The 63116-nt window shown below is 40.7% G+C and overlaps 2 protein-coding genes across 3 annotated transcripts; one reads left to right on the top strand and one right to left on the bottom strand.

Annotated features, from left to right (window-relative positions):
* Positions 1-10585: 10585 nt before the first annotated feature.
* LOC124135771 (metaxin-1-like) lies at positions 10586-25028 on the bottom strand. Of its 2 annotated transcripts, none has more exons than XM_046501319.2 (7): positions 24799-25028; positions 19330-19399; positions 18176-18252; positions 17580-17672; positions 16618-16874; positions 13072-13229; positions 10586-11301 (listed from the first exon to the last, which is right to left on the bottom strand). In XM_046501319.2, exons 1-7 carry the CDS (start codon positions 24880-24882, stop codon positions 11033-11035), a joined length of 1008 nt encoding a protein of 335 aa, XP_046357275.1. In that variant the 5' UTR covers positions 24883-25028; the 3' UTR covers positions 10586-11032. The 2 variants fall into 2 exon arrangements, with proteins under 2 accessions (XP_046357275.1, XP_046357276.1); XM_046501320.2 differs by lacking the exon at positions 24799-25028 and adding an exon at positions 21844-23309.
* Positions 25029-25081: 53 nt separating this feature from the next.
* Positions 25082-60074, top strand: LOC124135770 (ADP-dependent glucokinase-like). The gene is made up of 5 exons (XM_046501318.2): positions 25082-25336; positions 43538-43763; positions 46600-46665; positions 58590-59006; positions 59454-60074. The coding sequence occupies exons 1-5, from the start codon at positions 25164-25166 to the stop codon at positions 60000-60002; spliced, it is 1431 nt and encodes a 476-aa protein (XP_046357274.1). The 5' UTR covers positions 25082-25163; the 3' UTR covers positions 60003-60074.
* The last annotated feature ends 3042 nt before the right edge of the window (positions 60075-63116 follow it).

The raw sequence follows: 63116 nt of genomic DNA, 5'->3' as shown, positions 1-63116 counted from the left end.
AAAATCACCCTACCTCCATATAATCATATCCTATATCACCCTTACCCCCCTATCACTCCACCCCATGTACCACTACCCACATATCACACTACTCTCATGTACCACTACCCACATATCACACTACTCCCATGTACCACTACCCACATATCACACTACTCCCATGTACAACTACCCGCATATCACCCTTTCCCATATCAACCTATCCCAATGTATCACTACTCCCATGTCACACTACTCCCATGTACCACTATCGACATATTACCCTACTCCCATGTACCAGTACCAACATATCATTCTACTCCCATGTACCACTACTCACATGTCACACTACTCCCATGTACCACTACCCACATATCACACTTTTCCCATGTTCACTACCCACATATCACTCTCCCATATCAACCTATCCCCATGTACCACTACCCACATATCACACTAATCCCATGTACCACTACCCAAATATCACCCTACTCCAATGTACCACTACCCACATATCATTCTACTCCCATGTACCAGTACCAACATATCATTCTACTCCCATGTACCACTACTCACATGTCACACTACTCCCATGTACCACTACCCACATATCACACTTTTCCCATGTACCACTACCCACATGTCACACTTTTCCCATGTTCACTACCCACATATCACTCTCCCATATCAACCTATCCCCATGTACCACTACCCACATATCACACTAATCCCATGTACCACTACCCAAATATCACCCTACTCCAATGTACCACTACCCACATATCACTCTTTTCCCATGTACACTACCCACATATCACACTACTCCTATGTACCACTACCCATATATCATTCTACTCCCATGTACCACTCCCCACATATCACACTACTCCCATGTACCACTACCCACATATCACCCTACTCCCATGTACCACTACCCCCATATCACACTACTCTCAGGTAACACTACCCACATATCATTCTACTCCGATGTACCACTACCCAAATATCACCCTTTCCCATGTACCACTACCCACATATCACACTAATCCCATGTACCACTACCCAAATATCACCCTACTCCAATGTACCACTACCCACATATCATTCTACTCCCATGTACCAGTACCAACATATCATTCTACTCCCATGTACCACTACTCACATGTCACACTACTCCCATGTACAACTACCCACATATCACACTTTTCCCATGTACCACTACCCACATGTCACACTTTTCCCATGTTCACTACCCACATATCACTCTCCCATATCAACCTATCCCCATGTACCACTACCCACATATCACACTAATCCCATGTACAACTACCCAAATATCACCCTACTCCAATGTACCACTGCCCACATATCACACTACTCCCATGTACCACTACCCACATATCATTCTACTCCTAGGTAGCACTACCCAAATATCACCCTACTCCCATGTACACTACCCACATATCATTCTACTCCCATGTACCACTACCCACATATCATTCTACTCCCATGTACCACTACCCACATATCACACTACTCCCATGTACCACTACCCACATATCACCCTACTCCCATGTACCACTACCCACATATCACTCTTTTCCCATGTACACTACCCACATATCACACTACTCCTATGTACCACTACCCACATATCACACTACTCCCATGTACCACTACCCACATATCACACTAATCCCATGTACCACTACCCAAATATCACCCTACTCCAATGTACCACTACCCACATATCATTCTACTCCCATGTACCAGTACCAACATATCATTCTACTCCCATGTACCACTACTAACATGTCACACTACTCCCATGTACCACTACCCACATATCACACTTTTCCCATGTTCACTACCCACATATCACTCTCCCATATCAACCTATCCCCATGTACCACTACCCACATATCACACTAATCCCATGTACAACTACCCAAATATCACCCTACTCCAATGTACCACTGCCCACATATCACACTACTCCCATGTACCACTACCCACATATCATTCTACTCCTAGGTAGCACTACCCAAATATCACCCTACTCCCATGTACACTACCCACATATCATTCTACTCCCATGTACCACTACCCACATATCATTCTACTCCCATGTACCACTACCCACATATCACACTACTCCCATGTACCACTACCCACATATCACCCTACTCCCATGTACCACTACCCACATATCACTCTTTTCCCATGTACACTACCCACATATCACACTACTCCTATGTACCACTACCCATATATCATTCTACTCCCATGTACCACTCCCCACATATCACACTACTCCCATGTACCACTACCCACATATCACCCTACTCCCATGTACCACTACCCCCATATCACACTACTCTCAGGTAACACTACCCACATATCATTCTACTCCCATGTACCACTACCCAAATATCACCCTTTCCCATGTACCACTACCCACATATCACACTACTCCCATGTACCACTACCCACATATCACACTACTCCCATGTACCACTACCCACATATCACCCTTTCCCATGTACCATTACTCACATATCACACTACTCTCATGTAACACTACCCACATATCACCCTACTCCCATGTACCACTACCCACATATCACACTATGCCCATGTACCACTACCCACATATCACCCTGTTCCAATGTACCACTACCCGCATATCACTCTTTTCCCATGTACACTACCCACATATCACCCTACTCCCATGTACCACTACCCACATATCATCCTACTCCCATGTACCACTACCTACATAACACTCTTTTCCCATGTACACTACCCACATATCACACTATTCCCATGTCAACATAATCCTTGTGTAACATTATCTTATATCATGCTACCCCCATGTAACCCTTACCCATCACCCTAGGGGTCCCATATAACCCTATCCTATAACCCTGCACTCATGTCACCCTATCCCCGTGTAACCCTACCCCGATATCACTCTACCCCCTTATAACCATACCCTGTCCCCCTACCGCCATATCACTCTACCCCCTTTATAACCATAGCCTGTCCCCCTACCCCCATATCACTCTACCCCTTCATAACCATACCCTGTCCCCTACCCCCATATCACTCTACCCCCTTATAACCATAGCCTGTCCCCTACTGCCATATCACTCTACCCCCTTATAACCATAGCCTGTCCCCTACTGCCATATTACTCTACCCCCTTATAACCATACCCTGTCCCCCTACCCCCATATCCTCACTCTACCCCCTTATAACCATAGCCTGTCCCCCTACCCCATATCCTCACTCTACCCCCTTATAACCATAGCCTGTCCCCTACAGCCATATCACTCTACCCCTTTATAACCATAGCCTGTCCCCCTACCCCTATATCACTCTACCCCCTTATAACCATAGCCTGTCCCCTACCGCCATATCACTCTACCCCCTTATAACCATAGCCTGTCCCCCTACCCCCATATCCTCACTCTACCCCCTTATAACCATAGCCTGTCCCCCTACCCCCATATCCTCACTCTACCCCCTTATAACCATACCCTGTCCCCTACTGCCATATCACTCTACCCCCTTATAACAATACCCTGTCCCCTACCCCGATATCACTCTACCCCTTTATAACCATAGCCTGTCCCCCTACCCCTATATCACTCTACCCCCTTATAACCATAGCCTGTCCCCTACTGCCATATCACTCTACCCCCTTATAACCATACCCTGTCCCCCTACCCCCATATCCTCACTCTACCCCCTTATAACCAGACCCTGTCCCCTACTGCCATATCACTCTACCCCCTTATAACCATAGCCTGTCCCCCAACCGCCATATCACTCTACCCCCTTATAACCATACCCTGTCCCCTACCGCCATATCACTCTACCCCCTTATAACCATACCCTGTCCCCTACCCCCATATCCTCAATCTACCCCCTTATAACCATAGCCTGTCCCCTACAGCCATATCACTCTACCCCCTTATAACCATAGCCTGTCCCCTACCGCCATATCACTCTACCCCCTTATAACCATACCCTGTCCCCCTACCCCCATATCACTCTACCCCCTTATAACCATAGCCTGTCCCCTACCCCCATATCACTCTACCCCCTTATAACCAAAGCCTGTCCCCTACCGCCATATCACTCTACCCCCTTATAACCATACCCTGTCCCCTACCGCCATATCACTCTACCCCCTTATAACCATACCCTGTCCCCTACCCCCATATCCTCAATCTACCCCCTTATAACCATAGCCTGTCCCCTACAGCCATATCACTCTACCCCCTTATAACCATACCCTGTCCCCTACCCCCATATCACTCTACCCCCTTATAACCATAGCCTGTCCCCTACCGCCATATCACTCTACCCCCTTATAACCATACCCTGTCCCCCTACCCCCATATCACTCTACCCCCTTATAACCATAGCCTGTCCCCTACCCCCATATCACTCTACCCCCTTATAACCAAAGCCTGTCCCCTACCGCCATATCACTCTACCCCCTTATAACCATACCCTGTCCCCCTACCCCCATATCACTCTACCCCCTTATAACCATAGCCTGTCCCCTACCCCCATATCACTCTAACCCCTTATAACCATAGCCTGTCCCTCTACCCCCATATCACTCTACCCCCTTATAACCATAGCCTGTCCCCTACCCCCATATCACTCTACCCCCTTATAACCAAAGCCTGTCCCCTACCGCCATATCACTCTACCCCCTTATAACCATACCCTGTCCCCCTACCCCCATATCACTCTACCCCCATATAACCATAGCCTGTCCCCTACCCCCATATCACTCTACCCCCTTATAACCAAAGCCTGTCGCCTACCGCCATATCACTCTACCCCCTTATAACCATAGCCTGTCCCCTACCGCCATATCACTCTACCCCCTTATAACCATACCCTGTCCCCCTACCGCCATATCACTCTACCACCTTATAACGATAGCCTGTCCCCTACCCCCGTATCACTCTACCCCCTTATAACCAAAGCCTGTCCCCTACCCCCATATCACTCTACCCCCTTATAACCATAGCCTGTCCCCTACCCCCATATCACTCTACCCCCTTATAACCAAAGCCTGTCCCCTACCGCCATATCACTCTACCCCCTTATAACCATAGCCTGTCCCCTACCGCCATATCACTCTACCCCTTATAACCACACCCTGTCCCCCTACCGCCATATCACTCTACCCCCTTATAACGATAGCCTGTCCCCCTACCCCCATATCCTCACTCTACCCCCTTATAACCATACCCTGTCCCCCTACCCCCATATCCTCACTCTACCCCCTTATAACCATACCCTGTCCCCCTACCCCCATATCCTCACTCCACCCCCTTATAACAATACCCTGTCCCCCTACCCCTATATCACTCTACCCCCTTATAACCATAGCCTGTCCCCTACTGCCATATCACTCTACCCCCTTATAACCATACCCTGTCCCCCTACCGCCATATCACTCTACCCCTTTATAACCAAAGTCTGTCCCCCTACCCCCATATCACTCTACCCCCTTATAATCATACCCTGTCCCCCTACCCCCATATCACTCTACCCCCTTATAGCCTGTCCCCTACCGCCATATCTCCCCAAAGTAATGCTTGCAGTCCTTTACAGAGTGTTTACAATCAATTAAAGATATACCTGTTAACGAAGAACATACGATGAACATGATAATGACAATGACTGACAATGATTGATATATATCGACTTATATATAGCAGTATAATTATTATATACCATGCAACAATTTACATGTGTTGGAATAGTGTTCATACAATACACCCAACACTGAGCCATTCACACAAGCCACATGTTATGTCAGTCACAATAGTAGTACATATAGCAATGGAAACAAAACGATACAGACTGACAGGATCTATTAACAGTAGTATTACAACGAGAATATCTAAACTCTACACAAAGGTATGTTTCGTTCATATTACCACATGAACTTTCAGGTATTGCCAAAGTTATCGCATATAGTTATTATTTAAAGTAAAATATACTATAGTAAAATATAATAAAGGTTGCTCACATGTGTGAATACACAGTGAGCTTATTAGTCAGAAAATGAGCGATTTGATTTAAACATATTTTTCTTCAGTGAATCTGGATCGGTAAAACAAGCCAAGAAGGCTTATGTTAATACATGTACCTCTCCAGTACAAGTAATATTCATGATGGCAATATACAAAATAATGCATGATAATAAATTGAATACTGGTCAAGAACAACAATTTGCCATGTTCCCGAAGCAAGGCCGTTAACTGACTGTAAAAGTCCATCTATATTGTAATAAAACGGGTCTTCGCATCAAATCACGTGACCACCTTGATTTAAAACATCAAACGATTTGGAAAATATCTGTAGACGCCGAGCTGGCGGTACACGTGATTCGCAAATCCTGCCATCGACCGACATCATGGCAGTTTACGAACCGGATATCGATTTCGTTGGACTACAATACAACCGAAATATAATTCCATATTTCCAGCCAAGTTTGGCAAGGGTTAAACTGGACTTTTATACTCAGTTAACGCCCTTGCATCGGCAAGATTTATATTTGCAGCATTAATAGTGTCGCATTAGTTTAAACCTTTGGGAATGAGGTATGCATGGATGTGTTGATTTCAAGATATCTAAATTACTAGAGTTAAAAAAAAACAGCATTTCGATTTCATGTACTGTTGACATCAACTCCCTCAGAGTGGAAGAATGAATCATATCTTTTTCATTATAATGGTCATCGGAACCGGAAATGAAAAAGTGTGATCCAAATAGTGTACATATCAAAAGAACAAGCTACGTTATCAGAAATGTGTCTTTCATATCGAAGGGCATTTAGATCACCGCAGCCAAGTCTGAGGCGAGAATGTACAATCTGACAAAATCAACTTACCGTGACTTGCAACTCCTGCTCCTCCGCACATCGTCCTGAATGCGTCTATCTCAAACAATTTTTTTTTTTTTCAAGTGTTCTTGTTCTTTCATAAAGTTGTCCCAAATATGAGAACAATAATCGAGTCTACAGCCGCGTTAGACATAATTTTCTAGCGATTTACGTATTAAAAGTAACTTATCAGCTCACTGAGCAATATTATCTAGGTCATTATAATTTACATTTGCAGTGGCATTTGAATCTTCTACGATTATATACAGTCGTATTAACAGCAAACAGATAAATGTTAAAATTTCTTTTTGACCAAGATATTTTACCCTGAATAGTGATATTAATCTCTGTGGTCTGTTCTCGGGGTAGCTGCTAAACTACCTTAACATATTTCCATCGATACCACATGAATTCAATTTAAACAAAATATGTTTATGCCATATTTAATCAAAAGGCCTTGCTAACATCACAAAATACTTCTTTCTGACTGTCCAAAGCATTAGCAATACAATCATACCGGTGTTTTAGCAGATAAACAGCAATGTCTCCAGGCATTAATCCAGTTTGTAGGTTAGTCAAAATATTATCTCTAAAGAAATTGAGCACGTACTTGAGAACACACATCTCGAAGACTTTTGTAAAAAAAAAAGTGAGAGCAACTGATCGGTAGCTTGAACATTCATTAAAACTACCCCTTTTACAAATAGGTATTACGAAAGCTTCTTTCCATACCAGTGGAAAAAAACTGAATTACTTACGGACAGTTGTGTAAGAGGGTCGGACATAGGGGTTGCAATTAACTTTAATAATCTGTTGCTAATTCCACCCTGTCCAGTAGCAACTGGTTAATGTTAAATTACTTAGAGCAACATCAACATGGATAACATAGTGAGGCAGCCCTTTGTTTGGATGTAGAACTTGTCAGTGTCAGTTAATTAGTAATTGATCCAGCTTCATAAAGAAGTATACCATTGTAATATATCGGTAGAAAGATGTGATTTGCATATATTTTAGCTTTCATATACTAGTACTATCCTAACAGTTGTTATTTAGTTGTTCATCTATCCTGCCGAATAAGTCTACGAATGTTGGAAGTAATCCATGATTCATCTAATTAATTAATTAATCTAATTCTTACTTACTTATCACAATAGCCTCTACAATGCCACTTGCAAAACTATCAACATTCGAAGAAACAATCTTTTCGACCCAGTCAACATTAGCAATGCTTCGATTCATACTTTCAACATTGGCTAAAGGATAGAAATAAAGGCCTGATTAAAATGGCAATGAAGTTATTATTGTCAAATTTAGTGACGCTTAAATGTATGACAGTTTTATATATATTACATGGACAGCTCTTGGTTATTTTGGACAGCCATTGGCCATAGTTGACAGTTCATGGTCATATTGGACAACTCTTGGTCATAGTAGGCAGCGCTTGGTCATAGGGTAGAGCTGTTGGTTATAGTGGCCTGGTGATCCACATGTGCCTAAGGGGCCGCAATTCCCTAGGGCGTGCCAGGATGCGATCCCGATATGAATATCAGATTTGCTCTGATTATATCCTTGGTTTGGCATCATACCAGTGCTCGTGGGTACACCAACATGGTAAACGTCCAGCTCCCATGAGCTGACACTCTTGTGATAGAACTGAAATGCTGTTTAAGCGTTAATCCCATATTCCCGAGGCAAGGGTAGTCAGTAGATGCGTTAATCCACGATCCCATTAAGTCACTCATCTACTAATTAACTCACCAACATAACATTAAGAGCTGAAACGTTGTTAACAAATCTTAGCATGTCATGTTTTACATTGAGAAGGGTAGGTCAGGTGGTCTAGTGGTTGAAGCGTTCGCTCCTCAGGTTGAAGACCCGGGTTCGATTCCTGATATGGGTACAATGTGTGAAGCCCATGTTCCCTCCATATTGATGGAATATTGCTAAAAGCGGCATAACACCATACTCACTCACTACGCTGAGAAGCTGCAGTATTCTAAATTGTAAGATGCTTCCTTAAACTGCTGAACAGGCAATCAGAGGTTTGAAAGGTTGACAATCCCGTCATTCTCATGGAAGTTACTGGATACATACAACTGCACCTGTCGAAGATGGATTGTAAACCCATATACCATCATTTGTACTGCTTAGTAGCAAACATGGTTACACCGGTGACTCTTAGTCTTCAATCCCTTGACTCAAAATATTAAAAATGAATGAGATTGTACTCTATTTGCATAATCAAATGCTATAGGGTCTAGCAAGCGCTTGCAGAGTGCGTCCTTCAGTAGTGCCACATTCCCTTTAGTATGGGTTCGAACCCCAATTCGCCCTAAGATAATTGCTTTTTAGCACTGTATCCTTGCTTGTTTACCACCTGCGTCACATTGTGCCTTCCTCCCACATGGAGCTGACAAGCCGTGATATGCCTAAATTAGTGTTCACAGAGTGCCTGTCAGTGGGTTCGATCCCCAGCTGCGTCATGCCAAAAGACGTTAAAAGATGTTTTGTTACCCTGTCTGGCACTCGGCATTAAGGGGCTGAAACAAGGACTGCTCAGCTCGGAGTAGTGAGTGGAATATCCAAGTTAAACTGTGGCATGGTATCTGAGTGGGCTAGAGCGATAAAATCGGCATAAGGCCGGACTAGCACACACAGACACAGACACAACCTCTATTGTTCCTATTGTCGAGCATCTCCTTCTGTTTCTTGACTAGGACTTAACCCTCCAACAATCCCATCGATGGGAACCTTTCCCATTTGTGCTAGATTGTTCCTTTGTTTCTCAGCTTCATACATCATAACATGAGTTAACCTTTTTATGTGGATGAAAGTCCCTTTGTCATAGAAGTCTTTCACTAGACTGTAGTCTGTAAAGGCGTATTGACTGTACAAGCTCATGGAAGTAAGGAAGCTATTTGGACTTGTCAGAAAAGGCCCCTGTAATGGGCAGTGACATCCCAGTTCAGGGATTCATTGAACAGGAAGTAGATAATCTATGAGATGACTTTGTTTTTGTTTGTTGTTCAACGCCGCACTCAGCAATGTTCCAGCTATATGATGGTGATCTGTAAATAATCGAGTCTGGACAAGACAATCCAGTGACTGACATCAGCAGCATCGATCAATGCAATTGGGATACGAAGATATGCATCAACCAAGTCAGTGAGCCTGAATTGTTGTAGAAAGATAATGGATGCAACCTTCAAAAGAGGTGTCCTGAGATCTTAACGCAAAGAAGTATCATATCCAGAAGAAAGACTTGATTTTATTGAGATTGCCTGATCCCCTTTCAGAATCTCTTGTGACCAAGGCAGAAGTAATGGAGGCCTGTACTGCCTTTGAATTTTTAGGAGAGGCTGTGCTGTTACCAATTACTAGTTGTCAGACCATGATTGGATATCTTTAAACTTCAACATGTTTAAGAGTTATTAAGTTTCAAAAATTAGAAACCTCTAAATTAAAAGCCCAGTTGGATTCACTCCATTCTCTCGCTGCAGTGATGCGGAAGAGAAGCAAACTAATAGTCTGAAATATATTTGATACAGCCAAGGACCAATCAAAATGCAAGATTTCAAAGTGTCAAGTTAGAATAAAACTTGAAAGATGACCACCTTGATGAATGCCCTGAAATGGATCTGTAGCATCCCCAAGGCCAGGTGAGAAGTATAACATAAATACATATTTCCAGAGAAAATATTTATGCAACATATCTGTGTAATTTGCAAAGTGTACACAACATGCAGATCCTGGGGATATCTCAATCAGACATTTCCACACATCTACATGCCCAGCACCCATAGTGAAGCATAGACTATACTTAAAGGATGTACCATGCATCTCTTCAAACATATATACAGAGCTTAAATCTGTTGCCACAATCACTACAGTTCTTTTTGAGATCTACCTCCTTGTTGTACCACAACCAGACTGTGTGAACTGACACAAGATACTGTGACCTAAATTATGGTCCCCCAACTGGGGTCAGTTAAATAACACACTGGCTCACATGACAGCTAGGACTTTGTATAATATTGTTCAAGCTATCACCCAAAGGCATGCTCTTAATCAGCATCCATCTATTGTCACTGTTCCATACACGGATACATTGCTTTTTGCCACATTTAGAGGTTACTCCTCCTCGTTATCTCCTTCATCTTCAAACATCTGGTCAAATGCCTGGAAGTCGGGGGGTTTGGTCTGATTTTGTTGAGGGTCTGTCTTTTCTTCCGCAAAGTCCAATCGTATGAGTCCACTCATGAATGCATATCCCACCATTGTGGTCAGTGCAAAGACTGCTGCTAGAACCATGTTCCTTCTCTTGTTGGGGAACTCTGCAGCATCAGAGTTGGTGTTGCGACGTTTCTCTTCTGCTTCTTTCTTTCGCTTTGCTTCTTGCTCTAGATAACAACAAACATCCAGTTACTCTCATTTTGGTTGGTTGGTTTGTTGTTTAACGCCTCACTCAGCAATATTCCAGCTATATGACTGCGGTCTGTAAATAATCGAGTCTGGACCAGACAATCCAGTGATTGATATCATGAGCATCGATCCACGCAATTGGGATCAATGACATGTATCAACCAAGTCAGCGAGCCTGACTACCTGATCCCGTTAGTTGCCTTTTACAACAAGCATAGTCGACTTTTACGGCAAGCATGGGTTGCTGAAGACCTATTCTACCCCGGAATCTTCACGGGTCTACTCTCACTTTGATGCCATGTAAATAATCAAATGATGACAAGCTACTAGACAATCATCCATGATTATCCCATATATTATATCTCCATTCTATTAAGATAAATACAGTTTCTCCAGCTTGCTACCATAGCTTCGTTCTGAACTGGATTCAAATGCCATGACGAAAAAACATAGCCATTCGATCAAATTGCACTCATGACAGGACAGATAGATGTTGACATCACATTCGAAACAAAGGTATGGTGGAGGAAGAGTTCAGGGTATCTGGCATAATAACATGGAGGTCTACTACACAGCATAATCCAGGATGCTAGACAATTGTAGTTGAGATTCCTTTATAACATGCTGACAACAAACTCATTGTCTCCATTGCTGAGGAATGACATAATTTTGTTAACAACATAACTAGCAGCTCCTCCAACAGGCCTCAGTCCTGACCTATCAATATAAAAAGTTTACAGACATATTTTCTTAAATTGAGATAAACATTATCAGAGTATTTCTGCATTTGTCAATATTTCAAAGTAGTTGTGGATACCGCCATTCTACTATGGAAAGTATTAACTCAGTGTCAAGAACAGTATTTTACACTCAATGACATGTACCAGAGAGTGGGTAGGATTCCATACTGACAACAAATGATAAAAAAAGGTAATATTTCTGAAATCCTATTTCAAATCTACACTAAAATAGCCAGCTCTGAACTGAGATATCTGTGTTTCAACTCCACTTTTTCTCATTGTGTTTTTATCAAAATCAAAGTGTATAATGTAACTAATTTCTACTGAGCATTTATGTCATGACATGACAAGACTGTACATGGATTAAAGTGAAAGTGGGAACATGTAATATGACTTCTCCAGTGCTGACGGAGATGTGGTAGTGTATTAAGCCACGTGGAATCTGGTAAATGACATTGATAGTTCTAAGGGAGATTTTTTTAAATGTTCTCAGGGACACCTGATCTTTGTAACATGGGACAGCTAGTTACAGGAATGACACCTCACAACTTCACAATTTCCCCTGAAACACTTCTTGGCAAGGTTCACACAGAGGGTGGAGCAAGGGTAGAAGACATTCTCGAATGCTCAACTACTGCCTCCTGTACTGTTAGGATGATGTACTGATGCTGTTAGAAGCAGAGATTTATCAAGACCTATTCCGAGGCCGATATTTACAAACACTAGTTTGAGCAAATGACAGTTAAAGTTCCTAAATGCAAAAAAAAATAAATCATTCTTGTTATTACAGTTCATATGATAATGTTTCTCCCAATTTTCCTGCCAAGGGCACTTAATATGGAATTCTAGATAAATCCATCTAGACATTTACAATATTTATTAACTGAATGAGCTATTATCTGGGAAAGCCACTAAATTATTGTTTCTGTGTGGTTACTGTTTGATGCTGAGAATAATAACAATGTCATTCATCTAATAAGGCTACAAAAACAATAAATGCCTTAATACCTTCTGGATCTGGAGGGAAATATCTCTGCAGTATCTTGTTGACAAGACTGCACAGATTGTCACAGCCTTTTAGGTGGTTCTGTATTTGGTTGTTGGGCAGTGGTGCCTTCAGTATCGGGGCCAGATAGCCAAACACGAGAGCATCCAGCGATGAGGGTCTGTGTAAACACAAGCAATATCAGCCATCACAATAAGAAGTCAGGGCAGACACTCATGACAGGAAGTCAGGGCAGACGCTAACGACAGTAAGTCAGGGCAAAAATGACAGGAAGTCAGTGTAGATACAACAGGTAGTGATGGCAGACACAAACGACAGGAAGTCAGGGAAGACATGAAAAGAAGTCAGTCAGAGCAGACACTTATGACAGGAAGTCAGGGCACACACTCATGACAGGAAGTCAGGACAGATATTCACGATAGACGTCAGACAGGGCAGACATGACAAGAAGTCACTCGGTGCAGACACTCGAGAAAGGAAGTCCATCTTCCCGAGGCAAGAGAGTTAACTGACTTTATAAGTCCAGTTTCCACCCTTGCCGAACTAGGCTGGAATTCCTGGGCTCGATCGTAGCGCCACCAGTGGCTATTACCAGTAATGTCCTATCTATGCCTCTCCTATTGACCAATCAGATTCAACCTCTCGTATCACTTGCATTTGCTTCAATCAAAACGGTGGCGCCCAGTCAAGACAATCTGATCGATAATCAAGATCTATATTGTGATCAAACGAGTCTTTCATTGTGAAGTGCATCAAATCACGTGTGCACCTTGATTAAAATATCTGTTGACAACAAGTTAGCGGTGCACATACTTTGCAAATCCCGCAATCGACCGAAATCTGCATGACACTTTACGAACCGGATTTCTATTTTGGTGCGCGATTTTGATGGACTATGCATTGACTCGTTAGTCCAGCCAAAATGTAACTCCATAATACCAGCTTAGTTCGGCAAGGGTGGAAACTGGACTTTTATAGTCAGTTCACTCACTTGCCTTGGGAAGATGCAGGAAGTCAGGACAGAGACGATAGGAAGTCAGGACAGAGACGATAGGAAGTCAGGACAGACTCTCATGATAAGAATTCAGGGCAGATACTCATGATAAGAAGTCATTCATTGCAGACACTGACAGTCAGGGCAGACATGACATGAAGTCAGTGTGGATACAACAGGTAGTCAGGGCAGACACAAATTACAGGAGGTCAGGGCAGACACTAACGACAGGAAGTCAGAGCAGACATGACAGGAAGTCAGTGTAGATACAACAGGAAGTCAGGGCAGACACAAATTACAGGAGGTCAGGGCAGACACTAACGACAGGAAGTCAGAGCAGACATGACAGGAAGTCAGTGTAGATACAACAGGAAGTCAGAGCAGGCATTATAGGAAGTCAGTGTAGATACAACAGGAAGTCAGGGCAGACATGACAGGAAGTCAGTGTAGATCCAACAGGAAGTCAGGGCAGACACTAACAACAGGAAGTCTGGGCACACATGACAGGAAGTCAGTGTAGATACAACAGGAAGTCAGGGCAGACATGACAGGAAGTCAGTGTAGATCCAACAGGAAGTCAGGGCAGACACTAACAACAGGAAGTCTGGGCAGACATGACAGGAAGTCAGTGTAGATACAACAGGAAGTCAGGGCAGACATGACAGGAAGTCAGTGTAGATACAACAGGTAGTGAGGGCAGAGACTAACGTTTAATATTAAACCCTCAAAACAACACATCCAACTTTAAAGACCTAGGCAAATACTTACTCCAAACAGATCTAATCAATCGCATTTAAAAATAAAAAACAAAACCTCCAAATAAGCAAATAAGCTAACCAAAACAATAAAAACTAAACTCAAACTCAAACCACAACTCCCTTAGGCTCTCCACCAGGGGTCCGGAAAATTTAAAATCCCAATCGGACATTTGCATTTAGGCCACGCCCCCTTCAAATAGCGTATTTTAGTACGACTTTTCACACACATTACAAGTTTACGTATTCATAATATGATGAATTATGAATCGTTTCAATTTAAATTGTTTAATTCACCGGACAATTAATAACGAATAATATCAGTTTAGATATACATGGAAAACATACGTTTGTTTCTGTTATAATAACGATCTGTTAACGTAGTGAATGGTCTAATTAATATTCATGAGTTATATTCATGAGTCTGCTCAAGTGTACGTGTTGTAACATTTGGATCAAGACTATTATCCCAGATTTGGTCATCACGTGACCTCATGGGAAAAGGGTTTTTTTAAACTAAAGATTATTTAAAAACAAGACAGATAATTTAATCACAAATACTAAAATATCGTTGATAGCAATAGTTATTTGAATACTTTTTTTATCTGTACTTAATTATTGACCATAATTTTATTTGCTATTGATCGTCCGAGAAAGCAAAATGGCGGTCAAACAAGATTCAATATACTACTAGCTACTGAAAACAATAAAATCTGCAAATCCTCATTGTATGTCAACAAAGTGAAAGTCGTTAGCCACGATTGACAAAATGATCGTCCAGACTTTGAGGGTTTGGCAGATCCGCTCGACTGATCTGCATCGGTCGACTGGCTGTCGTCCCGCTTTCGCTTCTTGTCTGAGGTTACGTATCGTAGCATTGTGAGGATAATGAGGTACATCACTGACTGACTGACTGATATAGAAGATTTAACGTGCGCTTTCCGACTGCAGCGTATTTCGCACACGGGCCTGGCCAGACCATTTAGTGTATGAGGTACATCGATGATGCAAGGTATTTATGTACAGTTGTAAACACCTTTCACTCAAATTAACAAGATGTTCTCAGTAATTAATCCTTGATTAATCAGTGTCAACTCAGTTTATTGCCTATTACAGTGATTGACCGATTGGACTATCATGTAGGTACGATGTATTTACAGCAATCAAAACAAACAAAGCTTGTCAGTGTAGATAATCTTCATTGTGTTGTAACTGCAGACAGAAACTACTCAGTCCTAACTGTTGATCATGTCCGGTCAAAATTTAAGAATGTCCGGACAATACTTTTAAAAATGTCCGGTAAGCAATATTTTCAACCAGACATTTGAGATTCCCAATTGGACATGTCCGGCGCATATGACGGTTTCCGGACCCCTGCTCTCCACTCCCTGGCATACATTCCAAATCTCCAAATTTCTATATAAGCAATCCCTAAAAGCCCCAAATCGGATTGCAAATTATGTAGCTCCTTTCGGCTAATACACTAAATGACCTGGCCAGCCCGTGTGTCACATACGCTGTTAGTCGGAAAGCACTCGTTAAATCCCCAACCTCAGTCAGTCAGTCAGACTAACGACACTAAGTTAGGGCAGACACTAATGACAGGACAGGGCAGGCAGGAGCAATAAAAAAAGTTTTCAATGTCGCCAGTTCTTGTCTCAGAAGATAACAATTATCTGAAATAGTTCCATCCAAAGGCAGGAACATCAACTTTGTCATGGCATTATATAGCAAAAGTAAACCACAGTAAATGCATGCAATCATGTAGCACATAAATAATATTTGATAACTCAACTCACGTCTTCCCAAAGAAAAACTCCTGACTACCAAGCTTGTACGACAAGTGGTTAAGACACTCTTTGGCATCTCTGTAAATCTTCCCCTCAACCTCACTGTCAGTGACATTCTCCCCTCCTTTAGAAAGGAAGACGCGAAGGTTTGCATCTTTCTGTTTCCGCCCAGGCACATAGAAGTTCAGTGGGAATGGGATGATTCTAGCATACCATGGCCGTGTAAAGTCTGTGAATGTCTTACCATCTATCCACCACAGGTGCAACTGCAAGCAGAACATCAACCAGTCAACAGTAGGAACCACGAAAAATGTACTGAAATTTGACATTCAAACTTTCTATATATTTTATTTATCTTGTTATCAGGGAAATAACAGCCACCTCCACAAAGCCATATATTTGTCATAACTATATTGACCTGAATTTGTAAAACCAACTTGAGAATTTTGACTGACATTTGCTGCAGACTTTGGCCCGCATATTGGCCTCTGAGCAGGTCGACATACATCTCTGCAATTCTTCTATGAAAGGATGAAGTCATGAGAGTTATATTTCTCCCATAACTGGCATAGAGTGAGTTCGTTATGGCACTGTTTGTAGCAATATTCTAGTCATGTCATTTGGGGTGGGGAGAGACACCATAAATGAGCTTCACACATTGTGCCCATGCTGGGAATTTAAGCAGAGCCTTCACTGTGATGAGTTTTCACTCTGACTCAGTGACTTTGCCAGACAATACATGTAGTGCAAGGGACATAACTCTGACAAACTAACTACACATGTTTATGATTGCTTACCATATTGCACAACTTGGTTATAATATTGACTTTGTATCTAAAACAATTTCAAATATATGTGTCAATATGAATTAGATTTCCATTATGAGTTGGGCACTAAAAGGTGCACGCTATATTGACACTACAACTTCTATACAATGGTCATGAGGGTACCCGATCCTGTCAACCACTTACAACAGCAGGCAGTAGTTTTTCTTCCAATAGTGAGGAGAAGGCTATAACATCAGCACTCTGTTTGTTGGTCAGTTCAAAATCTGAGCCCCAGTTCTGAAAAAGAGTACACGGACACTAATGTGATGACAAACCTGGATCTCATCATCCACCTTGAAAGCAAGTTGTGAGGCACATTATAGACCTCTGCATGCTTCTCCTGGTGGCTTGGATGAGTGACTGAGTATGGCTTTTTAGGCGGCTTTATCAATATTCCAGAAATATCATGGCGAGGGATACATGTTTGATAGGCTCACACATTGTAACTATCGAACATGGGATTTCAGAATGACAAGCGAACGCTTTAACCACTAGTCTACATCATCTCCTCCATGCTCCATCTTGAATGAAATTACTGGACAATGGAAAACACTGACATTTGTCTCATGTCCACCTTATTCCCCTACTTCCATGATTACATTTTTACTACGGTCTGCTCAATTTCTGAACATAAAAATTCTTTTCATGTTGCAATCTAATTCACAAAAGTAGGTAACTTCTTGTGAATTCTTATACAAAAATATCCCATTCACAACTCTTTATAAACATTTATTGCATACCTTTTTACGTAGAAAACTGAATATCTCTGCAACTTTAGTCTCTGTGATGCCTTTATGCTTCAGCATGGGGAACTCCCCTGAAGAGAAAGGTAGCTCAGTATCACAGGTCATCACATGTGCAATAGCTCTCATCAATGCTAGTCAGGTAAAGTAACTATGCAATCATGACAATACATATTGCTGTAACACCCTCATGTGAATAATGAGCCAAATATGCACACTAACAAAACCAAGCACTGTATAATAGCATTTTAATATAACGAACAATGCTAGAACGTCATCCAAAAAAAGAGTCGGCTCTGATAAACTTTCAAAAGAGTACTGAAACATTTTAGAAGTCCTGCTGAAAATTGACTGGCAACAGGTGGGTTTAAGTCTTAAAGCCAGGGATCCGGAAACCGGACTAGTCCGATTTGAAATACAAGTTAGTTCAAACCGGACACTTTAAAATTTGCCAAAAGGACATATGAGCAGGATATTACAACCTGAAACTGGATATCATAACAAAAGATACAAAATAAAGAGCTGCAACCAGACTGAAATGTCTTTGTTGTTGATTAGTGTATACACGACTTACAAAGGTGACTAGACGCTATCGGTCAAAATCAATCACCACAGGTAAGTGACACTGATTGGAGTCGTAGCTCAAGGGTTTTCAAAACATTATTAAGAATCGACAGATGTAGATTGATGACGGAGACACTGGACAGACTTATGTGTATATCGCTTTGACCAAAGTTGATGGACTTTGACCCAACACGGACAATGCGACGCTGGAAGGCTAGACACAACCAACAGTAATACAGTGGAAACTGTTCAAAAGCCAAGTTCGCAAAACCTCCATCCGATAGGTTGACATTGTATATATCAAATCTATGTACCGTTGAATTGTTAATAAATTGAATATACATCATGTATCTATGTTATAAAAGTGACACTTAAGTTATATTCTTTTTATTCATGCATGAATATCCAGCACCTCAGATATGAGGTGGGCGTGACCAAAATGTAAATGTCCGATTGGCAAAAACATATTTCTGGATCACTGCATAAAACTGTCTGTGAGAGCAGTTGTATCTGCGTTGCTGGACACATATTCCATGACACATTGTATGTGCAGACACAGTTGAGATATAGACAGGTCGGGGTAATACCTGAGGGGGATCTGAATGTATTTCCTGTCTTTCTCACTCGCACAGGAACACCAGAGAATCTACAGTAGGCCTGCACAATAAAAATCATATAACATGTCAAACACTAGCTAAATAAGATGAGTTTATCAATAATCATGATAAGTAACAAACTGTTTCAGTTTCACTGAGATTCCCATACAAGTACTGGAATATGTAGGCTGAATTTAACATAGAACAAAGTACCAAGGGTACAGAACTTGCCTTTCACTGTTATTTTAACACTATGATTGTGAGGATGGCTTAACTAAATGTTTTTTTTCTGCAAAAAATACTGCCTGAGTCTTGAATTTCATCTCTCATAAAATATCCAGAATTCCCTACAAGTAGGAATTTATCAACATGAAAATATTGTTTACATGATCTCATTTTGCTGTCCTTACTGACAAAAAATATTCATTGCTCACCCAATGACCAAATGATGTCAAAACAGACTTACTAATGGATATATAAATACAGTTATAATATATGAAGTTCAAAAGTTTAAAGATGCCTGAAATATTTACTACATTTCACTTTGCACAACATTCAATCGAAAAAGCAGTAGCGCTTGTCTCCCTTTGATAATGCTGCACTATGTCCCAACTATGAGGATGGGATTTACAGGTCATCCAGCTAATACAAGACGGCACCGATGTTTCCAGTACAGTACCCAGATACATTGAAACATACATAGCAAAGTGAAATCCTAGGTTGCATCTGACAATACTGAAGACTTTCAAGCAAAGGTCACAGTCATCCATAAAGGCTAAAGCCTTTGACCATAATCAGCTTGAAATATTTGTTTCATAAATATTACAGATTATTTTGACACATTGGTCATGGATTTGATCTTAATTACCAGGGTGACAACTGACAAGTGATAAAACAAGTTTTTTAAAATCCTTGCAAGAAACTTCTCTAACCATAATGTGACTACTTCGGGACTACCCTTCCTGGGTATGTGCTGCTGTTATCACGGTACTGCACCAGAAATGTGGAAACCATCCTGGACTAGATGGACACCTAAGTCTCCTGTACTACCTATCCTCATAAGGACTCTTAGCTCTCAACTGTGTGCCAGGATCTACACATGCAAGCAGTGTTTATAAAGCCATGTTTGCCAGGCATGGAGAAGAAGGCCTATACATGCTCAATGTATATAATTCTCATAAAGTAGTGTGTGTACTGAAAACACAACAAAAGGAACTTGACTCTTAGAATATTTTAAGTTTTAAAAAGGTGATTGGGTGACATTATTAAAAGGATTAGTATTGTCACTTATATCTGGCATAATTAAAGGAAAATCAGTCAAAGGATGTTGGATAAGCCTCCCAGACAATGCCATGCACTATGCTGCATATGGCAGGTGCTAATTTATAAACATTGTTGTCTATGTAGTTGCGTTTTTGTGTGTTTGTGTTTTTGTTGTATAGGTGAATGATTTATTTGTTTGTATTAATTGCAGGGTCACTTTGTTCTCTGGTCAATCATGCCTTGAAATAGTATTGCTGGACTTGTATTAGCCATTGCAATCTCTATGAATGTTGTTGTTAGTATGCCTACTTTGATATTTCATTTTGACAATATATAATATTTCTGGTTGTCACTTCATCACACAAAAATATTGTTAAAATATGGGCATTAAATATACAAGGCTTCAAGTTACTTCAGTCCTATTTGCAATATCTGGAAAGATAAGTATTGAAACTTTAAATACAACATTCCGTGGGAATGGCAATGCCTTAACATGTGTAGTTCTGGATGGTAGATAATCATTATTAGAAGGAGCACTACACATAGCTCTGATCTTAATAGCTGTGAAGTCATAGCCATGTATTATTACTTCCGAGAACAATGTCATGATGAGCTGCTCCAATGGCTGCATATAATGAACAAGTGATCACATGGTGTGACCTGTGCACAATTTTAGAATACAATCCACAGCTGGAACTGGGAACTGTGTTGTACAACTGGAAGTCATTTTTCATACATTGTAAGACAGATGTTGCAATTATTTTTGCTATAGGTAACTAAATGTATGTCTCTAACATTTCTTTCATTCATAGAGGACACAATTTGAAGTGTTCAGCAAAGTTATACAACCCTTGACAGACTTGCAGGTACAGCAAGCCAGTGTCAACACAACAACACAAGAACATCCAAACAACCAGTGACAAGGTGAAACATCTGGATTAGATCAAGATCATCAAGTTCTTGTACCGGGAAGAGTTCCACCACATGTCTTGTGTACTCTATTGCAGTTCTCCTGGGTGTTTGGGAACCTTCACAACCTGATCACAGAGAAGAGGGCCAGGTTTAAGGCTCTGTTTAATCTGGGTTTGGCACCAAAGCCACAGTCACTGGTCGGACCTGTTGCATTGGTCATACCCAAACCACTGTTCCCCATGGATATGGGGGAACATAAGGTCAGCCCTGTGGAGGCAGGGACACCACAGGTAATGCATTCTCTAGTAATGGAACAGGCTTTGGACATACTTGTCTTTGATGAGGCTGTCTCAGGGTCTGATGGCCAGTCCCTTGCAGATCCCAATCTACCTCATGCCACCAACTCCCACTGTCACATCTTCCCAAGGCAAGGGAGTTGACTATAAAAGTCCAGTTTCCACCCCTGCCAAACTAGGCCGGAATTATGGAGTTATATTTTGATTGGACTAATGAGTCTATGTATAGTCCAATCAAACTCATGTAACGAAATAGACATCCGGGTCAGATTGCAGGATTTAAAAATCATGTGTATCGCCAACTCGGTGTCAATAAATATTTCCCAAACGTTTTCATGTTTTTAATCAAGGTACTCACATGATGTGATACTCTTCGCAAAGTAAAACCTGTTTTATTACAATAGAGATCTGATTATCGTTCAGCTTGTCTTGACTTGCACTGCTATTTTGTTTGAAGCAAATGTAAGTGATAGGAGAGGTGGAATCTGATTGGTCAATAGGAGGGGCACAAAAGGGACATATCTCATAATAACCTCTGATGGCACTACAATCAAGCCCAGAAATTTAATCCTAGTTCCTCAAGGGTGAAAACTGGACTTTCAGAGTCATTTAATGCCCTTGCCTCAACAGTTGCCACTGTCATGTCTATAGGTAAGACAAACCGGCAGGTATCTGAAACCTAAAGTAAAGGACCACAGCAACATCCAGACAGGCCATTTCAAGTGGTTAGCAAGGCATCTGTTCACTGTGACCCAGCAACATACCTAAAGGTCACAGGCTATGATGCGCAGCTTCACCATGATATTGGCTGTCATCCCAAGAAAGCTGACCAACATAAGAAGGGTATCAAGGAGAAGATCAGCCACCCCCTGAGAGGAGAAGTCATCTGTATAGACCAGTCCACTCACACAGCAACAGGGCGGGTTATTCCAATGCCTCCTCAAGTTCAAGCCATCAGGCCTACCAGTGGTAAGAAATAACTTGGTACACAATGACTTAAGTGAGGTCCACGGGACAAAGGTGAAGTGTCAATCTCATTAAAGTAAGACCTAAGTTCTTGCTTAGGACATTCCATTATGGGTCACTTCAACATGTGTTCAAGTCACAGTCAAAAATTGTTTTTTTAATCATGCAGCCTCAAAAACGTTAACAGGATATTCAAAACAACATTTACGGGCTATTTGACTGATTCCATCAAAATCATTGTCTATCTCTTGCTTCTATGGGATACACATTTGAACAGAAAAGACTTTACACAGCCCATGTGATTAACTGCCATACAATCTTGGACTTTTATTAGACATTCCAGAAAGTTTAGTTTTCAAATATTGTCATAATATTTTTCAAAGCTTAGTCTTGCATGGAGGTCGCCAGTTTGATACTAGTGCCATATAGATTGAGAAAGCTGCTTTCTAAATTGGTTAATGTCAACTTCTTGTTAGTTCATCAAGTTCTTGAGAGTTTGTTCAGACATGACCTGTAATAGGATGTCCTCAGATATTTGTTTAGCGGTAGCAAGAACTAAGATCTGATTCTAACGAAATTAAGTGGAGTAAATACTCGCCACCACCAAAGCCAAGCTCTGCACCACTTCTAAGTGATGAGGGTGGCACCTGGATCTACTCCTGGGTGTCAGGGAAGTAAGCTAGCTGAAATACACAAGAGACACACATTATGGGTATTTTGCATCATCTGTATCCAGCAGCAATATCAGCAGTCTGTTGTGTTGCAATACATAAATAAGCCCTTAACACCTCTCCTAATGGAATGTATGGAGAAGGATTGTAAGAATTTGGAAGATTCACACAGCTGAATATACCAAAGACCCAGTGCATCCTCTACAACAACACCCAGCATCATCTAGCAATGATGTAAGTTTCAAGAAGTGCCTGAGCAGAAATGATAGAAGAGGCCCTTCAGCAAGGATATACTTCTTTGGTTGTACCAGAGCCTAGAAAACTGGGAGAAGCTGGTGAGACAACTCCAACTTCCGTGTGGAGATCATTTGTTTATGTAGGTGAGGTGAGGTGAGGTGAAATTGGGTTTAACGTCGCGTCCAAGATTATTGCACTTATATAGCGATGTGCATGCACGTGTGTGTCTGTGGCTGCTTGTACTAGTCCGGACTGATGCCGATTTATAGTGATAGCTCACTGAGATACCATGCCACAGTTTAACATGAATACCCCACTCAGACACAGTATACTGACTCCGACCAGTCCTTGTTTTAGCCCCTTAATGTCGAGCGCCAGACAGGGTAACAACAAGTACCATCTTTAAGCATCTTTTGGTATGACGCGGCCGGGGATCGAACCCCAGACGTTCCGCTCTCTGGGCGGACGCTCTACCACAAGACCACGGAGGTGGCTTGTTTATGTAGGAATAACTCAAGCAGATGAGGCTAAGCACTGGGACTTCGGACTGTTGCCATCTAAAAGGTAAATCCATGGGTTCTGAGCTCTCTTCTCACTGTCATGGACGGTTATGTAATATAACTGTCCAAATGAGAGCAGCTAATCATAACATTGTTCAATGAAGAAATAATGCTACAGCTATGTAATGATTGTTCTGCCCTACTGTTACGTTTTGAAAGTACTGCTCGCTAACACAGATTCGGAACAAATCCCTCACAAGCTCCGTCAGAGTGCAAAAAAGAATATTGTGGATTCGCAGGAAAACTTTCGTCTGCTAAACTGCTAAATGAAGAGGATGATTATTTGCTTAGTTAAGGGAGTGCATTACATGAAACATCAAATCCACACTTAGACCCAGACCAATGACAACACAAAGTTGTTGATTTGAACTGAGCACCATAGCATGGAACCTGTAGGTCTGTACCTATAAGGCATGTAACAGTATAACTATAAGAAACTGCTGATTCTGAACTTGAGTTGAAAGTTAGGGACGCAACAATATGAAAACATTGTGACAATAGTTCAAGATTATTATAAAAATGATCCAATATGCAGTAAAGCACAGCAGTACGTACTAGTACAGCTAGACAGTTAGGGTCAACTGAAGGGAGACCCCAGTCTCCTTTCCAGACTTGAAGTTCAAGAACATCATCGGACATTTTGAAAGATGTACTATTACTTCCGGTAAGGGCGGAGTAATCCGTGTTGACGTGTGATCATATGTGGTAACATAGAATGATTTTTAACCCATATCTATTCCATAAGGAAACAATAACGAATATAAATGATATGAAAAAAGAACGTTCATGTCCCCATCCGTTTTACGTCGTATGGAAATACAGATTATTTGTTAAGCGATATCACTTCCGGGTTATACCGGAGCGTGTTGTCAGGCGCTGAGAGGCTCACCGCCAAACTCTCCTATGTGGAACATAACAGTATGATTCCCAAAACTTTAATTGCTGGGGTTTCAGCAATCTGTATTGCGTATATTTTTGCTGTGTGGAATTCGGATTCCGATGAGTTTTTAAATGACATCGAAAGAAGTGTGATTGAAGCTTGGAGAAAACAAATTGAAGAACCGATCAGAAAGTTTGAACGAGTTGCTGTGGGGTGAGTGAACAGAAATAGTTACAACTACATAAAGCCATCGTGTCATAAAAACAACAACAAATGTAGTATTAAAGGCAGACTACAGAATGTTCTCGGTTCAGGGACATGTGGACATTATCATTTATTTTTATTGATGCAAGTTTACACTGTCAGTAGCCAGTTCACACCATTTTAAAATAAAAGGGTTGGATTTTTAAAACTATTTTTCTTGGGTTTGCTGATACATCAGTACAGGGATAATTCTAGGGTGGGGTCTTGTGCTTTTACCCCTAAATTTGAAAAAAAGGCCCACATTTTCAAATTCAATGGGGCATATTATAACATTGTGCTGTATGAGTGTATCTCTGGAATATTTGAAATTTTCACATAAAGGGCCCATGTCAGAACATTCCTAGAATGAACCCTGCCAGTATTGCAACAAACTTGACTCTTCTAAATGCTGTCGAATCGTTCTTGCATAAGCTGTAGAAGTCGCCTACTGTCCATTTTTGTAAAAAAAACGTTACACTTCTTTATCTCAAATATGAAACTTTATTAAACAAATAATTTTTATGCTGTCTTTTACATGAGTGCATTACTTTAAAGAAATCAAATATGTTGGTTTGGAATGTAATGAATGTCTTCGTCCATTTCAAAGCCAAAGAAACGCTCTGCATATCTGCAAGAAAACAGAAACGTTAAAGTTCATTACACATCATGACTTATGTACAATGTCAATATTGTCAGCGACATATGTTTTATGAAATAATTATTTGGACACAATTTAAGTCAGAGACAAAAGATTGTGAACTGCTCCTGTATTTTTCAGTAGTATCAAACAATCTGGATTTTAGCTGGTACCATGTTTACATTATTAAAAAACTTTAACCTGTATTACCAGTGTTGAAGATAGTTATGGAATAAAACTATTGCTTTGAAACTGAAGACACCACAAAATAATACCTGTACCAAGTACTGAAATCTATTCAGTTAAAATAATGAATTGGAGTTAGTATACATGGTTAATAAAACAGAACAAACAAATTTTAACATAGATTAGTACATCATGATCATCAAAAGAAGAGGACTTTCACTTTAAAAGGACATCAGATAATAAACAATGATAAAGTTATTATCATTTATTTCAATAATTTAAGCAACTTCATGCAAACAAATCATGTCAGGTATTTAATGATCCCATTCATTATAATGATAACAAGAAACAAATCTCACAACATGTTAGTGTAAACATGTAAGAAAGAAATTGACTAGTAACAGTCATTTAAATCATAACCAAGCAGATCAAAGTCGTGCAAATACTGGTCATGCTGATCAATGATTCATGATTGGAAATGATTTGTGTTGATATCCAAGCAGCAGCTGCAACTGTTTTTAAGTGATAAGACTGTTCATATACTGATGTGTAACTCAAGGCAAACACTCACTCCCAATTTTCCAAAGATGTTCAAGTCTTAAAGGGTCACTGATCTAAAGCAATTCCCCGGGACTGGTTGTTGCCTTTGTATTTGATTTTTCCCCGTGAGTACCCGGATGAGATGCAACGCACCTGAGCGTGACACAAGTCTGGGCTACCGTCTTGGAGGCAATATTTGTTTTACGCATTTTATAACACTGATTGGTTAACTCTGATCTATAGAGATTTCGACAAATGGAGCGTGTTAATTAATTTCTTCAGCCTAAACAAACAGACAAAAAGAACGGCGGAGGCTCATCGGATGTTGTTATTTGGAAATACCCCTGATGGTTATAGTTTAAAAATTTTAAAAAGTATCCCTGCAGTGAAAGAATTTTCGGATTTCAGATTGCGTCAATAATACAATTACTACTCCCTTGTTCTCATCCATGTTTTCTGGTATAACCCTACACTTGTGTGTATTTGTCGTCATTCACTTGATGCTCAGTTAATGAATTTATTACATATATAATTAGTAGTAGCACCACTCAGAATACCTGACAAAGGTTCCCATTTGGCATTTATTGTGCCTGGGGTAATTATTCAATCTAAATCCAGGTTTGAAGTGAGGTGAAATGTGTGTTATGTAATATGCACGTGGCAGCCCAGCAAGAGATGAATGATCAGTTGATTTACTTTTTTGTAAATCAGTGGATTGTTCCTAGTCATCAAAGGATTAACAGAAAATACATTGATTAATCACTGTTATCTTGCACAGTGGATATGTCAAAAGTGAGTGTTTACATGTCTAGGTTTACTAAAACAAAGGGAATACACACATATCCTTGCGTGAAGTCCTGATGTAAAAACAACGTACTTTGTTCAAAGGGTTCACCGATAATACGTTGATTGATTGCTCATTGTTATCTATCACTCAATGGATTTTTTAGGAACCGTGGACGTTATGAAAAATAGTTGTCACGTGGGCTTTCTCAGCTGACCCTTGAGACTTGACACCTATGTGAAACACCTGAAACAATCCAAGTGATCAGTTGAGAAATGAACACGGGATATAATATCCCGAAATGATATATATATTTTAAAAAATATTTGATTGTTACAGAGACACGTGACATCGAACAAATTTCTTTGTACAGCTGCAGACATGTGGGATATTGTTCCTTTGTGTGGATATTCACGGATACATTCCTTGAACAAGGAAACTGCCTACAATTATACACATAAATCATGTAAATTTGGTTGGTTGTAATTTTTATATTTGCATTTTGCTTTCCTTCATTTGCTGTACCATTGGTCAGATTCATTCTTGTTCCTCAACGTCTTGGTTGGAAAATTCTTCGATGCGCGATAGACGTTGTTTTCACAAGTCTTTTCCTTTGTAAGCGTGTATATATTACTGTCAATTTGTAACATGTGATTCTCTCAGGCAGTTTATAAAATGTGTAAATATTTCAGTCATTTTGACTGAAAAATCTGTCCATTTCTTTAACAGATTGACTAAAATTGATTGAGACGATCAAAAGGGCCTAAAAACATGACAATAGATTATTATGTAGGATTAAAAGCCAAACAATATAGAAATCGTAACATTTTCAGTCTCTTGGTGATGATATTAAACATAACAATGTTTAGAATTTGTTGTTATAATAATACAAATTGACAAATTTTTCAGTCAATTTGTAAAATAACTGAATATACAGGCATTTAATAAATTTCCTTAGTGAACATTTTGCACATTTTGACTAAAAATATAAACATGATAAAATAAGCAATGCTCAGGAGAAATATTTACTCTGCGTTGCAAGTCAAAAAAGTGTAAACGAAAATCGCACAATTACCAAGCAAGTGACTTATACACACTGTTGTGTGTCTTGTAGAATGAGTAAAGTACCATGGCTTCATTTGCCAGTGTTGTGGCTGCTGGTCTACACTTCACCAGTTGGTCTAGTACCCCGAACAGAAGCTCTGGTAGTTTATTATGAGCTAGGGTTGGTGTACTTGAGACCTGATTTCTTCAGATGGCTGCCAGAATGTCCCCACTTCCAGGTGATCACCTACCATTCTGACCAACAGTGAATTGATCCCGTGCAGAGTGTACTGCCAAAGTGTCCTGCACATCCTTGAGTAGGGAGTCATAAATATTGTCTCTGTCAACAAGCACCTCATCAAATGGACTTTAGCCATTTCACACCTCCATACCATCCTGTATGCCATCATCTAAAAATGTCATCATCCTCTGGTAATCATCCAGCACATGTTTTGTCTTTTCAACTGAATGCCAGAATGGCGATGTTGATAGAAGAAGTCCAGCATGTTCTCCTTGTGGTACCACATATTGACATACAACAAAAACCATGTTGAATCTGTAACCACAGAATCTTAGGAACAGAACCTTTCTCCTTTCTCTGAAGTGTATGCCTTCCAACCACCGTGCAGCCATTTTTCTCGTCCAATCCTCTTGATAGCGTCTTGCAGCATAATCTTGCAAGCTCATATGTACCACTTTCTCCACTCTTTCTGAAATTTATATCTCTGAATTCAGTGGACTGTGGTGTATGCTGTGTTGAAGTTCCAGGTACTGGATCATTCCGTGTTGAAGTTCCAGGTACTGGATCATCCTGTGTTGAAGTTCCAGGTAGTGGATCATCCTGTGTTGAAGTTCCAGGTACTGGATCATCCTGTGTTGAAGTTCCAGGTAGTGGATCATTCTGTGTTGAAGTTCCAGGTAGTGGATCATCCTGTGTTGAAGTTCCAGGTACTGGATCATTCCGTGTTAAAGTTCCAGGTACTGGATCATTCTGTGTTGAAGTTCCAGGTACTGGATCATCCTGTGTTGAAGTTCCAGGTAGTGGATCATTCTGTGTTGAAGTTCCAGGTACTGGATCATCCTGTGTTGAAGTTCCAGGTACTGGATCATTCTGTGTTGAAGTTCCAGGTACTGGATCATCCTGTGTTGAAGTTCCAGGTACTGGATCATCCTGTGTTGAAGTTCCAGGGACTGGATCATTCCTTGTTGAAGTTCCAGGTACTGGATCATTCTGTGTTGAAGTTCCAGGTACTGGATCATTCCGTGTTGAAGTTCCAGGTACTGGATCATCCTGTGTTGAAGTTCCAGGTACTGGATCATTCCGTGTTGAAGTTCCAGGTACTGGATCATCCTGTGTTGAAGTTCCAGGTACTGGATCATCCTGTGTCGAAGTTCCAGGTACTTGATCATCCTGTGTTAAAGTTCACAGGTACTGGATCATTCTGTGTTGAAGTTCCAGGTACTGGACCATTCTGTGTTGAAGTTCCAGGTACTGGATCATCCTGTGTTGAAGTTCCAGGTACTGGATCATCCTGTGTTGAAGTTCCAGGTACTGGATCATCCTGTGTTGAAGTTCCAGGGACTGGATCATTCCGTGTTGAAGTTCCAGGTACTGGATCATTCCGTGTTGAAGTTCCAGGTACTGGATCATTCCGTGTTGAAGTTCCAGGTACTGGATCATCCTGTGTTGAAGTTCCAGGTACTGGATCATTCCGTGTTGAAGTTCCAGGTACTGGATCATCCTGTGTTGAAGTTCCAGGTACTTGATCATCCTGTGTCGAAGTTCCAGGTACTTGATCATCCTGTGTTGAAGTTCACAGGTACTGGATCATTCCGTGTTGAAGTTCCAGGTACTGGACCATTCTGTGTTGAAGTTCCAGGTACTGGATCATCCTGTGTTGAAGTTCCAGGTACTGGATCATCCTGTGTTGAAGTTCCAGGTACTGGATCATCCTGTGTTGAAGTTCCAGGTACTGGATCATCCTGTGTTGAAGTTCCAGGTACTGGATCATCCTGTGTTGAAGTTTCAGGTACTGGATCATTCCTTGTTGAAGTTCCAGGTACTGGATCATTCCGTGTTGAAGTTCCAAGTACTGGATCATCCTGTGTTGAAGTTCCAGGTACTGGATCATCCTGTGTTGAAGTTCCAGGTACTGGATCATCCTGTGTTGAAGTTCCAGGTACTGGATCATCCTGTGTTGAAGTTCCAGGTACTGGATCATTCCGTGTTGAAGTTCCAGGTACTGGATCATCCTGTGTTGAAGTTCCATGTACTGGATCATCCTGTGTTGAAGTTCCAGGTACTGGATCATTCCGTGTTGAAGTTCCAGGTACTGGATCTGCATCAGGAATTGCATCATCTGTGGCTGGAGATGTTGATGGGTTTTGCTCACAAGCAGGCATGCTCTCTGCCTCCTCTCTGATGTTAAGTCACCAGTAATTAAGGTCTGTGGCAATATCAGTTGTAGTGACAGGAGAAGTGTCCTCTCTCTGCCTTGGCAAGTGGATCAACACTATCCCCCTCAGATGAAGATGAAGACTGTTCACCTTGCTTAAAGTGATGGGATAATGTGATGGATGAGATAGATTAGTCAGTGTTTGTCATGATGAGTGATTATCAGTAAACTTACTGTTTGATTCCTGGCTTCCAGTGTCCTCGACCAAAACAGGTGGCTGGGTCGCATCATCGTCGACATCAGATGCCTCCAACAGTAGTCTTGGTTGCTGAAAATTGCTAAATCTGTTTTGAAATCACATTCACAAATAATGTGTGATATAAATCAACAAAATTACAAAATATTGCAGAAAAAAATAATACTTTCGGATTGCTTGCCATAGTAATCTATATATTCAGTGATTGTAGAGTGGTAGATTCAACCTTAAAAATATAGTATACCATGATGGAGAAACTAGGCAAAATATATTGAAAGTATGATTCTCCCATTTCAATTTGTAAAGAGGATAACCACATCTTTAACTTGTGTTGAGTAAAAAATATCTGCAATTAGCACCCGTGGTCAAAGTAAGTTAAAATTTACTTTTCTTTACGGAGCAGAGTGATATAAGCATGTGATAAAATATTCTAAAGTGTGTCATTGGCTGAAAAAACATGTTTCAAATAGTTGACAAACTAAGAAAGAAAAAATCAAACAAACCTTCCTTTCCAATGGCGCCCACTCTGCAATATCTTCTGAAGGGACCCGTCATTGCTTTTCACTCAAATACTTCCTGAACAAAGCCAGAACGTGTAATACAATGACCCCTCCCGAGAGCAAAATTGGACCATGTTTTTTTTGTGTAGTTCCGTCCCTTGCCGAATCGAACGGTGTGGACTTGCTACTGATAGTCTCAAATATCAATACATGTACCTTTTTTCAGGTCAGTACACTGAGAAGGAAAAGTGTAGATGGAGTGTAGCCGAGAGGGTCCAACTGTTAAGACAAGATCCTACCTCATGACCGAGTACAGTGCCTTAATAAATAGTGAGGATTTTATCTTGTTAATTTGTCCTGACTGTTGGACTGCCAATCATGCATGGCTCTTGGCTACATCACCTCCCACATAGGTTGGGGTGAATCTGGCAGACTAAAGAACCACTCACTTAATACAGCTCATATACTGGCAAGTGACCAGTTATTGCCAACCCCCCATATACTTTGCACCTGATCTCATCTTGTTTTGCTTGTTTTCATTAGAAGAGAGAAATATTTATCTGAAAATGATAAACAAAACTTGACACTTAATATTAAAAAATATTATAAAACACACCATATAACTATAAACACCTTGTTCAAATACAACTTTGGCAGATACTCGAGGTTTCTTGTGTAAACACAAAATCCAACACCACAACTTTTAGTTCTGTTATTGTTTACCATCTACCATCATGTCTAAAACCTAATTTAGCTATTTTTAAAAAACTGCATTGCCTGTATATATTGCAAAATCCACACTCCATTGTGTTATGGATATGCATGTTGAGAACGAATTATTGGGAATATGGTTTTATATCAGTTGGTTGACAGCAAATTGATATAAACATTTATTATTACCGTATTCGACGTAATAAGCGCCCCGCTCCAATAAGCGCCCACGGCGATATTTCCTAATATATTGGCTAGTAAACAATCCCAATCAGCACCCCTTCCGATTGATCAATGTACACAAGACTTTTTTTATTCGTGTATAATACGCACTCGTGTGTTATATCACCCTTAATAATGGGCAATTAAATTCTTGAAAAATATATCTGTCGTATGTAAACACTTCAGGCTGTTAGCATAAACCACGAAATTTACGATCTTTCAACTCAAAATAATATTCTAATAAGCGCCCCCTATTTCTAATTGTGAGAGCGCCCGGTGCGCTTATTACGTTGAATACGGTAGTTTTAATGATTAAAATGGTAATGTAATTTGTATAACTGAAATGTACTTTGAATAACTGAAGCGGTGTGTGTGATCATGTGGCAAGCGCTGTTTAAACGATGCCAATAACCATGGTTTTGGTCAGGATGTGCATGGTGTTCTTCACATGCCCAATAGGCTGACAGTAATACTGTATGCTAGTTTTTTAAATTCCATGCCCATATATTTTTTTAAATGCAAGTTCAAAAGAAAGCTACACAGATCAATATATTTTATCTTGGGAAGAGGAACTTTTAATGGATATGAACTGGCTTACCTTATTTATCAGAGCACACAAAACTACTCCAGACCCTAAACTTAGATGGTTTCAGCTTAGATTGCTCCATAGAATTCTACCTGTTAATACTTATCTACTCAAGATGCATATTGTTGACAACTGTCTATGTACTTTCTGTAATGCCGAGCCAGAATCTATCCATCATCTGTTTTGGGACTGTAGGGTAAGCAAAAACTTCTGGAAAAGATTTTCACAATGGATTGAATCCAAGTGTCCACATACTGGCAAGATAAATCTTACTTCAGACCTAATTCTTTTTGGCTTTTCAAAACATTTCCACACCGATGATATTTTTGATCTGATACTCTTATTGGCCAGATTTCACATTTATAGATGCAAAATGAAAAATAACCAACCAACCATTACACATTTCCAAAATGAGGTTAAATATTATTACCAAATAGAAAAATATAGACACTTTAATAAAGCCAAACAGACTGAATTCTATACGAAATGGGCTCCTTATGAAAACCTTTTGAAAATATAAACATTTGCTATTCCAAAACTTTACTAAATATATATCCTGCATTCTGTCTTCATAAATACTAAAGCTTCTAGTGAGTGTGAATGTGTGTATGGATGTGTGTGAATGATATGTACTTTCTTAAAAAACCCTGGTCACGTATTTTGACGCTTATCAAAACATGATGTACTTTTACCAGGAACAATAAAAAAAAAATATAAAAAAAAATAAATTTTTATCTGTGTCAAACTTCATTAATTAATAATAATAATAATAATAATAATATATGTAAATGTACATGGCAATTGGAGCATAACTTTGAGGAAACAGCAGCAAAGAAACAGGTATCCCGATGCGCACGCACAGTGACAAGACGTGCTTGTATAGCGCTCCGGCCCGACCCGCTGTTACGAGATTTTATCCACATGAATCCTTGAAGATTTTGAAGTCGAAAGGCATTAAATGTCACCTATGGAATCAACAACATTAATCTAAGGACGCAGGGAAAAGATTTATGAGAATAACGTCACATTACATCTTAAACAGTGAGTACAGCTTTAAAAATAACGCCATGCCTCCGAAAACGTGTTCTGAAGAAAATTTTGAAGAGATTGTAGTGAAATCCGAAAAAAGACGGTATCGAAAACACGGTATCTATCCAACAGGACAAGGTGAATGATTTATGTAAGGAAGACGCACTGTTGAAGACTAAACTGTCAGAGCAAGCAAGTTTTGAGACTAAACTCACACTTAAAGAAATTCACGACAGAAAGCCGAATCTCTTGATCTACGGCCTGAAGACAGAACCTCAGGAAATTTCAGAGAAGGTACTTAGAAACTTTTTGATAAATATGTTGAACTTTTCTGAGCAACGGGTGGAAAATATTTTCTTTAAGACGGTTCACCGCCTACCTCGCAAGCCATTTGAAAATGATCCAACCCCAGACGCACCCCCACCCATTATTGCTACATTTTTGTACATCCCGGATAGAGATGCAGTCCTCGACGCGGGAAAAACTCTGAAAGGTAAAGGAGTCTCAGTCCGCACAGATCTACCCCCTGGACTAAAGAAACAACGCGCAGTCCTGTACAGAAAATCCCGTGAACTGTACAACCGAGACAGCTGTTACACCCGTGTCAGACTGGTGGGTGTGAACCACATATTGGAGACCCAAGACCCCAGGGAGCCACGCTCACCCTGGATCACTTACACATAGAAAGTCAAGACAGTAACAAGACACCACCAACAGCGCCAGAATAAGTGAAAATGCAGGTCATTGAGAAACTGATTTCATCTTGCTGTGTATAGTAGCCTAAATTTATGATCAACAATATTAATAGTAATAACCTTTAAAATATGCCAGATAAATACATATTGGAACAATATTTTTTGGTGACTCAACAGTATGTTGACACCGTCCCAAACAGGTAATTTGTGATTTTTTTTTAACTGTAAATATAGTAAAAGTAAACATTGCAGATACATTGTAATTTCGTCAGTATGTCACTGCACTGTCTACAGTATAGAACTATAGTTTACACTGAACAAGTTAGTCTGTGTTCATTAAGAATATAATTTCCATTCTGATTCCTTGGACGTTATATAAACACATACTGGCACTACTGAAATATCTGATTCTTGGCTGTCGATATGTTAGTGACCATTGAATGACATTGAGACTGGGAACAACTGATTGATTGCGTGGCACACATTGTATCTTTGTTGCAATTTCGCATATGTTTGTGAATACTGGATTGTTGATGTTAGACTTTCTATCGAACATTACATTCCATTGATTGCATTACTTAAGAGCAGGTAAAATCTGTGCAGGGCCAAAAAAACCAGACTCTTATTATGTTTGTGCATACATGCACATGTTAATCGTTGCCCTATTTTCTATTCTCAATTTTATTACAGAACTTCCAAACTACTTCTTTTTGCTTCTGTTCACTTATTATATTTCCTTTGTTTCACATGGATTTTAACCATACCATATCAAGAAACCTTTAAGTGTATATATGTTTCCTTCTAATCTTTTGTCTCAATTTGGTGTAACACACTTCAACACTTTAGTGAGTGAGTATGTTCTACGCCGCTTTTAGCAATATTCCAGCAATATCACGGCGGGGGACACAAGAAATGAGCTTCACACATTGTACCCATGTCGGGAATGGAACCCGTGTCTTCGGCGTAATGAGCGAACGCTTTAACCACTAGGCTACCCGACCGCCCCTTCAACACTTTAAGTTACGTAGGAGCGATAAGACCTGTACAAGGTAAAAAAACAATTGCCCATGTTATATTTGTATACTGGCATCCCCGGCTGTCACTCTTGTTGTTCAATGACAATGGAACATTGATTGCATCCTCTTCCCTTTCCTCTTAAGAAAGATATGTTTTGGTTTTCTTTATCATTACATTTACCTCAGTTCAGTGTATAACGTTCCATAAATTATGCATGGACAGAAAAAATAATCCTTGCAGTTGGACAAAACTCTATATATAGACATTTATTTTCTAAATGTGGTGACAAGGGATTTCATAAAGGCATGTAAAAGATGTCTAATTTAAACTATGTATTTAAACAAAGAGAAATTCACTCTATACTTTGCGGGTACGGGTTGGTGTACTAGTATTTGAAATTAAGGCTTCTTATGAGTCCATCTTATTTTTGTTTTTTCTTTGTTTCTTCAGTTGTTATAAAATTCCACTGTCGTGATATGTACAACATGAGCTATGAAAACATACAAGGCATACAAGGAAGGCATACAAAAGTCAGCATTTCAAAATTGATTATGTATATCTATCCCATTTGTCATCCTAATGGGGTCTGAATGAGTAAGAATTATTTCTATGAACTGTAGGTGTATTGGCGACAACCTAAAACGAAAACAAGTATTTTCCTTTCTTAAAAAGAAAAAAGCATGCATTTATTGTTTACAAGATTTGCATTTTACGAAACAACAAGAACAATTCATCAAACAACAATGGGGCTATTCAGAATGTTATTTTAGCTCATATAAATCAAGCGCTCGTGGAAATGCAATTCTTTTTAATAATAACTTTGAATTTAAAGTTTGTAAAGAATATTCAGGTGAGGACTTTGGGAATTACAAGGCCCTAGATATTGAAATTGAAAATAAGACATACCTACTCATAAATCTGTATGGCCCAAATGAAGATAACCCCGAATTTTATGAACAGATTGCAGATATTTTAAACGAATCTGAGGCTGAATTTTTAATCATTTGTGGAGATTGGAATTGTACTTTAGATCCTCTAATTGATCAACTTAATTACAAGAATGTAAATAACCCAAAAGCTAGATCCAAAATACACGATCTTATAGAGCTGTACGATCTGAAAGATCCATGGAGATTAAATAATCCAAATGAAAGAAGATATACCTGGCGTCAGCCCACTCCCATGGAATGATCACGGCTTGATTATTTTCTTATTTCACACAATCTTCTTTCCTCAGTGCAACATACCAGCATTGATCCGGGTTTTAAAACAGATCACTAGGCTATAGAGATAAGTTTGTGTTATAACGAAATCAAACGCGGTAAAGGCTTTTGGAAATTTAACAATTCTTTACTAAATGATCCAGAATATGTGAAGCTAGTTAAGGACACTATAAATTAAACTTGCGCGTAATACAAAAAAAGATTACAATATTTCGGATCAGCTTTTAAGGGGAAACAATTTTATGTTTGGTAAGGGGCAAAACCATATTATATTCTAGTAGTGCAAAAAGAAATAGAGAAAAAAAAGAGAAACAATTAAACGAAAAGCTCTCCTGTAAGATAACTGAACTAGATATATTAGAAAATGTTGATAAAGAAAAAATACTCAAAGAAATAAATGAAATAAATTCTGAATTAGAGGAAATTAGTGAAATTAAAGCGAGGGGTTGTTTTGTAAGAGCTAAAGCCAAATGGATAGAAAAGGGAGAAAAACCAACCAAATTCTTTCTAAACTTGGAATCGAGAAATTTTCTGAACAAATCGATCACTAAACTTGAAAGAACATCTGAAGATATTATCACAAACGCTTCAGATATTTTAAATGACACCAAATCATTTTATAAAACCCTATATTAAAAAAAAGATACATCTCAGATAGATTTAGAAACATTATTTCCAAATGATCAAGATAAAGTTAATGAAAGATTAGCGGAAGCAATGGAAGGTGAATTAACTTACGATGAAGTACTTAGTGCCTTAAACATGTTAAAGCGTATGAAAAACGATAAAAGTCCGGGACCTGATGGTTTCGCTGCAGAATTTTAAAAGTTTTTTTGGCGTGATTTAAATAAATATCTTTTAAACTCTCTTAATTATGCTTATAGAAACGAAGAGATATCAGTCACGCAAGTTCAGGGCATTATTACGTGTATTCCAAAAGAAGGTAAGTCAAAAACGTTTTTGAAAAACTGGAGACCCATCTCGTTACTTAACACTACATACAAATTTGCTTCCTCAGCTATAATCGGATCAAACCAATTTTATCTACATTTATCAGTGAAGAACAGAAAGGCTAAAGGAAGATAAATCGGAGAGATTAACAGGCAGGTGTATGACGTTATGGAATATGTCGATACTTATCAAATTCCTGGCATGTTAATGCTTATCGACTTCGAAAAAGCTTTTGATTCTTTGGATTGGGGATATATTCAAGACGTTTTAGCATTTTTTAAGTTTAGTCCTTCAATACGTAAATGGATAAGATTATTGTATGAAAACTCAGAGTCATGTGTATTGGTTAATGGTTTCGCAAGTTCTTTCTTCAAGTTAAGTCGAGGCTGTCGCCAAGGCGACCTAATTTCCCCGTATATTTTTATCATATGTACTGAGATATTAACCAGATTGATTAAGAAAAACAAAATTATCAAAGGATTAAAATCTATTGATTATTGATTAGCTCAGTTTGCAGACGATACAACTTTAATATAAGATGGTACAGAAAGATGTTTACAAGCTGTTTTTAATACATTGACTCTTTTTTAACGTTTTTCGGGCTTACGAGTAAATATAGACAAAACTAAGTTGATATGGATTGGTTAAAAAAAACATAGTCGGATAAAACTACTCCCCAAAATGAAAACGGATTGGACTGATAACTTTAAGGTATTGGGCATTAAATTTGATACTGATCTTGAAAATATGGTAGACATTAATTATAACGATAAGTTCAAAGAAATAAAAAATTCAATGCAATTATGGAAAAGTAGAATACTTACACCCTTTGGACAAAATACAATATTGAAATCATTATTGTTACCAAAACTTAATCATTTGTTTTCTACTGTTCCTGCTCCATCTGAAGATATTATAAATAAATTTCAAGCAAATTGCTTCAGATTTATTTAGAATGAAAAACCGAATAAAATTAAAAGGGAAAGGGTAATGAACAATATTCCTAACGGTGGTTTTAAAGTACCCCTAGTGAAAGATATTATTGCATCTCAAAATATTTCTTGGCTTCGTCACATACATCTATCAAATACTACCCTTAAATCGTTTATATTTGAGGCTAATATTATCCCATCTGATATTTTTCAAATGGATGCAAAATACATGAGACCACATCGTCAAAACTATCAGAAATCCTTTTTGGCGAGATGTAGTGTCGTCTTGGGGCCGATATATAGAAAATCATAAGAAAACACGAAAAGATGCTTATTCCCAGTATATATGGTACAATGACAATGTGCAGATTGATGGGAAATATATATTTATTAACAAGTAGGATGATGTGGGAGTAAAATATATCAATGATTTGGTAGATCATGAGGGCCGACTTCTTTCATACTTAGAATTTGAGAATAGATACAATGTTTCGTGTAATCGTTTAACCTTTTACAGGGTAAGAAATGCTATAAATGTTTATTTAAAATCTTTAGAAACTTATGATGTTACACCATTGGTAGCCCCAATTTTACCATTTAACATTCATGTAATTACGATGTGTTATTGAATTCAAAATTGCAGAGGACATCAGCCAATCAGCAATGGGAAAATGATATAAAATATTATACAGATTATGAATGGAAAAATGTAAATGAAATACCCTTTCGATGTACTGATAGTGTGCAATTGCGTTGGCTTCAGTACAGAATCATTTATCAAATACTTCAAGTTGGTAAATACCTATTTAAAGTGGGATATAAAGATTCTCCCTTGTGTACAAGTTGTGATAAAGTTATTGCTGACATTTCTCATGTACTATGGAATTGTGAAAACGCTAACTCTCTCTGGGCCGAACGTGAACGATGGATAAATAATAAGGCAGAAATTCATATCAATTTCACCAAAGAAAACGTTTTACCGGGCTTTCCATTTAAAGGAAATGATCCATTAAATGCTATATGCCTTGTCATTAAGGATACTATATTCAAATTTTATCTTAAAAAGAAAAAATGTCTTTCGAGTTGATCCAGAGAGAGTTGGCAAACTACTACTTTATAACTAAAGCGATAGCTTACTCTAACTGTAACTACAACAAGTTTGTGAAGTTTTGGTCGAGTTGCCACAAACTATTTTTGTAACCATATCAACTCAAATACTGAATTATCTGAGTTCATATGCCCCCATGATGTATGATGTATGATTCTGTTGTTGCTTTAAAATTCGCTGTATGATTATTAATATGTATGAAATGCTGTACGACGAAAAAAGTGGAATAAAATAAAAATAAAAAAGAAACAGGAATCCTAGGGTGCAAGTTTGCACATGGTGTATCCAATGATCTTTTAGAAGTAGATGTCACAGTTTGGTGCAAGTAAATTAGTAATAAAACTAGGAACTCTAAATAGGTTGAAAGAAAGTATTTGTGGCTGTCATGGATTGAGAATTATTCATATGCATATTTTTGTAAAGCTTTCAAACTACTGAGGCTCAGGTCCAATAATCTTTTAAGCTCTTGGCCTGATTGGGGAGGAGTTTAGGACAATGTGTTACATGTTCATTTCACATTTTAGATGTTCCTTTACCTAACTCAAATACTGTTTCAAAGTTCAAAGCAGCATGTTCACAGATTGTGCTTGCAAATGCTAATAAGTAGGATAAAAGTTATTTTCAGTTAATTTTTTAATGGATCTGTCAACCAAACTTTTCAAACATCACAGTGCACATTGAATGATATTAAGATTTTGTGTCATGTCTTTTTCCTTATTTCATCAGAGCAAAAGTTCTTTTCATAAATCACCTAAAAAACTTTTTTCAACCATTTTACTTTATATTTTTATTCTGACCACTAAAATAAGAATTGAAATGAAGATCCTTAACCCAAGTGATGAGAACTCCATGCCCTTAAGGTGCCCAGGTAATGGTGCTGATATTTGTCACAACGACTTTCAACAGTAGTTCATTATATATTGTTCACAAATTTTTTTTGAGGATAATGTAATTCACCACCAATTTTAAGCCATAGAGGGAAAACAAGGAGATATATGAACAAGTATGTAATATGTCACATCTATGCAGTTTTAAGCGGGTGAAATATTTTTTTGTCCATAATATTGTGATAATATTTAAGCAGGAAAAGCAGTATTGAAGGAAAGATCAGAAATAAGAAATGTCCTTTGTTACTACACCATACATGTGAGCCAACCTGGACCCAGGCTGGAGCTGCTTGTCAAACACATAACCATGATAACCCTATTGTCAAACATGTAATAAGCAAGCACTTGGGAAGGCATTTGTACAACATACACCTCTCTGTTCTCAGCAACGATAATTTAGTTGTAGACCATCTGCATGGAGAGCAGTTGGGGGTTCTATTCCCGGCCATGTCATACCAAGATGTACTTCTTGTTGTCTCTTATAGGATTAGAATCAGTTGATAATGGTTTCCAGAAGAGGATTGCTGTCACAGGGAGTTACTTGAGGCAGATCCCACCGGTTCCCTCTGGTGTATTCTGGCAGAAATGTAATAGAGGTAGAAGTTTCATAAGAATTATCAAACAATAGTTATCATTGTTAATAATCCTAAGAATACTACCTCTATTACATCCAAATTACTCCCTCCCACATCCCCAATTCATCTTCCTCTAGTAGGAGATGAGGGAAAAGTGATGTTGTTGCCATTATTACGTCATGGCTTGGTTTGTTACGAGACTACTTGACAACAACTAATTGTGTGATTGACAGTGAAGAGGACGTCTGTTGAAAATCTGAAAATTTTAGTTAGTGTGATTGAAGCCAAAATACAGGATTTTTGGCAGAGATGTAATAGTGGTAGTGTTCTTAGAATTATTAACAATGATAACTATTGTTCGATATTTCAGTAAATATGCTAATTTGTAAACTTGAATTCTTTTCACAAGTCTAGCTGAGACTGGAAAATCACCTAACACTGGTTATTTAGTATCCTGCTCTGAACTGGCCTTGATAACCAGCTCTTGATATTTTCACGAACAACAAACTATGTTTTGACTCCCATGATTAATATGTGTGAACTTCAGTGGGTCCTTGTTTAGAAAATATGTTTTTGGTACACTATTCACTGTTGTAAGTTACTACAGTGAATAGTGTACCAAAAACATATTTTCTAAACAAGGACCCACTGAAGTGTACACTAGCAAATTCTGAATATATTCTTTTCCATTCAAACAAAATTTATAGTCGGCAGATCTGAAAAGCAAGCAAGTGCTTTTGTAACTTGTAACTGTATGCATGGTAGGGAAAGGTATACTAATGTGCAGTTCAAAACTTATGTGTGCTTTAGAATGTGGTAAAACTATGCAGAGGGTCAAAGGTACAGTCACTTTAACGTGTAAAGATATGTTGGTCATGTCCCACTGTCACTGTTGTAGTCAAATATGTTTATTATTATTCAAAACAAACTGCAAAACGCAATGAAAGGCTTCCAAAAGACCTGTTTGCTATGATTTCATAATAAGCGTGCCTGTTTGAGAAAAATTAAGAAAAGTCTGATCCTGGGATATGCAAATTAGCTTGTGCTGAAATGTGGTTTATCTCCATGTATCTAAATGTAAACATTTTGATTTTGTTTTGACACCTTAGATCATGTTGATATTCAGTGAAATGGGTTTGTGATGATAATTAGTATTCAAGATGATACCAGACTCTCACCACTTTGTATATAACATTTGTGTTCATTTAACATGTTTATGTAAACTACCCTTTCAAACACTAGTCAGTGCTACTTGTGACATTCTAATAAAGAGAATTTCAGTGTTCCCGCTGGCTATGGAAACTGCCGGTCCTAGTGGACTGGCAACTCTAACAAGTACCAGTCCCCCGTAATTTTTGTCAGTCCCAACTTTCAACAAATAAAAAAAACATATAAAAATTATTTGGTTTTAATTCTTTCATCTTCATGTTCAGTGCAAAGATGTCATCTCTGAAGTAACTTAGTTAGATCTATATGTCATTCACACAAACTTCAGTCATTGGATATTTAACCTAGAAATAGACAAGGGGAAACCCTGATGGTAACAGACAAGCTGCCTTTGTTCGAAAAATGTACTTATAGGAATATCACCAATGTTTTGTTCAACAACAAAGATTTATAAGGTACTTAATTTGCCAGTCCACAGGGACTGGCAGTCACATGAATTACCATGGTTGGTCCATGCCTAATTTTACCAGTAAAATACTGGCAATTACCGGTAAACGGGAACACTATTATCATGATTATGTCACAACTAGCATTGACCATGTGTTGACAGGGTTTTTTAATCACAAAGGTTGGTTACTCATAAATTTCATGAAGCACTTTACTCTTTAGGCTATAGGGGATGGCACATATATTAATTTGTAGACCCGTTCCTCCTCTATTTTTAGAATCAATTCGAATGTAGACCTCATTGTCCCGGGTGTCCAGCTGCTGCGGAATCTGGGCGTGGCACCAGGGAGGCCCATCAATCATCAGGTTCTCTCCAGCATCAGGGACCTGCAGGAGACATTTGCCTTCTTCTTCCGCAAGGGGTCAGCAGCAGAGAGAACATTCACAGTGCCAGAACCGTTCCTCCAGGTTATTGAGGAGGCAGAGACATTCAAGACGAAAGAGGTATCATGTTTGTGTCAGAGATGCTTTGTTAGGGCAAAGAACATGTTACATATGTTGAGTATGGCTGCTGTGTCTTGTTATCTCCCTCATTGGTATTGGTAGGGGGTGGTGGTATTAATCTTTGGTAATCTATGCATATACTATGCTTGACGTAAGAGTTGACTGAAATTGATCAGGTGGTCAGACTCATTCAGCTGATTGTGTCAGTGTGTTCCAATGGCATGAGTTGCTGCTCATGCTCTCAATCACTGGTTAGCCTGGTCCAGACTTGGTCATTTACAGGCCACCTTGATATGACAGGAATATTGCTGATTGTGATGTTTGACAGTATTTAGCTGGGTGCTGGAGGGGTTGGAGAATTGGGTTCACCAAACACCACTCAAATGTACATGTCATTGTATTAATGTTTATGTATGTCATTGTTTTAATGACCACTTCAAGAGCTTTTCCATTTTGTTTTTTATGCAAAGTCATGTTAGTTCATCATTATGAAAATAATACTAATAATATGCCAGTAATAGTTTTAACCATAAGGTTACTGTCACTGTTGATCATCATGGCCAAATCCTTCCTTGACCTCCCTCAAGTTTGCTAACTCCCTAGCCATCTTCCCTCCACACACACCCCACACTACCCTACCCTCCTCACACATCTCACCCTCCCCGAACATCCCATCCTCCCCATGCATCCCTCACTCCCCCATGCATCCCACCCTACCCACACACCCCACCCTCCCTGAGCATCCAATCCTCCCCATGCACCCCTCACTTTCCCATGCACCTCACCCTACCCACACACCCCACCCTCCCCAAGCATCCAATCCTCCCCATGCACCCCTCACTTTCCCATGCACCACACCCTACCCACACACCACACCCCTCCCTGAGCATCCCATCCTCCCCATGCACCCCTCACTCCCCCAGGCATCCCACCCTACCCACATGCCCCACCCTCCCTGAGCATCCCATCCTCCCCATGCACCCCTCACTCCCCAATGCCTCCCACCCTTCCCACACGCCCCACCCTCCCCGAGCATCCAAACCTCCCCATACACCCCTCACTTTCCCATGCATCCCATCCTACCCACACGCCCCATCCTCCCTGAGCATCCAAACCTCCCCATACACCCCTCACTCCCCCATGCATCCCATCCTACCCACACGCCCCACCCTCCCCGAGCATCCAAACCTCCCCATACACCCCTCACTCCCCCATGCATCCCATCCTACCCACACGCCCCATCCTCCCTGAGCATCCCATCTTCCCCATGCACCCCTTACTTTCCCATGCACCACACCCTACCCACACACCCTACCCTCCCCGAGCATCGCATCCTCCCCATGCACCCCTCACTCCCTCATGCATCCCACCCTACCCACACGCCCCATCCTCCCTGAGCATCCCATCCTCCCCATGCACCCCTCACTCCCCCATGCATCCCACCCTACCCACACATCCCACCCTCCCCGAGCATTGCATCCTCCCCATGCATCCCTCACTCTCCCATGCATCCCACCCTACCGACACACCCCACCTCCCTGAGCATCCAATCCTCCCCATGCACCCCTCACTTTCCCATGCACCTCACCCTACCCACACACCCCACCCTCCCTGAGCATCCAATCCTCCCCATGCACACCTCACTTTCCCATGCACCACACCCTACCCATGCACCACACCCCTCCCTGAGCATCCCATCCTCCCCATGTACCCCTCACTCCCCCATGCATCCCACCCTACCCACACACCCCACCCTTCCTGAGCATCGCATCCTCCCCATGCACCCCTCACTCCCCCATGCATCCCACCCTACCCACACGCCCCACCCTCCCCGAGCATCCAATCCTCCCCATGCACCCCTCACTCCCCCATGCATCCCACCCTACCCACACGCCCCACCCTCCCCGAGCATCCAATCCTCCCCATGCACCCCTCACTTCCCCATACATCCCACCCTACCCACATGCCCCATCCTCCCTGAGCATCCCATCCTCCCCATGCACCCCTCACTCCCCCATGCATCCCACCCTACCCACACACCCCACCCTTCCTGAGCATCGCATCCTCCCCATGCACCCCTCACTTTCCCATGCATCCCACCCTACCCACACGCCCAATCCTCCCTGAGCATCCCATCCTCCCCATGCACCCCTCACTCCCCCATGCATCCCACCTTACCCACACACCCCACCCTTCCTGAGCATCGCATCCTCCCCATGCACCCCTCACTCCCCCATGCATCCCACCCTACCCACACGCCCAATCCTCCCTGAGCATCCCATCCTCCCCATGCACCCCTCACTCCCCCATGCATCCCACCCTACCCACACACCCCATTCTCCCTGAGCATCCCATCCTCCCCATGCACCCCTCACTCCCCCATGCATCCCACCCTACCCACACGCCCCACCCTCCCTGAGCATCCCATCCTCCCCATGCACCCCTCACTCCCCCATGCATCCCACCCTACCCACACGCCCCACCCTCCCTGAGCATCCCATCCTCCCCATGCACCCCTCACTTCCCCATGCATCCCATCCTCTTAGAAGTGTTGTCCACATCACTGCCAACAAACACTTTCTAACAAATAATCATATGCCGTGGTTAACTGGTTTGCTGAATTATTAATTATGTAAGAAATAAATGATGTCGGTGTCTAAAAGATCTACGTCCACAGGCCTGACTTAGAATGTCCTGGTAGCCTGTTATTGCTCCTACTTGTGGAGTATCCTGATTATGATGAGGTAGTAATCAATGCGAGGTCGGCCAGCTGTAGTGTAGTAACAATCAATATTGTATGATTTCTATGTAATGACATGTGTGTGTGTTGATACAGCTATATATTGGCGGCAATGGAGCACTGATGGCAGCAAAGGCATCTATGCTATTCCCAGATGTTGTGGTGAGATTTATGACCATTATGCATGTAATACCACGAAATTGAACAATCCATTACAGTGTGTATACACAGCTGAAAACAATTCTTATATTATTGATCACACATGATTGCCCTTAACATCCTTTAAACTGAAGTGTAGGACTAACTATCTCGGAGTCCAGTGCCTGATCTGTCAATCATGTATTCACTCCAGATTATTTAATTCAGGAGAATTTTACAAATGCCACTTTGTCAGTTATAACATACTTAGTTAGTGCACAGTCTGTACTGATTAGGTAACACACTTAGAGGTTGGTTGAATTTAGGCTGCTAAGAAGCTGAAGTGTGCTCAACTCTCTCTTGTTGAAATAAAACATTCTTCACCAGTATACATTTCAAAGATTACATGATGAACATATGTATGAAGTTGCTGTCAACAGTGTCTGGATGCTTATTTAACCAAAATTGTACTGCTTTAAGTCCTAGATCATGAGGTATATTAGTATATAACTTTTCACGTCTATGGTCACAAGAACAGCATCCGTTGTTACGGCTTCCCATAGGTGATTTAACAAGTCTAATTTATTATCTTATCCTGCATAATGCTTCTACTGCTATGTTCTTGACCTTCTGAGACGGATCTGTGAGAGGTCCTGGCTACAGAACAAGTTGTCCCTACCAAGTTGTGTGGCTTGCACCCTCATTTCTGACCCCACGTGACTTGCTGTGACGTCACGTAGTATCACATTGACAGATTGACAGACATCCTCGGCTTATCCTTTTACATATCCTTGGATAACCAACATGTTCTTTATCATGTACAGTTTAGTCTGGTGTACGAGGGTGGTCCGTTTAGGCATACGATAGCGTTTGTCTTCTCTAGGTTTTCCCGCGCATTTCATCTGTTATACCCTCCGCCATCTATTTTGGCACGATGTTCTGTTTACATGGCCTTTGCTTTGATAATTTAGAGTCTATCTTAGCTCTTGTTTCATGTAATAAATACATTTCTATCATTGTAAGTTTTGAGTTACAATGCCACACATATCTATTCTAATTACAGCGCTCATGTATCCATGACTGCTTCTAAAATTACCTCTGTGTCATCAGCGCCCCTGGCATCACTGTGCGGTTTGCCCAGCACGGGCACGTCCAGTATTACCCACCTCTCATGCCTCCCGGTTTCAGCTCAATTCTGTATTTGGATCCCGCCTGGGTTCACTGAATGCAATTCATGTAACCACCATCTGTGATTCAGACGACTTCTTCGGCACCCCTGGCGTCTGCAGCGCCCCTGCCCTTCACAGTATCAGCGCCCTCGGCACCCCCAGCGTCTGCAGCGCCCCTGCCCTTCACAGTATCAGCGCCCTCAGCACCCCTGGCATCTGCGGTGCCCCTGCCCTTCACAGTATCAGCGCCCTCGGCACCCCTGGCGTCTGCTGTGCCCCTGCCCTTCACAGTATCAGTGCCCTCGGCACCCCTGGCGTCTGCAGCGCCCCTGCCCTTCACAGTATCAGCGCCCTCAGCACCCCTGGCGTCTGCAGCGCCCCTGCCCTTCACAGTATCAGCGCCCTTGGCACCCACTAATCTATTGTATACGCTGGCACCATCAATGCACGTGGCGCCTCCGATTATACCACCGGCGCCGGCACAGTTAGCGATGTCAATGTCAGCTCCCGTGTTAATTGCTCCGCTTAGTAAACACATGAGGACTTTATCATCACCAATCTCGTCCCTCTTTGGGTGCGTGAGAGGACGCCACCTTATCTCGTCAGTCTCACTCACGAGGCTAAAACTTCTAGATGCTGATTCCCATAGTCACTTTCCAATACTTCGACCATTCAACTATGGCTCAGACTCCTCAGCAGGCTCAGCTGACTTATCAAATGATTCATTGGCTTTAGTAATGCAGGATAAGTACACAAATGTAAAAAATATTTAGATTTTACTAATTTTTTTACTTATCCTGCATTACTCCAGCATTACTCGCCCCTTATTGTAAAAAGAAATTATAAACAAAGTTTGATTGGAAATGTAGGGTACTTTTTGCTATTTTAACATTTTTCAATTGTTTTTGCTCGGTTTCTATATTCTTCCTCCAACTTTGTGCGTTTTCTCAGGAACAACATATAGAAGATCCAGGGAACTTGTTTAAGTGCACTGACCCTTTGTTATGCCAACAACCTCTCAATAATGACAACCTGGTAGATATTTACGGGGGGTTTTTTAAGTGGTCATTACTTACATGTCTTTTAGCCGATTTTGTTCCATCTTGGTACAAAGGTACCAGCCGAATAGGTTTTCTTACCATCATGGCAAGGTAACCGAGGCATCTGATTGGTTAAAATTTGGTTAAAAGATATTTAGATATATTTTTGCACTCAAAGCACATTTTATTAATATAGCAACAGAATGGAGTCCTCTGCTTGGTCTTAATTTAGATAATAAGGCCGATTTAAGACCATTTCCCCAAAATTCTAATAAGTGCTCTTTATGAAACTAGGTATGGATGATCAACACAAGGTCCAGTAATATAACCTCATTCAGAAATCCAAGATGGTCTCACAGTCACCATTTTGTAATTTGCAGGTCTCAAACATCTAAATCAGTAAATATGTATTTATGAAGTCCTTTTGAAAAGCCTCGTGAATATTATTTCATTAATTAGAGCATATAATGGAATCAGCATGTCCGGCTGTCTGACAGTCTGTCCGTAGAAAATAAATTCCTTCTGAACTAATTGACTGAATTGGCACATTTCAAATATTTTTTTCATTTCGATGGAGTTATTGCCCTTTATTACTTTGACATTTCAATTTGTCTGGACAGCTTCTTAACTACTACATTGATTTCTTTCAGATGTGTATGTAGGTGTAGCTAAGGACACTGTTTGACGTACCATTGTGTTAACATGCAACAGAACGGAGGCATCTGATTGGTCAAAATTTTGAAATTGTCCGATTTCATTCAAATTTTGTGTATTGACATGTTATGGGACTCCAAACTCGACCACACAGGCTTTGTTTTTACCGTGTCAATGGAAAAGTGGCCTCTGATTGCTCTTTTAAATACTCTACCCCATTTCATATGAACTAAAAAAATCCATAGCTCTTCCAATGCGATTGCAGAGGGACGTTTGGATGTTAACAATATCAAACGTCTACAGGAGGATTTTTATTCCCCATAGGACAGCTCTAGTTAGCTTAATTTATTGTCAATATACATACAAGATGGCCGAAAGGCTTATGTGACGTTTTGCCCCATCTTTCTTTGTATGTCGTACGTCATCCGTCATGCAAAATCTATTCACAATCCATAACATATTCATAAAATATGTATATAGATAGCATTTACAGCTCACCTGGTTCAGCGTCCCCAGAAGATCGAATGGTCGGTCCCTAACTGACGTGTCGTATGCCTAATGTTCTTTTTTCACTGTTTTCAGGAAACAATGGTCTTACTTCAGGATATGCTAAACTGCTATAGAAAAGGTATAGACTTCATATCCGAAAAAATATATAACGTTTCATGGCTCTTTTTGACTTGACATGTTACTTGTGAAACTGACGGGGTGTTTTTATTTTAACAAATACATCATTGCATTTGAAATCCTGTCTTTTTAATATATGGTTCTGGTGTATGCTCAACTGTTATATGCGTAATACTGTTTAAAAATGTCCATTATTTTATGCCTAAAACTCTGATGTACTAACAACTAACAACCCACCACCATCTACGACTAAGTCTGGTCTGCTTGGCCTGAGTTCTCCTTTCCGTTGCTATGGTATTAGGATATTAACATAGATGAGACTCACCTCAACCTGTACCTTCTTTGGTGGACATTGAGATTGAATGTTTGTGACGGCCTCTATCCACCTGTTAGTCGATGCAACACGACAGGGATGGGGGGCACATCTGGAGGAACAGACTGCCTCCTTGCTCTGGTCAAACGAGCAGCTCTAAGATACATAAACAGTTGGGGTAAGAAGCTCTCATCTTGGCCATCTCCCATTTGAAGTACCAACTTCAGCATCAAGTGCTCGCCATATCAACAGACAACATTACAATCGTTTGACGTCTGCGCAATCAAGGGACCCCTCACTCATCATTGCTGTCACAAACCTTCCATTCTTGCAGCTGGTGGACCATCTACACATGAAGTTCCTAAAAGCGTACGTTTTTCCACCACCTGTACTACTTACCAGTGTCCTACAAAAGATCAAACAGTGCTAAGATAAGCGCTAAAGGTTATTCAACCAGAGTGTCGAGGGCTATTGCTTTAGATCATAGACCTTCGACACACTCCTTGTATGATTATAAATGGATTTCCTCTGAATCTTTTTGCAAAGATGAAAAACAGGATCCAATGTCAGCATCACAACAATTCATGGCTGAATTTCTCCTCCATCTCCATCACCTCAAGGGCAGTTCAATTACTAATAATATATCTCATCAATTACTTAAATACTCTGTCCATGTGCTTATATCCATTAACATTCACCCATTTAACTTCTTATTCTTATTTAATATTTGTCATGCTAACCTCTTTTGCCCAGCGCTTGGGTACTATAATACACTGTCAAGGAGTTTCCCTCCATAGTTATGTATTTTCAAATCACCATGTAATGCATTTTCCCTTCGCAGCTGTTATAGGTAATCTACTGTCGAGGCGTTTCCCTCCAGTTTTATCTGTAATCCACTGTTGAAGGCGTTTTCCCTTTGCAGCTATAATCTGTAATCTACTGTTGAAGGCGTTTCCCTTCACAGCCATAATCTATAATCCACTGTCGAAGGCGTTTCCCTTCGCAGCTATGTTATCGTTAATCCACGGTTGAAGGCGTTTCCCTTCACAGCTTTATCTGTAATCCACCGTTGAAGGCGTTTCCCTTCACAGCCTTATCTGTAATTCACTGTGGCAGGCGTTTCCCTTCACAGCTTTATCTGTAATCCACTGTTGTAAGCGTTTCCCTTCGCAGCTATTTTATCTGTAATCCACTGTTGAAGGCGTTTCCCTTCTCAGCTACATCTGTAATCTACTGTTGAAGGCGTTTCCCTTCTCAGCTACATCTGTAATCCACTGTTGAAGGCGTTTCCCTTCGCAGCTATGTAATCTGTAATCACTGTTGAAGGCGTTTCCCTTTGCAGCTATGTCATTGTAATCTATTGTTGAAGGCGTTTCCCTTCCCAGCTATAATCTGTGGCGAGTATCCGCCGGTAGTTGCGGATATTCATGGCCCCAAAATGTTAGTATTTTCACCACTAGGCCTGGTCATCTCAGCACTTGACACTGCAGGGCGTTTCCCCTCAGGATGGGGTCAAGTGGTTTGCTGTATTACATAAGTAATGGGAATCCCCCAGCAAACATCTATCGACAGCGCACAATCTGTAGACGCAGAGACTTTCCGTGCGAGGTATCGCCACGAAAATCCGGGGATTTACGACGGAGATCCCAGGAACTGGTATGTGTCCCAGCTGAGGGCACGAATTGCCAGGGACATCGGGATTCAACATCTTCCCCCGAGTCTCACCAAGGCTCAACTTCTGGCGTTGTATTTACGCAACCGCCCATCAGAGTCGGCACGGGGACAGTCAGGAGAGCCTGAATCATCGGATGCCACTGAGGTGCACAGGACTCACTTGCCTAGTAGGACTGTCTCCTCCAGTGCCACCATTACCTCAGATGACCACAATGGGCCCAACTCGTGTGTGACCGACCTTCAAGGTTTATCCATGACAGTCAATCAACTGGTGGCAACAGTGGCTGCACTAGCAGAGAAGGTCAATTCAACCACCAATAACCATGCCAATCTCACTGTGCCTCCAAATATCATAGACAGCCAGTTTTCGCTGCAGACTGCCTTACATGACAGACTTCAACAGGGTCAAGGGCCACCAGGCTTCTCCACCTCACGTCCCTTCACCCTCGATACTGTTTATGACAACACAGCCTCAAGCACTACCCATCATGTTACAGGTAATTTTGGCTTAGACCCTAATTCCCTTCCCCGTATAGATACAGTGTCTGCCAGTTTACGTCAGCACATAGTGGAAGGTAGAGATGTCAACCTAGCACTGCTACTAGTTCCAGATGATATACCCACTAACCCTCGTACAATTGAACTGGGGAATGGTGAATTACGACTAAAACCAGCCGGAGATCCCAGACTACAGAAAACCCTCAGTCTCAAACACTTCATCACTGCTTTCAATCGCTACAAGAGAATTATGTTGACCCGATGGCCTCAGAGAAGTGTAGAATTGGACAGATATCTTGATCTTATTTTGGGCCTTAGCAACGAAGGTGAGGAAAGTGATTTCTACACCTACCATAAGATGTTTTCAGCCAAAGCCGCTTCAGCTCTTCTGCAGTCCAATGTCAAAGTAGATTGGAGCAAGTTGGATCAAGAGTTATACCTAAGAGTTTTCAATTCTGACAAGAACAATAGGTGTCAACACTGTCATGGAATCAACCACCCCACAGAATTCTGCCCTTTAGCCATCCACCAGGCTAGTGCCAACAAACGAGATAAGAATCTCCCACATATGTTCAATCGTAGCCAAGCCCGACCTCGAAACCAAGATGCTCAAGGTCGTCAAATTGTGTTTCATGAAGGACGTCCAGTGTGCAATAATTTCAACTACGAATCGTGTGTACGTCCGAACTGTAGATTTGCTCATGTCTGTGCTGGATGTCAGAAGAATCATGCAATCAAGAAGTGTTCGAAGACATCAGACAAATCAACACGTTCCATGTGACTACCCCATAATGCAGTCATATCTCCAATTAAGGTAGACGTGTTACAGCAACAACTGGGAAAACATCCCGATAAACATTTCGTGCAAGAACTGGTTTCGGGGATATCAGATGGGTATTTTACAGGCATAGATCACCCCCCTACTAGGACATATGAGTGCAAGAATTTGTTATCCACCAGAGGACGCAAGAAGTCGGCAGCTGTCGACACTCTTCTGCAACAGGAACGAGACAGGGGCTATCTCATTGGTCCGTTTGATATATCACCCTTCCCAATTCACCGCATCAACCCCATTGGACTGGTCGAAGGAAAGTATTCCAGAAAGCAGAGACTGATTGTGGATATGTCGGCTCCTCACGACGATTGTGTGAATCCCAGCCTCAATTCCTTGATCGACAAGGACAAGTATTCCTTGTCATATGTGACAGTGGATGATGCCATCAATGTCATCAAACAACTTGGGCCAGGATCTGTTATGTGTAAAACTGACATCACAGATGCTTTTAAACTTATACCCATCCACCCTGACCTGTGGCATCTTCACGGTATTAAATGGCGCCAACAGTTTTACTACTTCACTAGACTAGTGTTTGGATGTAGGTCCAGTCCAAAAATATTTGATCAGTTGTCCATAGCCATATGCTGGATAGCCCAAAACTGTTACCAGATACCACTCATTCTTCATCTGTTGGATGACTTCATATGTTTCGCCAAAGACCATTCTCTTGGACAGACTATTATGAACAATATGCTCACTATGTTTCATGACTTGGACATTCCCTTATCTAAAGCTAAGACAGCTGGTCCTTCGGAATGCCTAGAATATCTTGGCATCACCCTGGATTCTTCTCGGATGGAGGCCCGCCTGCCTACGGAGAAAGTGCAGAGAATTGTCACCTTGATCGACCATATAATCAAGAAAACCCATGTGACTAAGAGGGATCTCTTAGTGATTCTGGGACACATGAACTTTGCCATGCGCATCATTAGACCAGGCAGAAGTTTTATTGGATACCTATTAGGGGTAGCTCACTCGGTTTCCAACCTACGGGACATTGTGCATCTCTCAGCTGACTGCCTGCTGGATTTCCAAATGTGGCGCTACTTTCTTCAAAATTGGAATGGTGTCTCCATGTTTATTACAGACACTATCAACTCACCTGATTTTCAGTTGTACACAGACGCGGCAGCATCTCTTGGATATGGGGGTTTCTTCCAAGGCAGATGGTTTTCATCCACCTGGTCCACAGAACTGTTTAGTTTGGCAGGAGTAAACTTGTCAATAGCACTCTTGGAGTTATTTCCCATTGTGACAGCTGCCCATTTATGGGGACCCTTGTGGTCAAATAAGTGTGTGTGTTTCTACTGTGACATCCAGGCCACTGTTGCTATCATCAACAAAGGCAGATCCCCTATCCCTCTTATCATGCGTTTTATGAGACAATTAACCTTACATGCTATTCAATGGAATTATGTGTTTTGTGCTAAACATGTTCCTGGTGTGGATAATGCTATAAGTGATGCTCTCTCACGATTGCAGATAGCCAGATTTCGTCACCTAGCACCAGATGCAGAGTGTCACCCAACCCCGTGTCCTCAGCTGACAGACCTGATGTACCTGTAACCCATGGAGGAAATATCGAGGCAGACATCGAACTTTTGTGGTCATCAGCTGTGTCTACCAGAACATATCAGGTCTACCAATCAGGAGTTAACGCATTTCTCACCTTCATGACTATGCAGGGGTTCGTGTGGACTACTACTTTACCTCCTATCTCGGAAGACATTCTCATTAGATTTGTGGCTCACTGTTACCGTAGAATGTTGCTACGATATTCTACCATTAAATCATACCTGTGTGGCATTCGGTTTAGGTATTTACAAGTAGGTTTACCTAACCCTTGGACATCCGGTTCTTTAATTCGGTTGCAAACTATTGTGCAGGGGGTAAAAAGACATCAAGGGCTGTCCACATCACCCCGCTTGCCAATAACAACTCCTATCTTAGCTAAGATTGTTATGGCTCTAAATCATGGTGTTTTTGATCCCTACACCTGTGGACTATTGAAAGCAGTGTGTTGTCTGGCGTTCTTCGGCTTTCTCCGTTGCGGAGAATTTGCTTGTGACACTGACAACTTTAATCCAGTTTACAATCTTACCCTTAGAGCTGTGCAATTCTCCAAGATCTCGGCTTCATTCACCTTGCTGTTGGCAGCGTCAAAGACAGATCCATTCCGGAAAGGAGTAACCATCACCTATACAGCCACGGGCAATTGTGTATGCCCTGTAGCTAGCCTACCTCGTTCAACGCCATCGCTATGCCGTGCATAGTGCTGATCCTTTATTTGTTACGGTAGATGGCAAGGTATTATGCAGGACATATTTCATCGTGCAACTGAAGAAACTATTAAGACTGTGTGGTTATAATGACAATGCCTACAATGGTCATTCCTTTCGAATAGGAGCCGCTACATCAGCAGCCAGTGCTAAAGTACCAGATCACCTCATACAAGTCCTTGGTCGGTGGTCATCTTCTTGTTACACCAGATATATACGTACACCTCAAGATGTTTTGTGGCGGGCTCAAAAAGATATGGCTTATCTTTGTTAACATTGGCCATAATACCCTTCTCCACAACGCCCAGTGTATATATTCATGTTAAATTCATCTGTAAACCTTTTCTTCAAGTGTAATGTATTATCATGATTATTTAGCATATTTCTTGACTCCAATACACATGTTAGTTCACTACATATTCTTATGTTTGTTGTTTGTTCTCTTGGATACAGGTTAGAAATAGTTACCACCTTGGTTATAGGGCATACATTTGTTACATCCTTGTACGACTATGACCAGTTTACTTCTGTGTAGTTAGTTTTTGGGGGATTCTCATTTAAAAAATTAATCATAGGCATATTTCTTAATTCTTTCATGTTCATTTGGCAGAGTATCCGCCGGTAGTTGCGGATATTCATGGCCCCAAAATGTTAGTATTTTCACCACTAGGCCTGGTCATCTCAGCACTTGACACTGCAGGGCGTTTCCCCTCAGGATGGGGTCAAGTGGTTTGCTGTATTACATAAGTAATGGGAATCCCCCAGCCCAAAATAAATAAATCATTATTATTTGTATGTTGCTGTTCTGTTGTGTGTCAGTATAAATTAGTACTCAGGAATTTGAGTTGAGTTTATGGTGACACACAACATTTGCTATGACATGTATGAGTACGTACCTTAGGATGGCATGTGTCTTTTATACACTGCATCTAGTCTTTATTTATTGTTAAGTATGTTTCTTACAGTTACAGAGTCACGTAATTAGACTATAGTAGTTATTTTTAGAATGTAAGGGCAGTAACTCGCACTGCACACCTCATCTGCGCATTGTGATGCGCAGGTTCCTTAGTGGTTTTCGTGCACAATCGCCATTGTTTCTGTTGACACCCACCTCCATCCCCTGCTCCACCAGTTCTGTGGTAATCAGATCTTGTCTACTTAGTATAACAACTATTAAACATGCATGTATAAGGCTTTATACTGGGGATTCCCATTCTTGTGTTAATATATTATCAGAGTTACATATTTAGTAGCCCTCAATTCGGTGCTGGTAGCTCCCATGGACACAAAATGACCCAAATTCCAGAACTTCAATCACATTTTGACTGGAGGATCAGCGTGCCAAGTTTTGTCCCCCTGCGTGGGATTTGAACGTGGTGCTAAAGTTACTCCGTACCGCTCCTTTTGAATCACTTGACTCAGTGTCTTTCTTCAGTCCTTCCAAAAAGATGGTATTTCTACTAGCCTTTGCTACGGCAGCTCAAGTTGGCAAGTTACACGCCCTCGACATCTCCTGAGTACAGTTCGAGCACGAAGCGCACAGAGCTGTCAATCTTGTGCTATGCTTGGATTTCATCGCAAAAAAACAACTCCCAGGAAAGCCAGGCAGATCTTTCACCATTTCAATAGTGGGATCCAAAGTCAAGGACAACTACGTTTGTTCCCTGTGCGTGCCCTTTTTATATTTTTCCTTCGTCGATCCAAGACACAACGTTGATCTCGGAAAGAATTATTTATTCTGGTCTCCTTATCATCCAAAATGGAAGTCAGTCGAAACACTATCGCACTGTGGCTGCACTCCATCATACTGCAGACGTATGAACTAGCAGGCTTGGATCCACCTTGCCAACAACACTCATGAGAATCGAGCTTTGACTATGGCTCTTCACAGCAATTGTTCCATTCACTCTTTTATGGAGGGTTGTTTCTGGCGCTCGGATACTGTCATCACCAGTCATTATTTCTGAGACGTGGCTCTTGAGGATGTGCAAGGGGTTTGAAGTTTCAGTCCCCTGGTGGTAGCGCAACAAATCCCCAACCCCAGGCTAACCTGATTACTACACCCTGGAACTGACCCTGCAGCCTCACTGGTAGTTATTACACTCTTACTCTACCCTGTGTGGCATTATCAGACAGGAAGGTCTGTGGTCTCCAGGTTTCCTCCGCTCAGGATGCTATCTGCTTACCCGGACTGGTGGGTAGTTTTGTCTACAACATCCGAAATTCCCCCCTTTGTTCTGTCTGATAAAGATGCATTAAGTAGTAATGCAGGATAAGATAAAATAAATTGTAAAATCTAAATCTTTTTTTACATTTGGATACTTATCTTGCATTACTATGTCTGAAGCGTCCTCCCATCTCTTTGCTACCACCCCGCGAAGTTCTTTTAGATGGTCTGTTGCTAGCAGTGATGTGATTTGGTCACTTGGTAGCTGTGGGAGGAAAGAAGACACACAACTAGTGGGCACAACAACTTCCGTAGCCAGACCTCTCACAGCTCCCATCTCCTATGTCAGAAATATAGCAGTAGAAGCATTAATTAGGTATTGATGCAGATTAAGTATCCAAATGTAAAAAATATTTAGATTTTTCTTATTTTCTAGTATTTCCAATAGTACTTTATGAGTTTCATCTGTGGTTACACCGTCTTTCCTTATCTAGATTCAAATAATTATTCGATAGACAGTTTTGACCAGTGTCAAGTGAGAAGTGTCTGAAGTTGGCATGTACATTGTACATTCCCTTGGCTCACCTCACATAGGTCAAGAAACCCTCACACATGCTTACAGCTTGTTGTGTCCTTTGTGGTGAAATTGCTAAGAGTAACACCTCACACATTAACATGGGATGTTTCAGATCCAGTTTGTTGGTCCAATTGGCCCACTCCTTCAACAAATGATGCCCGCTTCTCTGTCTATTCCTGAGACCAGTCTCATCTCTAAGGATGAGTTCCATCTCATCATGGAGTACAAAGTGGGGGAGGTGTGGGGGGAGGACTCCGCCCCTGTGGCCAACCGCTTCATCTCCAGCTGCGACTATTCCAACTCCAGACTTACCATGCTGGACACCTTCTTCAACAGCCTGGACAGTTTCAACCCTGACCTCATCCTCATGTCAGGCCTTCATTTACTTGATGGTCAGACCAGTCAGTTCTTCAGTGAGAAGATAGTACTACTCTCCTCCAGGTTACAGCAGATACCTTCGTCTGTACCCATTCATCTTGAGTTTGCAAGCATGGCTACACAGAGCTTTGTGAGAGACATTTTGGAAAACGTAAGTGTGTTATATAATCACATCATCTCAGCCTGGCTGAAAATGTAATTCAAATTTAGAAAATGATTTTGAGAATTATTCTGAAGCATGTACCAGCATGATTTATGGGTACTTTCATCTGTAGTTTTATTGCATTGCACACATATTCACTTGGAAAATTACTTTAGCATGTCAAGTGCAGTCACCATGGTAAAAGATTATTGCACTAAGGATTTTACTTGGACTAAAAATTTTTTGTATTCCAGTTCCAAAACTATCACTCATTCCATGCCTCTTGGTTGTTTTTCACAGTTATTGAAACAATTTCCTTCATTATCACCCAGTGAAAGTGATCAGTTGTGTGAGAACCGAGGTCTCACCAGTATCTGTACACTGTAGTGCTATGTAGTTTTGAAGCTGCCCTGTAATGGTTCAAACACTAACTCTTGCATTATGTGATGTGTGTAGGTGCTGAAGCATGTAGACTCTCTGGGCCTGAACGAACAAGAGTTGGTCTTCTCCTCCAGGGCAGGAGGTGGGCCACACAGCCGAGACACGGACCACCAGCTTGCCCAGCCCGAGGTGCACAAGATCTCGGACATCCTTCTCTGGTTCCTCCACACATACGGACTCTCTGAACATAACCCATCCTCGCGTCTTACCCGTATACACTTCCACTCCCTTACGTACCACATCAGCGCTACTGTGGGGGGCCGCTGGCGCAACCTCGAGTCCTCTATAGCCGCAGGGACAAGAATAGCAGGGATACAAGCCTGCAACGTCTCCCATCTGTCAGCTGACTTACTTGATATAAAAATACCGCTTAAATATAAGCTTTTTTCAGGTGATGTGGACAGGGACTTCAACCCTGCCAGACCTGTTGTTTCTTTCAGTAGGGAAGGGATAAAGTTTGTCTTTAGTCCTGTTTTAGTATGTAAGCATCCTCTTAAAACTGTTGGTTTAGGGGATGCTATTTCTACAACTGGGTTGATGTATTCGCAGTTTGTGCCAAGTTGATGTTGATGCAGAGATTGTATCTTCCTCCTTAATTTCCAACGAATGTTACTGTGATTAAAGAATTTAACTATTTTTTGCTCTATGACATGTAGGATGAAGTCAAATTGTTCTTAATTACAGAAATTCAAGAACTTGAGTTGTCCAAATATCTGAATCTCGTTTGGTGTGTCAATATTCTCACACATATTTTTGTTGTTAAGTATCTGTCTCAGCTTTGTGCTCCTACAAAAAATACTCGCTGTGTCGTTGATACTACCATCTAAAGCCACTTAAACTGTGCCCCACACATTTCACAGAGTGACATTAGAGCTGTAGCTGTCATGGCTCCCACTGTTCAATGCATAGTCCCCCTCTGATTACAAAGTCCCCCTCTGATTTGGGGGGACTTAATAATATTGATATCTTGACATGCATGTGTGGAGGATATAAGATTCTGGTTTGGGAAATATAACCATGTAGATGGAGGCATGTATCATGTTTGAAGATATTTTTGGTATCCAATGTTGTAAATGAGAACATGTGTTTTACTACATATATGTTATAATCACAACAAAATTTGTTTCTACACCAATAATTGATAATTTGTTAAAGTTGCTGGTTTTTCCAAAGTGGTATACACATAACACCTACCATTCTGTGCTTTCCTCGCACATTAAGCTGACACTTAGTGATAAGATTGAAATACAGTCAAACACTGTTGTGTCGAACTTGAAGGGACCTACGTAAATTCTTTGAATCAACCAAGGTTCCACACAACTGGAAATGATAACTAAAGAAGGAATACGCAGAGCCAAGATTTCTCTTTGAGGCAATGTTTGACACAACCAAGTTCAACACAACAGTGTTTGACTGTACTTTTCAAAGTTAACCAGCTCACTCTGGGTAAAACACTAACTCATCATACATGTTGGGTTCCCTTCTTACTGAACAAAATCATCTTCATGTCATGTCACTGACATTACTTTACAATCTATACAAAGAAATCCATCTGCTGTGGCTGCAACAACCATTGGTTGTACTTCTTCAGGCTGAGGCCTACTATGCTTGACAATCAGATTGTAGAGGACATATTCCTTGGCATTTAATGAATTTCAATGACTGGACAAATGAAGACCCATGCCTTACTGCCACTTTTACCTCTATCGGAAGATGTTCTTAACATTCACCTCCAGAACATTCCGGTAGAATATTCCATTATCCATCATATTCAAGTGACCACTTTTTTTAATCTTGGAATATGTCTACCATTATTTCATCCTGAAATATATTTACATATACTGAAAGACAATGGTGTCTCTACATGAACAAATATTCTGTGTTTATATATATTAAGATGATGTGTCCATTGTCTGCATCTGTTGCATTCCTGACTTCACTGGAGACACCAGTGTGTTAGGGGTCTGTTCATGATCAGCTATTTCTAGGAATGTGAAGACTATCATGTTTTTAAACTCAAATATGTGTCCTGAAAATGATAATGATTTGTCAAAGAGCATTGAGCTTTCAGTATTTTAAGCAAGACTACTTTTTAGATTTTCTTAGATATTGTTGATGGACCTGTTTTGGCAGAAAATACAACATTTCAAAGGTTATTTGCATATTTGTATCAGTAAAACAGATGTATATAATAGCATAAAATATTTGGAGGTCTTAAAATGCTGAAGGTGTGTCATATTCTGTATTTGGCAAAAGAGATAACATTTTTATATTCTTAGAAATGATTTGGCTTGGATTAATTCTTTTAATATATAAATGTGTAAAATAACCTCCTCAAAGCCCTGACTATCAGATGATTTGTCCCCACTGCTTGAATAATATCTGGCTCGGTCACCATCATTAATTCATTCACTTTGGACAGATCAATGATAGATTCTCAAACTTATATCAGGACATGTATCTCACTGCTTTCTGTTGGCACACGTGAACATTATGTTAGAGGCCAAATAGAATATTTATCAATCAACTCTGACATCAAGTCATACAGTTTTTTTTCACACATTCAGCATGTCCAGGGAACTATTTCTGTTTTGTCCAGGATTTCTAAAAATTCCCAGCCCTTCCAACTCCATAATTATAGCCTGCCATAGGGTGTTGGCATTATTTTCTCAACGACATTCCATCCTACTGAAGGATCTGCCCTGGCTGGTAAGGGTCATCCTTTGATCCTGCAGGTGTTTTCTGATGGCTTCACCACTGACAGCAATGGGACCAGCTTAGTGTTACCATATTTTGAGTTTCCTTAATCGTTAAGTGGAAAGGGGCCCATCTGAGGTAGACTGTTCACCCGAATTGCGGAAGGTCAGGGGGTCGAACCCCGGCCACGTTATACCAAAAGACGTAAAAAGATGGTACTTGTTGTTAGCCCTTCTGGCCCTCGGCATTATGGGGCTAAAACAATGACTGGTCGGGCCGAAGTCGTATAGTGTGTCTGAGTGGGGTATTCATGTTAAACTGCAGCATGGTATCTCAGTGGGCTAGCACTATAAATCGGCATCAGTCCGGACAAGTACAAGCAGCCACACAAACACATGTGCAGGCACGTCGCTATATAAGGGCAATAATCTTAGACGCGATGTTAAACCCCATTTCACCTCACTGTTAAGTGGAAAGTGGATAACTAGAAAAAACGGGTAAGTGGATATCTTTGTTGGTTCCCAACAGTCTTTTATTCATGATAACTTGAAACTGGAAAACTAGAATTGTGGATCATTTCCTTTGTCTCCATGTATTAACAAATTATCATTTTATCTAGAAAGAAGATTGTTATACACACGCTTTGGTTGTGGATGTCAGATCAGGATGTTATAGGTTCTAAGTTAGACATTTATGCTTACCCTGAATGCATTCTTGGTGTTATAATCAAACTTTGTGGCTGTGCATTAAGGTCATATTAGAAGTGTAGTAAATGAGTGAAAATGTTTGGAACACCCCCGTTAGATAAGTAACAAACTGGATGTAAGTATATACTTTTGTGCCCGTCCCTATATTTGCCTTTAACGAGAATCAGTTGTATATCAGTCATTACCACTGATTACAGGGAAACAACACTCCAACTCTCAGTCGTCTAGATGTCGCTGTTTTAGTTAGCCTGCGTTATCACCAGATGCTAATTAT

This window comes from Haliotis rufescens, unplaced genomic scaffold (genome assembly GCF_023055435.1).
Source record: "Haliotis rufescens isolate VD_foot unplaced genomic scaffold, xgHalRufe1.0.p SCAF_1, whole genome shotgun sequence".
Taxonomy (NCBI): Eukaryota; Metazoa; Mollusca; class Gastropoda; order Lepetellida; family Haliotidae; genus Haliotis; species Haliotis rufescens.
Note: the sequence above shows the minus strand (reverse complement) of the source record. Positions and strands in the feature narration are given on the sequence as shown.

Coding starts and splice junctions, on each gene's coding strand:
- LOC124135770 (XM_046501318.2), top strand. CDS start 25,164: ATGATTCCCAAAACTTTAATTGCTGGGGTTTCAGCAATCTGTATTGCG. Junction 43,764..46,599: donor AGACATTCAAGACGAAAGAG/GTATCATGTTTG, acceptor GTGTTGATACAG/CTATATATTGGCGGCAATGG. Junction 59,007..59,453: donor TGAGAGACATTTTGGAAAAC/GTAAGTGTGTTA, acceptor TGATGTGTGTAG/GTGCTGAAGCATGTAGACTC.
- LOC124135771 (XM_046501319.2), bottom strand. CDS start 24,882: ATGTCCGATGATGTTCTTGAACTTCAAGTCTGGAAAGGAGACTGGGGT. Junction 18,253..19,329: donor TACATTCAGATCCCCCTCAG/GTATTACCCCGA, acceptor CTTTCTCTTCAG/GGGAGTTCCCCATGCTGAAG. Junction 16,875..17,579: donor AAAAACTACTGCCTGCTGTT/GTAAGTGGTTGA, acceptor TTCTGCTTGCAG/TTGCACCTGTGGTGGATAGA.